This window comes from Ambystoma mexicanum, chromosome 2p (assembly GCF_040938575.1).
Source record: "Ambystoma mexicanum isolate Mex_15411 chromosome 2p, UKY_AmexF1_1, whole genome shotgun sequence".
Classification (NCBI taxonomy): Eukaryota; Metazoa; Chordata; class Amphibia; order Caudata; family Ambystomatidae; genus Ambystoma; species Ambystoma mexicanum.
In genome coordinates, this window is record NC_090923.1 from 560,182,258 (window position 1) to 560,254,346 (window position 72,089).

Consider the following 72,089-nt stretch of genomic DNA (forward strand, 5'->3'; position numbering starts at 1 on the left):
ACTACACTCGCACACAACTGTAAGAGTGAAGCTTAATCAAGAGGCAATCTTATCGGAGGAAATCCAGGTAAAAAGGGGAGTAAAACAGGGCTGCCCGCTTGCACCGGCGCTCTTTATCGCCTTTCTGGGGGACTTGCAATACGCTGAAGAAAACATCAGAACATTTCCGCCAAAAATAGGGAAAACCACCATCCCCTGCCTACTATACACTGACGACATAATTTTGATAGACCAGACTAAAGTGGGACTGCAAAGGAAACTAACTAACCTTACAGAATACATCGCGACGGATCATCTAGACATAAACAAAAATAAAACAAAAATCATGACACTTGAGAAACAATTGAAAAAACCAACAAGAGCGGAGTCATGGCACTTAGATGACATAACAATTGAAAAGGTCAAAGAGATCAGATATCTAGGGTTCGAACTAGACAACTCAAAAACCGACCAGGCAATGCAAGCAGCAATCTGGGACAAAGCGAAGAGACTGTCAGCGCAAATGACAACACTGGACAGGAAATTTGGCAAATTTTCGCTAAGCCCAGCAATCAATTTTTATAAAATGAAACTTGTGCCGACATTAATCTTTGGAACAGAGGCCTCACTCAGCATGCCTCAGACGATATGGAACAAAATAGAAGGTATGGTCTGGAAAGCCGTCCTAGGGCTTCCCAAATCAACGGCAATCGCGGCTATCCGAAGAGAACTGGGACTGCTATCATTGGCATCGATAGCCGATTTCAGTGCAATGAGACTATTCAGAAAAATCATCCTAGCAGACTCCCTGCCAATCTACGCTTTGATCAAAGAAGAACTGGAGAACGGTAACTGCGTCGCATTCAAGAAATGGGCTAAAATCAGAGAAGAAAGTTTATCTGACGTATCATGTACGGAAACAGACCTAAAAGAAAATCCGGATAAAATCAAACGTAAACTCGAAGAAAGGGACTGGATTAGGACATTACATGCAGCAGCTGAAAACAAACTATTATGACATCTTCCGCCCACGTTTAACAAACCAAAAGTGCCAATCAAGTATGTCAGCAAATTTCCAGAAAAGAAAAAAAGACTGCTGTTCCTGAAAGCGAGACTGAACATACTGCAGTCAAAAGAAATACTCGCCATTCGAGGCATGGTGGAAAATCAAATTTGCCGGCTATGTAAACACACAGAGAGCGTGGAAACGCTCAGGCACCTGGTGCTAACTTGTCCCTGCACCAAACAAAACAGAACCACTTACCTGTCACCGCTGATTACGAACCCCTTAATGGCCCATGAAGACGATATGTGGAACAGACTAATCTCCGGAGAATCCACACGGTGGACGGTGGCCATAGCGATCCTAGTTGAACTGGCTTTCACACAGATCAACGAGACCACCCCTTACTGAGGCCGCTTTCACGCAGCGAGCCTAGTCGACAAAACGCGTGACAATCTTTTGTGGCCGACGTACTCCGCATCACTCACCTAGTTTGATCTATGGAAAGCCTTTTTAGAAGAACCCGGAAAGAAAGACGTTTCAAAAGAAAACTCAAGACATCTTTTGATAAAATGACAGGCTTGCCTGAAATACAAATCAATAAAAAAAATAAAAAAAACAAAAAAAAATAGATTTTATTTTCTTTGGCTGCCAAAACTGAAATCATCTAGATGTGATTCTGTGAAGTGTGAACTACACAACAAGCCTCGCTCATACCTTGGTTAATAGAGTATGTCGTTTGCTCCATGTGTGGCATGTCATGTGCCAATCACCAATTTTATTATGATTATTATATTTATTAATGTTAATAATAATTCAGTCATTTAATATTCTGCCAACTTTGCCTCATACGCTCTCAGAGTTCTGCACAAACAATTGTAGAGGTCCAGTGTTTACTATTTATAAAATGCACATCACACACTGAATTGCCCCTTAGCTTGATCAATGGTCATGGCACCTTCACCTCTGAACCATGACACCCTCTTCAGAGAAAAGTAAAATAAATTAATTACTACAATGGTTAGTTGGTGAGGGGGCTTCCCTGGGCCTGTGTAAGGAGTTGCCCAGTTTGATTTAATTTTAGCACCCCCATCGGGCTAGAGGCAATAGGTCGCCATCTGATATACAATTTGTGAGTGGGGAGATAGAGGAGAAAACACTCGTGGTATGCACGGGGGCTGCTTGCGTAGTCCTGGCATTGCTTTACTTTTCTCCCACCTCTCTTCCAACATCCAGGACTTGTGGCGCCACCTGCTTCCCACACTTTTCTCTGTTGTAGGATGACGAAAGCACTGCCAGAACTTGCACCCACTAGCAGCACTATTGCTGCATGCCCGTGCATTTCCAGACAGAAAAGCGTGAACCAACTTAATGCCATGCCCATGCCATCCCAGACAGAAGAGCATGAACCAATGCAATGCCATGCCCATGCCTTCCCAGACAGAAAAGCATGAACCAACTTAATGCCATGCCCATGCCATCCCAGACAGAAGAGCATGAACCAACTTAATGCCATGCCCACGCCTTCCCAGACAGAAAAGCGTGAACCAACTTAATGCCATGCCCATGCTTTCCCAGACAGAAAAGCATGAACCAATGCAATGCCATGCCCATGCATTCCCAGACAGAAAAGCATGAACCAACTTAATGCCATGCCCATGCCATCCCAGACAGAAGAGCATGAACCAACTTAATGCCATGCCCATGCCTTCCCAGACAGAAAAGCGTGAACCAACTTAATGCCATGCCCATGCCTTCCCAGAGAGGAGGGCATGAACCAACTTAATGTCATGCCCATGCTATCCCAGACAGAGCACGTACCAACTTAATGTCATGGCCGTACCTTCCCAGACAGAGCATGAACCAACTTAATGCCATGCCCATGCCATCCCAGACAGAAGAGCATGAACCAATGTAATGTCATGCCTGTGCCTTCCCAGAGGGGAGGGCATTAACCAACTTAATGCCATGCCCATGCCATCCCAGACAGAAGAGCATGAACCAATGTAATGCCATGCCCATGCCTTCCCAGACAGAAAAGCATGAACCAACTTACTGTCATGCCCGTGCCTTCCCAGACAGAGCATGTACCCACTTAATGCCATGCCCATGCCTTCCCACAGTGTAGAGCATGAACCAACTTAATGTCATGCCAATGCCTTCCCAGTCGGAGCATGTACCAACTTAATGTCATACCCATGCCTTCCCAGACAGAAAAGCGTGAACCAACTTAATGCCATGCCCATGCCTTCCCAGAGAGGAGGGCATGAACCAACTTAATGTCATGCCCATGCCATCCCAGACAGAGCACATACCAACTTAATGTCATGGCCGTACCTTCCAAGACAGAGCATGAACCAACTTAATGCCATGCCCATGCCATCCTAGACAGAAGAGCATGAACCAATGCAATGCCATGCCCATGCCTTCCCAGACAGAAAAGCATGAACTAACTTAATGCCATGCCCAGGCCTTCCCAGAGAGGAGGGCATGAACCAACTTACTGTCATGCCCGTGCCTTCCCAGACAGAAGTGCATGAACCAATGTAATGTCATGCCCGTGCCTTCCCAGAGGGGAGAGCATGAACCAACTTAATGCCATGCCCATGCCATCCCAGACAGAAGAGCATGAACCAATGTAATGCCATGCCCATGCCTTCCCAGACAGAAAAGCATGAACCAACTTACTGTCATGCCCGTGCCTTCCCAGACAGAGCATGTACCCACTTAATGCCATGCCCATGCCTTCCCAGAGGGGAGAGCATGAACCAACTTAATGCCATGCCGATGCCATCTCAGACAGAAGAGCATGAACCAATGTAATGCCATGCCCATGCCTTCCCAGACAGAAAAGCATGAACCAACTTACTGTCATGCCCGTGCCTTCCTAGACAGAGCATGTACCAACTCAATGCCATGCCTTCCCAGACAGAAAAGCGTGAACCAACTTAATGCCATGCCCATGCCTTCCCAGAGAGGAGGGCATGAACCAATTTAATGTCATGCCCATGCGATCCCATACAGAGCATGTACCAACTTAATGTCATGGCCATACCTTCCCAGACATAGCATGAACCAACTTAATGCCATGCCCATGCCATCCCAGACAGAAGTGCATGAACCAATGCAATGCTATGCCCATGCCTTCCCAGACAGAAAAGCGTGAACCAACTTAATGCCATGCCCATGCCTTCCCAGAGGGGAGAGCATGAACCAACTTAATGTCATGCCAATGCCTTCCCAGACAGAGCATGTACCAGCTTAATGCCATGGCCATGCCTTCCCAGACAGAAAAGCGTGAACCAACTTAATGCCATGTCCATGCCTTCCCAGAGAGGAGGGCATGAACCAACTTAATGTCATGCCCATGCCATCCCAGACAGAGCATGAACCAACTTAATGCCATGCCCATGCCATCCCAGACAGAAGAGCATGAACCAATGCAATGCCATGACCATGCCTTCCCAGACAGAAAAGCATAAACCAACTTACTGTCATGCCCGTGCCTTCCCAGACAGAAGAGCATGAACCAATGTAATGTCATGCCCGTGCCTTCCCAGAGGGGAGAGCATGAACCAACTTAATGCCATGCCCATGCCATCCAAGACAGAAGAGCATGAACCAATGTAATGCCATGCCCATGCCTTCCCAGACAGAAAAGCATGAACCAACTTAATGTCATGTCCGTACCTTCCCAGAGCATGAACCAACTTAATGTCATGCCCATGCCATTCCCAGACAGAGCACGTACCAACTTAATGTCATGGCCATACCTTCCCAGACAGAGCATGAACCAACTTACTGTCATGCCCGTACCTTCCCAGACAGAAGAGCATGAACCAATGTAATGTCATGCCCGTGCCTTCCCAGAGGGGAGAGCATGAACCAACTTAATGCCATGCCCATGCCATCCCAGACAGAAGAGCATGAACCAATGTAATGCCATGCCCATGCCTTCCCAGACAGAAAAGCATGAACCAACTTACTGTCATGCCCGTACCTTCCCAGACAGAGCATGTACCCACTTAATGCCATGCCCATGCCTTCCCAGAGGGGAGAGCATGAACCAACTTAATGTCATGCCAATGCCTTCCCAGACAGAGCATGTACCAACTTAATGCCATGCCCGTGCCTTCCCAGACAGAAAAGCGTGAACCAATTGAATGCCATGCCTATGCCTTCCCAGAGAGGAGGGCATGAACCAACTTAATGTCATGCCCATGCCATCCCAGACAGAGCCTGTACCAACTTAATGTCATGGCCGTACCTTCCCAGACAGAGCTTGAACCAACTTAATGCCATGCCCATGCCATCCCAGACAGAAGAGCATGAACAAATGCAATGGCATGCCCATGCCTTCCCAGACAGAAAAGCGTGAACCAACTTAATGCCATGCCCATGCCTTCCCAGAGAGGAGGGCATGAACCAACTTAATGTCATGCCCATGCCATCCCAGACAGAGCACGTACCAACTTAATGTCATGGCCGTACCTTCCCAGACAGTGCATGAACCAACTTAATGCCATGCCCATGCCATCCCAGACAGAAGAGCATGAACCAATGTAATGTCATGCCTGTGCCTTCCCAGCGGGGAGAGCATGAACCAACTTAATACCATGCCCATGCCATACCAGACAGAAGAGCATGAACCAATGTAATGCCATGCCCATGCCTTTCCAGACAGAAAAGCATGAACCAACTTACTGTCATGCCCATGCCTTCCCAGACAGAGCATGTACCCACTTAATGTTTTGCCCATGCATTCCCAGACAGAGCATGTACCAACTTAATGCTATGCCGATGCCTTCCCAGACAGAGCATGTACCAACTTAATGCCATGCCCATGCCTTCCCAGAGAGGAGAGTATGAACCAACGTAATGCCATGCCCATGCCTTCCCAGACAGAGCTTGTACCAACTTAATGCCATGCCCATGCCTTCCCAGAGAGGAGAGCATGAAACAACTTAATGCCATGCCCATGCCTTCCCAGAGAGGATAGCATGAACCATCGTAATGCCATGCCAGAATGTTCCAACTTAATGCCATGCCTATGCCTTCCCAGAGAGGAAAGCATGAACCAACTTAATGCCATTCCCATGCCTTCCCAGAGAGGATAGCATGTACCACCTTAATGCCATGCCCATGCCTTCCCATGCCCATGCCATCCCAGGCAGAAGAGCATGAGCCAACTTAATGCCATGCCCATGCCTTCCCATACAGGAGAGCAGGAACCAACTTACTGTAATGCCCGTGCCTTCCCGGACACATTATATTCAATTTGTCTATTCGGCAGGTTAACCTTTTTTCAGGATAGGATAATAATAAGGTTTCATACATGAGAGAAGTAATTCAGAGGGGAAAGTGGAGTCAAATCCAAAGGTAATGCAATGTAATATAATGTAATGGTTTCTTCCATTACATTCCGAGACGTGTGTGATGATCGTGCCTTTAGCTTTTCTGAGACAGTATAGCTGCAAGAAGAGTTGACGGTCTAGTTGTGATTACGGTCACGACATTACCACAGGAAGCAGTAGGACGTCAGGGGGACGTAGTCACGCCCACCGAAGAAGATCCGATAAAGGAATGGAGAGCGGGATTCACGTCGCATCACTACTCGATTAGAGGTTGTCAGACGCTCCGTGAGTACGCTACAGGATCTTTTTGGAATCTCTCTTCGTGCTCTTTGTGCTTCTATTTACCCTTTGGATCCTTGCAAACTTGCATCACTGTTTACCTTTTCTCTTGTATTCCGCTAGGAACTCAGCTTTGGAACGGTGACCTCTTTCGATCCTCCTTCTGTTAAACTCTTTGCCATCCTTCATTATACCAGGTACACAGTGTTCGGGTAGGCATAACTTGTCATTAGTAGTTTATTCTTGTTTTGACTGTTGGCGGAGGGTTTGATATTTTTATGTTGTTGGTTCATTTTCAGTTAGGAAGCCGCATTTGTTTTGAGAGCCACTCTCTCTTTCTCGAGAACTACGACTCCCAGAATCCTCTTTGTCATCTGGTGCTCACTCCCCATTCTGCGGACGAGGTCGCGCAGCCTTCATCTCTTGCAGGTGGAGAAACCCTTTCTTCCCTTACTTATTTCTATCTGATATTTCTTGGGGCTAACTCCGTTACCATCTACGCTTCCTTTTTCATTTCCTCATAGTAGTTGAAGGCTTCAGGAACACGGACTCTTTGCTCTGCCTTCATCATTAAATTACCACTTGGTTTCAGCATTTTGGTAAGGGCAGGGGAGCTTTTCTGTAATCTTTATTTTCCTTTTTCTGTTCTAGTCCCTAGCTAATATTGTTCTTAAAATTCATCTACAGCTGGGCTAATTAGAACAAGCTTTCAACATTGGTACCGGAAAGCAGGAATTATTCCGAACATTCCGGAGGGAAGGAGAACGTTCATCCACGCTCCACAGCAGCTCAGCTCAGGGTTTTTTCCCCCTCAAGGGTTTCCCTGGAATTCCCTTCGGGGGGGTAGCCTTTGTAGTGCTGACCGCGGAGGGGGTTCCAGGAGGATCCTTTATTTCATCAGGATCAGCGCAGCCCCCATCGTGCACCTGTCTTCATTAAGACAAGGTAGGAACTATTCCCAGACTGCCTCATTTGTTTGTTTGTTGTTGATTGTTAAGAAAGACCTTTTCAGGCTCTCTATAAATTGGGCTGGTTTAGTAATTCACGGAGGTTGAAGTCACAGTTACATATAACTAGATTTAAATAGCACAAATCTTCCATGTGGATGGCCTTTTTGCACAGCAAAAATTGATGGAGTCAAGGATTTGAATGAATTCCGACCACTATCATTGCTTTGAGCAGCCTCCCATGACATTATTTTTTAGTCAGACCTTCTTCCCCATCACAGAAGGGGACCAGCCAGTTGCAGACCAGTCTTGGTTCTGGCACTAAAGTATGGTATGTAGGTTGCGTAGAGTAATGCTAGTGGTTATGGTTAATTTAAAATGCATAACTCTGTTTAGGATCCCCAAAGGATTCAAAATTCCAACACACAATAATAATGCCTTATTTACGAAAGGCACTGCATAAGAGGACATTTCACAGAATGCATTCTGTCAAGAATGCACTCTATCACAATTGGGAAAGAGCCCGTCATAGGACTACATGTCCCAGAACGCACGTGTCTCAAAGGACAACGCTGAAACACTTCCAATGTTTTCAGCCCTTTAGTCCTCTCAGTCCTCGACCTAAGCCCACCCACCAAAACTCACCACAATTCAGGGGTGAAGGCGAGTGGATGTGGTTAGGAGTGAGGTAAATGAGGTTACAAATTAGCTTAATCACTCCAGACAAACAGGAGGGGCGGAAAACAACGGACTGCCCCTTCAAGCTCTCCAGCCCTGAGGTACTAATGCCATCATGTAAGAAAGTATCCGAAGCAAGCACTCTTCTTCTTCTTCTTCTTAATTATCGGAGGCGTGGGCCGACCCACGCAGGCGCTTCCCCAACCTATAGGATGATGTGCACCGTACCCACTAATTATTATTTAGCTCCATTTAAACTCACAGCTCCTCCCACCTCCCCGTCTGCCTCACAAAATCCAACATCACACTGCTCCTCATCCTGCCTCTCTCCCCATCACCTCCCAGCAAAACCCTCCCGCTCAGCTCAGCCACACCCAACGCAGTCAACCGAACCCTCATCAATTCTCTCTCTGCAACATGTCTCTCACACCTAATCAAAAAATGCCCCACCGTTTCAGGCACCCCACACACCGCACAGTCCCTTGATTTACGCTTCCCTATTCGAAATAGACAGTCATTCAGCCCCACATGAGCTATCCTCAACCGATTCAGCATTACCTCCTCCCCCCTCCTCCATTCTGAACTCCCTGCAACCACCTTCACCGACACTTTCCCACGAACACCGAACATCCACCTGCCCTTCACCCCACTCACCCACCAAGCACTCAAACTGTGCACAGAACCATATGGCATCATGGGAAGGCCCTATGGCACACGAGCGGCCTTTCTGGTGTATCATTCCTCTTTCAGGTGGATTAGCTACGCTCAGAAATAAATCAGCGTTCAGCGAAACCACAGGAGGATCAGAGTTCTCAAGTTGTCCCAAGTCAGACATGAGTAGCCAGTTAGTCCCATTTTTCTCCTTGGAATTGAACAATCGTGCTGCTCCAGGAGCGTGCAGTAGTGATAGGGTTGTACCCTGTGTACTCAAGCCCTGTCCCTAACCTTCTCCTATGTGCCTACCTTAGCACATCAAAATCATTTAATCACCCGCACCTCTGTGGTTATGTCCACCAGACAATCAAGCACCTAGTGTAGAACCAAAACTAAACGGAAGACTAATCACCACTGTAGACGTGAACTTCTTTTTTTCTTGTTTGGTTGTTTGTCGATGAAGACCTCAGACACAAAGTTATTATTTTAATTACATACATGGCAGATCATTGAACTAGATCTATGCCAGACGGGTGTAACCCACCCAGACCTATATTTTTCTTCACATTCTGGGACTTGCAGTTCTGCAGTTATGAAGTAGAAAGTGGTTGCATGTAATTATAACTAATGAAATAGTACGTAACGAAAAAATAACAAATAACAAACAATTCCAAATAACTAATTTCTTTTTCAGGGTTTTTGGGGGGGTTCCCCCCAAAGCCCCTCATTTTTTAATAATACTTTACCCCCACACCCAGAACCGCTATACCCTCTCACAACCCCATTTTTAGTTTTTTCCAGAATTAGTTATTTTCGTATTCGTAATTTTTTCATTAGTTGTTTCGTATTCAATATAATCACTGCATACTGTCGAAGGTCAGTACCATTTAACCCACGATCTTGGATGAAACCACTCACAGATATGGGGCACTTAAGGTGCCAGTAAATAGTGGCTTATCCTCGAGACACCAAGCCCTCCAAGCATAGCCGACCCAAGAAGCACCCTCCACGTCACTCGAAGATCTCACAGCCCAAGTGAAGGCCAAAGCCCCTATTGCATTGTGTGAAGAGAACGCTCTGGGATCTGGATTATGAAGGTCTGGACGATATAAAAAGGTCTAGGAATCAAAGGCATTGGGCCTCATTACAAGTTTGGCGGTAGCCGTGCCCTTTCTAAGGGCACGGCTTCCGCCAAACTCGCTACAGGCTCCGGCACCCGCGAATGGGCCATTACCGGCCCATTACGAGATGAATGGGCTGGTTCTTGACCATTTGCGGGTTCGGTATGGCGGCATCCCGATCCTCATTCTGTCCCATAGGGCAGAATGGGGGTTGGGAGCATGCTTGCACCGGCACCGTTAATAACGGTGCCGGTGCAATCACGAGTTCTGCTTGCGGGTGCCGGTCTGAAGACCTGGTCAGACCACGCGTGGAGCACGGCACCGGCAAGCAGAACTCGTAATGTGGTGGAGTGGCAACAACGGCGCTGGTAGCACTACTGGCACCGTTGCTGCCTTTCTGCCACATTCGTAATGAGGCCCATTGTCACTGAAGGAACCCTACTTGCCTTAAACATTCCTTGGTTCCCCATCAATCAATGTGCCCTATCAGATCTCTAACCAATGGGCAGGTTGCTATATCTAAAACAACTCAGAGGGGTTAGGCGTGAGCTTAACTTCTAATAGTCAAGAGAAGTATATTTCCAGTGAAAAGGGTATGAGTTTTTTTTTATAGTGGCAAGAGTAGTCAGGTCATCATTAATAATCAGCCCATTTGATTTGTCAAAGTCAACCAAGAAAACAGAAACTCTGAAATCTGCCAAAGCATTCATTAGAAAACAACAGTTAGATACCCTTAAAAAGAATCAATAATGTGTACATACAAATGTATTTTATTTCTTAATTCATCACACAATTTTCATTAAGAACCAACTATTCATAGTAACAAGTACATGGGTCCAGAAACGAACATTTGCTACACAGAGGATACTCTACTCTGCATAATCCAAAGTGCCTGTGCATAACCCTGAAAACATTCCTACCATATCCACACTCACAACTCTCATTCCACATATCCTTCAGACAAAACACAATAAGTAAAAACCATGATTGTGAAATAGTTAACAATTCTGTGATTCGGGTCCCCTCGGGGACTTGGTGTGCCACACCCTTCGATTTGTATCCACAACTATCACTTAAAACTCAACCTGCACTAATACTTATTCTCTATAGTCAGGTTATATATAATAATAAAACCCATTGAAACAAAGGGGACTTTTGATGAACCAAAGTTCTTTTAGTATATCTACTTGAGTTTCGGCTCTAGTGCTCCCCTGATTTTTGGGAACCACCTTCATCAGGACAAAACAACTTTGAATTGGCGGGGTAGCATCAATGATTCCATGGTTATTTAGCCTTCAGAGAAAACACAAAAACAGTTACTCGTGTTCAAAACATTGCAACAGCAATAATTTCTCCAAAGGATGTAGATTGACGAGGCTAGAACATTTCTAATCTACCAGAGAATCTGTAGTTTTGTAGTCACATGTACAGTTGCACCAGCAAAATGCTGGCATGCTCTGCGGCAAGCACAATTGGCACTTCTGAGGGCTGGTTCAGCCTTGATTCCATTAGAGCAACGAGCAAAGTATCTTTGTCCTGCATCTGCATGCAATGCAATTTGTCAATGTGATCAATAGTCCTTCAGATGTTATTGTGAGAGCAAAGGCCACCCATAAAACATTTTTGCATGTGTATTTGAGGTTTTACGTAGGTAGGATTCAATGGATCACTATACATTTCATTGAGGGTTGCGTATTAGGTAAGGAGGGGGATTTGGAATATGCTTCACGGGGTATTTCTTCCATGGGGGTGGGATATGATTTGTAATGTAAGAAGCCTCAGTGGCAACCAGGTATTGACCGAAGGTTAAGATGTTGAGTTCCTTTGTGTAATGCAACAGCGTTGGCGAGGTCCGAATTGCCATTGGGATGGTGTTCCATTTGGCAGAGGTGTAGCAAAAAAAAGCTTGTTTTCTATTTTTTCTTGTGTGCACCTATTACGTCTCAAGCTTAGTAATGGCCTGGATCATGGAGGTGTGTGACCCACCTGAGCTACAGAGATGCCTTACAGGTAATGCATGCATTCCTAAAAGGTATTCTGCTTGAGGTGGAAAGCCAGTGCAGCTCGATGCAGCTCACTTAGAATGGGAGTAATGTTGTTGAATGTTTTGGTTCCCATTACGAATCATACTGTAGGGTGTTGGTCGGCCCTAAGTGGGGCCATGTGTGTTGCTGACCACCAGTGTGAAGGTATATGCCCCCATCATTGTGGGAGATTACCAGGGGCTTGGCTGTGGTTCTGAAGTCCTTGTGTGGAAGGAGGGGTTTCATCTTCCGGAGGATGGTTTGATAGTCAATTTCAACCAAAAAGGGGAAGAAGCTGCAATAGGCACAAGGTCAGGAGCCTGGCATAGATCCTTTCCTCCACGTTCAATAGAGCTGTGGTGAGATCTGTGACAGTCAGCTACATCCTTCCCAGGTTTTAATAATAATGGGAGAGTATAATCTGCAATGGTATGTGCGACAGGGTCAGGTTCTTGAAATAAATTAAAGGGTTGCTTCATGACATCCAGGAGTTAAGGCTTTAAAGTTGTATTGCAAAAAAAGATCTGAGGGACATAATAGCTGCATCAAACTCATCCCAAGAGATATAGGAGTCAAGAATGGCATGATATTGATCTGACTGTCAGTCACCAAATCTATAAAGTTTTTTTGCTTTTCCAGTCATCTGTTGTCTAAATAATTGGAGAGTATTTGTATTTCATCACTCTTGTGAGACTGCAGGTAGCACTCGCTATCTGTGAGTCTCAAAATAATGAGGCTCACGATAATGTTGCTAGAACAAGTCAGTTTGAGCCTGTAGGACAAGAATCTGTTGGCCTTGTTCAGTCACACGCCTTGCGCGCCCTCCATCCTGGCGCGTATGGCAGAGATGGAGGCTACTCCGCCATTAGGTGTTTCCATTCTTCCTTCCTCTTTTCTTTGTTAGCGGTCTAGCTCTTTCCCTTTTCTTGTTTTGGTTCCGGTTTTAAACCCCGTCTCTGCTTTCATTTAGCGCGTTGCAACCCATCGCTTTGTGCTTCAGGAGCCGGCGCTTTATCAGCTTTGTATCCGCTCCTGTTTCTCTTGTCCCCGGGTCTCGTCCCGTCCTCTTCTTCGTTCTGCTTATTTTTTGCTTGCTTTCCTGTCCACTCCTCTCTCTGATTTCTTCCGCCTTCGCTCGTGCTTTCTCTTGGTTTTCTGTTCCTCGCTGTCTGTTTTTTCTGCTGCGGCATCGGTGTTCCTGCTTTTCTAACGCTCCCTTCTTCCTCCTCCTCTCGTCCTCTCTCTCTCCCTTGAATTCTTTGCTGGGTGCTCTCCCATATTTTCCAACTCTTTGGGTTCCCTCAGTTTGTAATTTGATTTCTGTCTTTCCCCTTGTCTTTCTTTGCCTCTTCTCTGTTTTTTCTGATTTCTTCTTTCGAGTCGCCATCTCTTCTGAATTCTTCTGCTACGGAAGCCATCACTGTTCAGCTAAGAATAATGCAAAAAGACTTACCGTCTGGCTTATCCTTTGTTCTATGAACATTACAACAGACCTCCTCTTAACAGATTACCCCACTGGACCATCCCTATGCCCAACTTGATACTGCTGACAAGAGAGGTTTTTTTAAGCACTCGCTTTTTTCCTCTCACAGGCCCCCTCGGAGGGGGGTCCCCTGCATCCTGTCCCTCTAGAGAGGCAGGGTACCTTCCGTCCGAGGTCGGCCATATCTCTACTCAAGAAAAGGCCACAGAAGAAGAAGGGGCACAGGAAGAAGTCATCTTCCAAAGAATCAGGTGAGGAGGAGTGAGGTCTGGCAGAGAGTGGAACGGCTGATATTGACAGTTTGCAATGCCCAAAAACATCTATTATGGCCTCTGCAGAACAAGTTCAGGAATGTCTCACGGCTGTCCAAGGGCTTTCTCAGGAACTCCAGAATCTCAAGGCAGAAAATGCTGCTCTCAGACAAAGGGTAGGCAACCACGAGAGGATGCAGAATGAATTACCTCCTCTACCACTTATCTCTGCGAAATACGATGGCTCACCACGCAAGTTTAAAAAATTCATGGAAGCTTGCATTATTCACTTTACCTTTAGGCCACAGACCTTCTTTTCAGAGCAGGCTCGCATACGATTCCTGATATCAAACCTAACAGGCAATGCCTTAGCCTGGGCCACACCTTTGGTAACCAGTGCTAGTCCTCTGCTGCAAGATTACAGCGGTTTCACAGCCCAGTTCAAAGAAGCCTTTGAAAGAAAGGAGACCGTCCAAGTGGCCAGCGAACAGCTACTGGACATTTGTCAACGGAGCAGTGACCTATTAACTTACATCTCAACATTCAAAAGAATCACAGCAGAAACTGGCTGGCCAGAGACCGCACAGTACACCATTTTCTGGCGTGGATTAAGGGAGGAGTTGAAGGACGAACTTGATCGTTTGCCACGACCTGCTATGCTTACCGACCAATGGTCCACCGTTTTACAATTGGACTTTCGAATGCTGAAAGGCGTTCAGAACAGTGTAAGAGTCGCAATCCTCCCGCTCTCCAAGACTTCCCTGTTCCATTCTCTTCCTCACCTCTACGTTCTAAAGAAGAGCCTATGCAGATCGGCACCACAAGAGGTCCACTCAAAACCGAAGAAAGAAAGAGGAGGAAGGACAATAACCTGTGTATGTACAGTGGTATGGAACAGCACTTGTTAAGGGACTGTCCCTAGGTCCCACCATGGCGGTCGGGAAACGCTCGTCCTCGGAACTACTAGGGACTAGTTACCGAGGAGAAAGACCTGGTCCCTATGTTTCCATGTCCATAGCTTCAGTCACCCTGTCTGAAGACAATCGACTAATGGTGGTCGCAGTTCAACTAGTATTCCACCAAGAACTTTTTGATGTACTAGCCCTCATTGACAGTGGAGCTGCTGGCTGCTTCATGGACACAGTTTGGGCCAACAAGTCAGGAATTGAACGCCGAGAGAAGGAAATAGATCAAAAGGTGGAAGGAGTGGATGGTAAGCCTCTCAGTTCCGAAATCATTACTCACACCTCCCCCCCTCTAGAGATGAAGATACTTCAACACACCAAGACCATCCAATTTGATCTTATCAGAGCTGCCTACTTCCCTGTTATTCTCAGAATTTCATGGCTTCGGAGAGACAATCATGCCGTAGATTGGGAAAAGAATCAGATAGCATTCTCTTCCAACTACTGTCTACGAACTTGTATGTCTGAGTCCCAATTCTCTATGGTACAGGCTGTTAAGGATCTTTCCTCTCACTCTGTGGGGACCCACGCATTACCCACAGAGCTTTGTCGAGACAAGGAAGTATTTTTGGACAAGGTGCCTCAAGAGCTCCCACCACACCGACCAGAGGATTCTGTCATAGATATCATTTCTGATGCTATTGTTCCTTTTGGGTGAATGTTTTCCCTGTCCCTTAAGGAAAAGAAAATGTTAAGGAATATCTCAACGTCAACCTCCAGAATGGGCTAATCCAACTTTCTCGCTCGCAAGTTGGGGCTTCTTTGTTTTTTGTCCCGAAAAAAGGTATGAGTGAATTACGACTCTGTATCGACTATAGAGGCCTTAACCAGATCACCATCAGAGATCGCTACCCCATGCCTCTCATAAAGGACATCCTGGAGGCCATCCAAGGAGCCGTCATTTTTTCAAAACCAGATTTACGCCGAGCTTACCATCTCTTGCGCATACGGGCGGGGGACAAGTGGAAGACGGCATTTAGGACTCCATTCGGCCACTTCGAATACCGGGTAATGCCCTTTGGACTTGTTAATGCTCCCTCTATTTTCCAAAGATTTATGGATAGCATCTTTTCTGACCTTCAATTCCAATGCACCTTTGTCTATTTGGATGATATCTTGGTGTACTCAACCTCAAAACAGAGCCATATTGAACATCTTCACAGAGTTTTCGAACAGCTTAAAGAGAATCACCTATTAGTCAACCCAGAGAAGTGTATGTTTCAAGTCCCCAGTGTTCCATAGTTGGGGTTTATTTTGTCAGCAGAGGGCATTAGCATGGATCCACGCAAGGTTGATTTCATACTCCAATGGCCTGTTCCCACGTCGGTCAAAGATGTCCAAAGATGTCCAAAGATTTTTAGGACTGGCCAATATTTACCGAAGGTTCATCTCTGGATTCTCTGAGGTAGTACTGCCTATTACTAAACTTCTAAATAAGTCTTCATTACCTTTTCTATGATCTGCTGAGGACAACGAGGCATTTCAACAACTTAAGAAGGCTTTCTGTTCGGCTCCTGTATTACGGCAGCTGGATCATGGACGACCGTTTATCATCGAGACAGACGGCTCAGCCGGGGCCATTGGCGCAGCCTTACTTCAGGACCATGATGGTACTGAACACCCAGTAGCCTCTCTTTCTAAAACTTTGACCGCCAGCCAAATCCACTACTCTGTAATCGAGAAAGAATTACTAGCCATGAAGATGGCCTGTGAAGAATGGCATCACCTATTAAAAGGAGCATCCTACCCATTCGAACTGAGGACCGATCATAAGAACTTAAAGGTGATCCACGTATGGAATGCATACATTCTCGACAAGCCCGGTGGGCACATTATTTTTCACAATACAACTTCGTTCTGACCTACTTACCTGGGTCTAAGAACATACTGGCTGATACCCTCTCAAGAATACCTTCTCCTGGTAATTCCAACAAGAAATGGCCAAATCTCATTTTACCTCAAAAGTGGTTTGTAGGTGCTGTATCCTTCTTTTTGGAAGAAGTACGAAAGAGTTCCATAACTCATCCAGCTCCATCTTCCACCAAACCTCTGCATATTCAACACAAGACCAATGGATTTTACTTCATTGACCACCGTCTATTCTTACCTGATCAAAAGACCCGCTTGAGAGCACTTAGATGGTGTCACGACGATCCAGTGGCGGGACATAGGTGAACATCCAACACTATCGATCTTCTTAAGAGGCATTTTTGAAGGCCTAACATGAGACAAGAGACAGCGGCTTTTTGTCACGGCCTGTCCAGTCTGTAACAGGCCAAGTATAACACACAGAAACCTATAGGCTTTCTCCAACAAGAACCTCTGCCTGACAGACCTTGGAGCGTTATCTCTACTGACTTCATTGTTGATCTACCCCCCTCCGAGGTTGTTCCTGCATAATGGTGACCGGGGATTGTTTTACTATGATGGCCCATTTTTCTCCTCTCCCGGGTCCCCCTACAGCTGCGGAAATGGCATCTGTCTTTACTAAGGACATCTTTCGTCTGCACGGTTTACCTAAGAGGATCATATCCGATCGGGGTTCACAGTACTCTTCACGCTTTTGGAAGACTTTATGCGAGAACTTGGGTATTGAGAGGGCCATGTCTTCTGGTTTTCACCCGCAGGCAAATGGTCAGACCGAACGGACTAACGCTTCCTTGGAGCAATATTTACGTTGTTTTGTCAACACACAGCAGGACAACTGGGTTTCTTTGTTGCCTACTGCAGAATTTGCCTATAATAATGCCAGACATAGTGCCACAAATCTTAGTCCATTCTTTTGTTCTTATGGTTTTCATCCCAACTTCGTTCATGACTTACACATGCCAGCTTCTGTTATACCCTCGGTTGATGCTAGTCTCTTCAACATTACTGAAGCCCATAAGATCACCTCGGACTGTTTACGGGCGAGTCAGGCATGTTATTGCCATAAAAAAGATCTGCACCGGCTTCCTTCCCCCAGATGGACCGTAGGCACTAAGGTTTGGTTGTCTACTAGATATTTGCCTCGTTGGTTACATCCCTCAAAACTTACCCTGAGGTATCTTGGTCCGTATGTCATTCTTGACCGTCTCGACCCCGTATTTTACCGTCTCCAATTGCCGAAGCACATGAAGCAGATTCATCTGGTATTCCATTCCTCCCAATTAAAGGAATACCATGAGGATCTTTATCGACGGGCCCTTCCTAGATCACCCACGATCAAAGATACTACTCCTGAAGAGTTTGAGGTTGCCAACATAAGAGACTCTAGATATAAAAAGGGTAGATTGGAGTACCTGGTACACTGGAAGGGCTATCCGCAGACTGATGACTCCTGGGGGCCTGTGTCCCATTTACATGCTCCAATACTAATGCAGAGATTCCACCGGGCCCATCCCGGCAAGCTGGGGGGGATTCACCTTAGGTGGGGGAATACTGTCACGCGCCTTGCGCTCCCTCCATCCTGGCAAGTATGGCAGAGATGGCGGCTACTCCGCCATTATGTGTTTCCATTCTTCCTTCCTCTTTTCTTTGTTAGCGTTCTAGCTCTTTCCCTTTCCTTGTTTTGGTTCCGGTCTTAAGCCTTGCCTCTGCTTTCATTCCACGAGTTGCAAACCATTGCTTTGTGCTTCGGGTGCCGGCGCTTTACCAACTTTGCATCCGCTCCTGTTTCTCTAGTCCCCGGGTCTCGTCCCGTCTTCTTCTTTGTTCTGCTAGTTTTTTGCTTGCTTTCCTGTCCGCTCATCTCTCTGATTTCTTCCGCGTTCGCTCGTGCTCTCTCTTGGTTTTCTGTTCCTCGCCGTTTTTTCTGCTGCTTATCGGCGTTCCTGCTTTTCTACCACTCCCTTCCTCCTCCTCTCGTCCTCTCTCTCCCTTGAATTCTTTGCTGGGTGCTCTCCCATATTTTCCAACTCTTTGGGTTCCCTCAGTTTGCAATTTGATTTCTGTCTTTCCCCCTGTTTTTCTTTGCCTCTTCTCTGTGTTTTTTCTGATTTCTTCTTTGAAGTCGCCATCTCTTCTGAATTCTTCTGCTACGGAAGCCATCACTGCTCAGCTAAGAATAATACAAAGAGACTCACCGTCTGGCTTATCCTTTGTTTTATGAACATTACAACAGACCTCCGCTTAACAGATTACCCCTCTGGACCATCCCTACACCCAACTTGATACTGCTGACAAGAGAGGGTTTTTAAGCACTCGCTTTTTTCCTCTCACGGGGCCACCTCGGAGAGGGGTCCCCTCGATCCCTGTCTCTCTAGGGAGGCAGGGTGGCTTCCGTCCGAGGTTGGCCATATCTCTACTCAAGAAAAAGGCCACAGAAGAAGAAGGGTGCAGGAAGAAGTCATCTTCCGAAGAATCAGGTGAGGAGCAGTGGGGCCTGGAAGAGAGTGGAACAGCTGATATTGACATGTTCCCTCTAGCATAACAGGATTGTTGTGTTTGCAGTATGAGTGTGATGTTTTTTTGTCCAAATGTGCTTTCAACTTTGCTCTGGCTATGTCCAAGTTCCTCTGGCTCATGCTTTGCCTTTGTGCTTAAGTGTCTCTCCTCCGGTCTGTACATTGTTGAATTCTCAGTTTCTCCCCCACCTTGACAAATGCAACTGGTACATTTATCACATAGAACTGCTTTAAAGGCTTCCCATATCACATCCAGGCTCACACTAGCTTTATAATAGTAGAAAAGTAGTTAGTAATGACCTTTGAGAGTACACCTTGGACCACCACGTCTCTCGTTAAGTTGTCTGTAAAGCTGCAAGGAAGTTTTGGAGACACCAGAAGATGATCAACTAAGAGGGACCATATCAATGGGGAATAATACGATAAAGCATTACCCCCAATGTGAACCCTGGACATTAATGGAATGAGCATGGAATATAGAAGAAACATATTAATTTGTGAATGTTCATTATGTACAAAAGATTAATGGATGTGATCTGTTTCATTGGGTTCAAAACAATTACCATGTCTCTGTCTCTCATGAGACTCGACATGGTGATTGCATTTTAAAATATGCCTATGTGTGAGTCAGTGATTTGTCCTTCTGTGGATGAAGGAGCATATTAAAATCAACACCCCTCAGCAGGGAACCACAATGCTGGGTATGAGGCCAGAGAAAAAAGTGTCCTATTTTTCATTTGGTGGATAAATCATTTTGAACATCACAAAATAGCCACAGATTAGGCCCGTCACAAATCTCCTATTTGTATCACTGAATATTTTGGAGGCAAACATTTCAAAGGCGATGATCATCATGAGAGAGCAAGTGGATCTCCTGTAGCATTGTGACTCCCGACCCAAACATTTGTAGGTGGAACAGTATGCCCCTATGCTTAACTGGAGAATTGAGGCCGTGAACATTCAGGGTCACTAGTAGGATATCGGCCATGATATTGACGAACATATTTCCAATGCTGTGAAGATCGTAGTGTCATCGATCTTCTGAGAAACATTGAGTCATTTATTAACATTTTGCCTGCCAATACTCCATTCACCATTCAATGGAAACTCTGGGTTGTTCTTCCTGCAATACTAACCACTCCCTTCCCTTTAGCAAGTGTCCAAACAGCCAAGCCTAACACATGGCTTAAGGGGTCTCCCCAAACAGCCGTCAGTAGAGGAATCCAAAACCAACTAGTAAACAATAACAAGCTGACATTGCAGAGGCAGTGAAACATAGCTCAGATTTTCTGAGACTCCCCAGTCACAGACCTTTACTAATCTTAATTCTCTTCTGCATCAGGTCACCGAAAACTCATAGAATCAACTAGCATAATGATGAAAGGAAAAGAACAATAAGAGCTATGAGGGGTTTCATAGTAGGTTAAAGATTAAGGTGGAAACATAGTGCTAAGCATTTGCCACACCTCAAATTGTACAATAAAACAGTACATGTGATCAAGTGCCTTCATTTCCAGGTTTCCATGGCCAAGTCTCTCCAACCACTGAGGCCTTTCTGGAATTTTCTGGAGTTCACTGATTAATCAGAGGTTTCTTCTGACTTGTCCTGTTGATCCGGTTGAGAGGTGTCTCTGCTTGTTGTAAAATAGAGATGGACCATGGGCATTCCTTGCACAAGAAGAGGAGCAAGCAGGAACATCTCCAGCAGTATTTTTTCTCATGTTTATGGATACATCACAAAGGACTCTGCACTTGGACAATGTAGATGATGAAAATCTTGGAAATGTTTGATATTAGCATCTCTGAAGGAGATCTCTGAAGATTTTCTGGCGACTTTTTGAATACATTCTTTGATTTGATAGACATGTACTCACTTCAGGACTTCTGTGATCAACTTTTTCTTGTGCTGAAATGATGAGTAGACGCTATGGTTCCTGCCCAGGAACATCTCAGCATCGCCTGGGAGAGATACAATGTTACAAAAGAGGTCCTGCATGAAACCTTCAAAATCTGTCTCTGGTATGTTATGTTATGTTATGTTACTTTACATTTATATAGCACCTTATGTATCATTGGTATGATCTCAAAGCGCTGGTAGGTTGAACGCCCTCGGGAACCGTAGTTCAAGTCAGTTGAGAGATGGTCATAAGGTGCGTGGGTGCATCGGATATGTGTGCAGCCGGTGTGGCAGTTGCATGGTAGCTGCTTCTTAGCGGTAGGTGTGGTGGTTGGGAGGGCAGGTATATGTGTTCATTCTGGGGGGTTGACGCCCAGACTGTTTTCCGGTTGCGTTAGGCCTGAGGAGAACGCTTAAGCTGGCTGTGCGTGCTCAGCTTGGTGTGTTTAATAGGATGATGAGGAGTATGTGGCAGTTGATAGTATGAGAACAGCTATACCGAAAGTGTCATAGTATCGCTGTGTTCTATTTGAGTGGTGGTGTATAGGAGAGAGTAAGCCTGGTATTGTGATATGGTGGTTATCAGTAAGGCGCTTGAGATCGAGCATTCCATCAGTACCATCTATTCCATCCAGTTTATTCACTCTGTCATTTCATTCCACTTCTTATGTTCATACGTTTCGACTGGTTCGTCATTTAATTTACTAGTTTTTCCATCCATTCCATCACTCAATCCTTCATCTACATAAACTAGTCTATCCATTCTGTTGTTCCATTTCATCCTTCCCATCTGTTTTAGAGTGTTCCATCGGTTCCATCCATCCAAATCATTCGATCCGCTCTGTGTGTTCCACTCGCCCGATTAGTTACATCTGCTCAATCTGTTCCATCCATTCTATCCGTTTCCTTCACTCTATCTGTTCCATCCACTCTATCCGTTTCGTCCATTCCATCTGTTCTATCCATTCCATCTGTTCTATCTGCTCTATTTGTTCCGTTTGCTCTATCTCTTCCATCCGCTCCATCTGTTCTGTCCACTCCATCTGTTCTATCGACTTCATCTGTTCTATCCATTCCATCTGTTCCATCCACTCCTATCGACTCTATTTGTTTCATCTGCTCTATCCGTTTCATCCATTGCAACTTTCCATCCACTAGATGTTTCCATCCACTCCATCTGTTCCATCCACTCCAGCTGTTCCATTCATTCCATCTGTCCATCCACTCATTCCGCTCCATCCACTCCACCCGTCCATTCCATCCACTCCGTTGGTTCCATCCACTCCGTCAGTTCCATCCACTCTGTCTGTTCCATCCACTCCGACCGTTCCATCCACTCTAAATGTTCCATCCACTATCTGTTCCATCAACTTCATTTGTTCCATCCACTCCATCTTTTTCATCAACTCCATCTGTACCGTCTACTGTAGCCGTTTCATCCACTGCATCTGTTCCATTCAGTTGATTTGTTCCATTTGTTTCATTTGTTAAAGCTACTCATCTTTCCATCTGTTCAATCTGCTCGTTCGTCTCATCCGTTTGATCCACTCATCCATTCTTTCAATTCGATCCTTACCATCCACTCTGTTTGTTCCATCCGTTCCATCCACTGATCCTCGCTAACCATTTCATCCGCTCCATCCAATTCATCCGCTCCATCTGCTCCATCCGCTCCATCCACTCCATCCGCTCCATCCACTCCATCCACTCCATCCGCTTCTTCCGTTCATCGAACTCCATCTGTTCCATCCATTTCATCCGTTCCATCCACTCGATCCGTTCGTTCCACTACATCCGTTCCATCTACGTCAACCGTTTTATCTACTCAATTCGTTCCATCTTCTCCTTCCGTACTGTTTGTTCCTTCCATTCCTTCACTCCTTTCGTTCCATCCACTCCTACTGTTCCAATTTGTCCGTCTGTTCTATTCATTCCACCCGTTCCATCCAATCCGCCTGTTCTATCCCTTCCATTCATTCTTTCTGCTCCATCCGTTCCCTCCACTCCATCGGTTTCATGCTGGAGTTTTCACAGTTCAGGATTCGAGAGTTGTAATCGGCTTTTTTTGCTTTCCGGATTTCGGATTTGTAGTGGCGATGGCCAAGTTGCATCTGCTCAGGGTGGTTTTGTCTCTCCTCCATTTGCGTTCGAGGGATTTATATAGTTGTTTTGCAGTCTTCAGTTCTGGTGTAAACCATCTTGGAAAAGGGCCATGGCGAGTGGATGATTGGCAAGTCGGGGTGAGCGGGATTAATGAGGTATTGAGCCATGAGTCAAAGGTGTCGGAGGTTAGGAGTTCATTGCAAGGGGATGTCGGTGGAGGAGACTGAAGGAGCGCCTCGGCTAGGTCAGGAAGGATTTTTAGTTTCTTCCAGCATTTGCATAGATTTGGGGGATCTGGTTTGGGTGGGGGGAGGCAGGCGGGTGAGTAGGTGCTGAAAGGGACAATGAAGTGATCGGCCAGATGATAGGGGTGGGGGGGTTTAGGTGTATCTGGTCGTGGGAGCTGAAGATGGCATCAAGGGTGTGTCCTTTATAGTGTGTTGGGCTGTTTATGTGGGGACGGAGGTTTATCACGTCTAGGCAGTCGACCAGAGAGTGGGTCATAGGGTTGGTGGGGATGTCAAGCCAGATATTGAAATCTCCTAGAACAGTGAGGCTGGGATGGTTTAATTGGATGGTGGCTATCGAATCGCAGAGGTTGCTTGAGAATTGTCTGTCGTAGCCAGGGGGTCTGTATATGAGTAGGAAGCTGTGGGAGAACGTTGGGTGGAGGGATAGTTTGACAAGAAGTGATTCACAAGAAGTGATGGATGGCTGGCTGTCGACGCTTGGGGCAGTGAAGTGTGACTTGAAGGCGATTGCTACTCCTCCTCCTCTAGAGGGTCGGTTGAGTGGGATGAGGGAGTAGTCTGGGGGGGAAGGCCTTTCGTTGGCAATTGGGGCAAAGTCATCTAAGAACCAGGTTTCTGTGATAAAGACTAGGTCTGGTTTGTCCGAGGCGAGGAGGTCAAAGATGCCTTGTCTGTTCCTTCCAACAGATTGGGCATTAAAAAGGATGCATCTAACTTTGGAACAGGAGGATGATGTGGAGGTTGTGTAGGTGGAGGAGGGGAGGCGGGATGGGGTGGATTTGGGGGTTGAGGGGAGAGAGCGGAAGCTGGGGTGTGAGAGAGGGTGTGGTCAATGGTCAAAGAGAAGTAGGCGGGCAGTCGAGGTAGTGGGTGGTGGGGTGGCGGGGTTGGGGTAATCGAGTGAGGTTGGATGGGTTTGCATCAGGGGACTTGAAAGTGGGATGTAGGGGGTTAGGAGCTCCTGTTGTGGTTGGTGAGAATTCAAGGGAGAAGGGTTTCAGGCAGGGTGATGGAGGGGGAGGGTGATGATGTTCGAGATTGGGAGAATGAGGTGGTGGGTCGAGACAGGATTGGCAAGGAGTAATGAGAGATTGAGGGAGACCAGGAACATTTCCTTTTCAGGGTTTTTGTTGCGGTTGGTGTGTGAGAGTGGGTAGGGGGCGCAGAGGGTTAAAGGGATGAGGTTACTGTTCTTGCCAGGGCGAGACATGCAGTTTTTAGGGATGGGAAGGAGTGTGGTCGGAGGAGGATGTTTGTGGGGGGTTGATGGGGTTAAAGGGGAGGGGGTGGTTGCGGGGCATGGTGTGCCTGGGAAGCTGGGTGGCACGTTAGTTGGGGGTTCTGGGGGAGCAGACATGATGGTAGCGGGCGGGTTGGTGGGGGGGATCGGAGGTGCAGGGGTCATAGGGAGGTTGGCTCGCCATTGGGCTCCTCTGGCTTGGTGTTTGGATAGGGGACGGGGAGGGGGCGAGGTGGTGGGTGGACTGGATTGGGATGGGATGGTCCTTCTGTCTTGCGAGTTGGATACAGAGTGGGCTGAGGATGTGGTGGAGGGCGGGATGGGTTGGTGACGGGGGTGGGAAGTGGAGCGGGAGGTAGGGAGGCGGGCGGGATGAGTGGTGAGGGGGGTGGGAATTAAAAAGGATGCATCTAACTTTGGAACAGGAGGATGATGTGGAGGTTGTGTAGGTGGAGGAGGGGAGGCGGGATGGGGTGGATTTGGGGGTTGAGGGGAGAGAGCGGAAGCTGGGGTGTGAGAGAGGGTGTGGTGAATGGTCAAAGAGAAGTAGGCGGGCAGTCGAGGTGGTGGGTGGTGGGGTGGCGGGGTTGGGGTAATCGAGTGAGGTTGGATGGGTTTGCATCAGGGGACTTGAAAGTGGGATGTAGGGGGTTAGGAGCTCCTGTTGTGGTTGGTGAGAATTCAAGGGAGAAGGGTTTCAGGCAGGGTGATGGAGGGGGAGGGTGATGATGTTCGAGATTGGGAGAATGAGGTGGTGGGTCGAGACAGGATTGGCAAGGAGTAATGAGAGATTGAGGGAGACCAGGAACATTTCCTTTTCAGGGTTTTTGTTGCGGTTGGTGTGTGAGATTGGGTAGGGGGCGCGGAGGGTTAAAGGGATGAGGTTACTGTTCTTGCCAGGGCGAGACATGCAGTTTTTAGGGATGGGAAGGAGTGTGGTCGGAGGAGGATGTTTGTGGGGGGTTGATGGGGTTAAAGGGGAGGGGGTGGTTGCGGGGCATGGTGTGCCTGGGAAGCTGGGTGGCACGTTAGTTGGGGGTTCTGGGGGAGCAGACATGATGGTAGCGGGCGGGTTGGTGGGGGGGATCGGAGGTGCAGGGGTCATAGGGAGGTTGGCTCGCCATTGGGCTCCTCTGGCTTGGTGTTTGGATAGGGGACGGGGAGGGGGCAAGGTGGTGGGTGGACTGGATTGGGATGGGATGGTCCTTCTGTCTTGCGAGTTGGATACAGAGTGGGCTGAGGATGTGGTGGAGGGCGGGATGGGTTGGTGACGGGGGTGGGAAGTGGAGCGGGAGGTAGGGAGGCAGGCGGGATGAGTGGTGGGGGGGTGGGAAGTGGAGGCGGAGGCATGGAGGTGGGCGCGAGTGGGTCTTTTTGGGCGGACCTTGGTGGATCGGGTGGAGTCATGGCGTGGCTAAGTTTGAACTGTGTTACCGTTGGCCTAGGAAGATTTTGTTCACATTTTCCAGGTTTAACTATATCGCAGGGTGTTAGTTATTCACACTTTCTTAGTTTACCTATACCACATTTAAGGACAGGTTTCTAAGGTCAGCATAAACCACAGCAAGGTATCGTTTGTACTTTCTAATTTAACCTATACCACAGTTAGGGACATTTTCTAAGTTCAATTGAGCTACAGGAAGATATTATTCACACTTTAAGTTTACCTAAACCACAGTTAGGTAGTCTTTTAATTTGGCTGTAGCACAGGATGGTATTGTTCGTACTTTCTAAATTTACCTATACCACAGTTAGGGACATTTTTTAAGTACAATTGAGCTACAGGAAGATATTATTCACACTTTAAGTTTACCTATAGCACAGTTAGGTAGACTTAATTTGGCTGTAGCACAGGATGGTATCGTTCGTACTTTCTAAGTTTACCTATACCACAGTAGGTAGACTTTTAATTCGGCTGTAGCACAGGATGATATTATTCACATTTTCTAAGTTCAATTGTACCACAGGAAGATATTATTTACACTTTCGAAGATCAGTTATACCACAGGATGATATTATTCACACTTTCTAAGTTCAACTATGCCACAGGATGATATTATTCACACTTTCTAAGTTCAACTATACCACAGGATAAGATTATTCAGTTTCCCACGTTACGCTATTCGGCACACTTTCAATTCAACTAACTGAATCTAGCAGTGAGATACAACTCATTGAAACAAATCAAGTGAGCTCAAACTTGTTGAGAGTACAGTTTGGATGTAAGAGTTTACAGCAGTAGGGCTGAGTGGTAGGGTAGTATAGCTTGAAGTAAATTCTTCAGTCCCCACTTTCTGGTGGCTGCTGGCTTCCTGCTTCTCCTGCGGATACCTGAAGATACGTTCTGGAGCCGCCTCTGTAGGAGCCGCCCTTTGTCTTGGGCCCTTCGTCGCAGGGCTGCACGGGCAGAGGGCTGCCCTGGGAAGGTCTGTAATGGCTGGGGTAGGAGGTCCTCAACCAATCAGGGTAGAGGGGCGGGTCGGGAGGCAGGAGGATGTGGAACCAGGAAGCAGGGAGCGATCAAGGAGCGCAGCGAGGGGAACAAGGGCCTGGAGATGATGAGGACACAAAATGGGCACAAGGCAGCACTCACAGCAATGGGGCACACGCAGTACTTACTGGCGACCACGGATGGAAACTTCAGAATCCCCTGAATATGAATATTGTTTCTTTTAAAACTGATATCTTTATCTTTAAGCTTGGTTTGGAGACATTCACATAGTTATTCTAGGGCAATTCTGGACAGTTCAGATATGTCATAATAATGGTCACAAGTTGCGCTTTGCATGTCAACGATTAGCTTCTTGATCACCTGCATTTGCTTTTTTATATCAAGCAGTATATTATGAAGGTCCCGTTTAGTGCTGTGGCATCTGACACCAGATAAACCAAAAGAGCTTCATGGACCCAGATGACTTCCACCACTTCTGGTTTTAGATGTGTCTTGGGTGGGCATCGTGGGGAGCATTTCTCTAACTCCTGGGCTCCTAATTCTTTTTGGCCATTGCAGGAAGTGAGGAAAATGTATGAATTCTATCAAAAAAAGCCAAAACTTATAATGTGGCATTTAGGCAAGGCTTGGCAATGCAATTGTAGAAATTACACCTATGCCACCAGTTTTCCCTATTTTAAGTGATTGCAGGGCCCTTTTTCCGTCTAGCAGAATACATCAACCTCTGCTGTTCCGACTCATGCTGGGCTACTGAATGCCCACAAAAGAATAAACCCACTACAGTGAGGTTTAATGAAAGCGCGTCAGGTAACATTCAAAGCAGGTTTCACTTCGGAGCATGCTCTGTTGGGCATGATGCCCAAACGTGCATTGATTTCCGCTGAAGGGGTTCAGTCCTCATCTGATCCAAGTTCAATGAGTGGCAGAAGGGCTGCACTTGTGAGTAAGAGATAGGGTGGGAGGGCACATCTTGTTAATTAACGATGGAAATGTGTTCAATACATTTTAGATAAAGTATGTGGCCCTGTAGCCAACAGACCTCACATGCACTATGAGGTATGGAGATGCTAGTACAAGAATGGATCCTAGGTTTAGTAACCTAGGAAGTGGAAAGGGCCCCTTTGCGTCATTCAACATCTAAAGTTGCTTGTAATTATACAAATATTATGTATAGGTTCAAAGTAGTAGTTTTTATACTGTTCTTGTATAGACTTTTCCGGACAACAGTTGTACATTTCAAAAGAATTGTTTATTTTCAGAGACACGGGCAATTCGTGGTTTGGCCAATGCATTTCAGGGACCCAATTCTAGATAATTAAATGAGATCATCTCTGTAACATGATAGCTTGTATGTGTTACGATGTGCACTTGTTGGTAAATAAGAAAGGGCTGCACTTCACATATCATGGGGGCTGTCGATTAGCCAACCCAGTTGTTCTTTCTTCACCGTTCTGAAGCTTCCTGGTCGTCAGTTCCCCTCCAGAGCCAGCAGGAGACGCACTTGTGTGTGACAGCCCCTCACAGGGACAGTCCTAAAGTCCAGAGAGGGATAGTTGCCACTCGTGAGCTGCAGCATGGCTCAAGATCACCAGTCAGCCATGAGGAGGGGGGCTAAGGAAGCAAGCCCACAACAGTGCTTGAGGAAAGAGTGCAAGCCTGCGCAGTTCTCCCGACCAATCCCTGCATCCCCCCCTTGTTGCCACTCACTTTTGCCACCACAGGGAAAACCTTCACTCTTCAGGCCATGTTACACTTCACCCAGTCTCCAAGGTAAGCACAGGCCCTGATCCAAGGATGACACGCAAATTCGTGAAGCGTTCCATAAAAACAAATTTAAAAAAGGAGACACCATCATGGGACAGGGGAGCCAGGTCTATGTGACGCAATACCAGGGTGACAATGGCACCTGGAAAGCACCCCGGGCACCTGGACGGCAGCTATATGATATCTGGATTGGGTAGGGTCTTTGGTCTTCTTTGCTTCATAGGAATCGGAAAGCCTGCAGGTCACGTGATCAGCGTGACCCTCGACCTGATCACACCTGCTTGTGCTATTTTCAAATATCTTAGTCAAGCAGTTAAGATGAAACTACTTCGCAAAATCATCAGGTAACCTAACATGTAAGCAGTGTTGGGGGTCGCCTGCCATGGTCATCCGGCAGGCGCCCCTGGGTGCTATCGCTGTTAGCACCAGACAGTCCCACTATGTGTGGGGGTTGGGGCCTGCCCTGAACATCCGACAGGGCCCCTGGTGCTATGGGGCATCAGCACCATGAAGTGGGGTCACAGCCTGCCAGGCCTCTGACCGTGCGGACATCGGCTGCCATCCTGGCATGCGGGTCCCACGGCATCAGGGCAGCCCTACCACACTTTATCACACCCTTTATTAACCTGGGGTTCGGAGAAGCTACCACTGCCAACAATTCCAAGGTCGGCGACTAGCACTATGTGCACACCTCACAACTGCAGGACCACTGCTTCACCTTACCGTCCTTTACTGATACCACTCTAACCATGTGCCGACTGGGCAGGTTCCCAGCATCAAAACACACAGGATTACAGAGTCCTCTTTAAGCAATTGCAGGACCGCCGAGACCGTTTGTCTTCCATCAGCGTCCGTTCAGGAGCTACTTCCCAACCCCAGGCCCATTGATGGTACAGTTCATGGCCGGAAAAGCCGCACCTGGCAGGTACCAGGGGCCACATCGGCATAGTCCTTTGATGTTCAGAGCAGCGAGATGCAGGCCGAAGGGCATCCAGGTGACATAGGGCGTAGGTCCTCCCGGCGGTTCTATGTGCCTGTGATGGGGCCCGGTGCGGCAGGACGTCACTCATCCCTCTCGTCTGCAACTTTCTCCCGGAGCGCAGGAGGGCGCACAAGCACTTGTGATGAGCTGCAACCCCCCCTCTCGCCAGATGTACTGGTTCTTCAAATGGCATAGCGTGCAGGTGTCCCTATTGGCATGCAGCCAGGGTGTCCGCAGGGACCAGTGGTCGGGGCCACAAACATGGCAGGCAGGATGGCTCGTGTCCCTCTGGGGCGATGTTGGGAAATGATCACCTTTATGCTGGTTGGCCTTCTTTTCCGATTACTGTCACAGTGTACCAGATTTTGTCTGGATACCAACACTGGGCTGGACTGGCGTTACAGGTGTCTGGTGGGAGCCACCCTCTCGAATCACCAGATGGTACACCGTGCCTCTTCCCCGGTGTTGGAGGGCCTTTACCCCATACTCATTTGATCAGGCTGCTTCCTTGCTGAACAGTACTGGTATCGCAGGTGTGCAAATCGTAGGACACTCCAGCGTCCTACCTGTGGACTTCCCCTTTCAGAGGCGTTGCGTTCTGGCACTGGTGTGGCACGGGTGCAGTAGCTCTCTTTGGTGTCCTGTGCGCTCACTACCGCCTGCGCCTCAGTATCAGCGGCTCGGGCGCCTCCGGCCCCGGGTTGCCAACTCTCTGCACTACCTTCCCTCTCATCACTAGATGGCTCAGGGTCCTCTGCGTGCCTTCATATGGGCTCCCGCGGAGCAAGCATTCCTCTGTCCTTTCTGCTCTTTCATTGAGACTGTCTCTTCTTGCAGTCTTCTGGCTCGGGTGCCCGCTGGGGTCCTCCATTCGCCCCACGTCCAGGATCTTCACTGGGGCCCTTCTCTCTTCTGGGAGCTCCGACGGGGAGCGTTCGCTTTCTTCTTTCCAGGGCTCTTACCGGATCACAGTGACTTACACCCACAGCAGCCCAGGCACCTCCATGGGGTAAGAGGGTGTAGTCTAACACTCCACGGGTGCCACCTCTCGTGTGAGGGCGACTGCATCTGCCGGCGGGGATGCCTCCTTTGTTCTCCTTGCGATGGATTTCTTCCACTGATTGCCGTTCCGTGGCCCGGGTTTTCCTGGGGGCCGACATGCGCGGCTCCATACTGCCCGGTGCGACCATGGGAAGGGAATCAGGGGCCACAGCTGAGCGTCCGCACTCACGGAGGACGCGCGCCTCCGTAGCACATCTAGCCATCCAATTGTATGCCACACATGACGTGCTTTGTTTCTCGGTTCCTCCGGGAGCACAGCAGCAGTCACCCCTGGCACCCTGGATGTTAGGGGTGCGTCCTTCTCCAACAGGGGCCTTTGATCTGCCCGAGAGCACTGTGACCACACTGTCTACAGGGCCCGAGCATGCGGGCATGAGACAAATTTAGCGTGTGCCGCTTTTGTCTACTGGGCGTGCGGGGCATCCACACCTCACGCTCACCTCCATGTTGGCAGCAACTTCTTTCCCCGAAGCGGGAGGCTTCTTTGTTAGACAGGTGGCCCGCACTGCCGTACCCGTGGGCGGGGTCAGCGGGACTTCTTCCTACTCCCCCGATATTCCGATGGGCCTGGCTGTGGCCGTAGATAATTTCTTATTCTGCCGGTGGGAGGCACACGGCAGAGGCCATGGAAGCAGGCTGGCCTTTACTTTCCACACTGTGGGGCAGGATGTCCAGACCGAGACCTCTCTGCAGGCGAGCCGTTCGCAGATCTCCTTTTTTTTTGTTAGCACAGATATGGAGCGTTTTAACAAATTTCGTTTGTCCGACACATAGCCCAGTGATCATGCTGTCTGCCGGGCCCCGACATCCCACCCAGAGACTGCACACCTATGGTGCCTTTGCATCCCAGGCAGGCCAGGCAATCACCTCCTCCGGCTAGCCCACCGACACAACATCTTCTCTCCCCCGGTGGGAGAATTCTTTATTAATTTGCGGCAGCGCCGCCAGCACTGCCTTCCATCAGGGGGTCAGCGGGTCTTCTCTCCACCCCTCCGGTTGGCCTGGGCTGCAAACGAGCCCCAAGATATTTCCCATTCCGGCAGTGGGCGCCGCACGGGCTGGGCTGGCTCCCCCTTTGCGGCTGCTATGATGCCGTCAGGGTCTGCTGGCCGGCTGCCTCCCTTTTCTTGCGGCATTAGTCGCTCAATTTCTTCTCCGGGGCGGGGACACTTTCTCCTCTAATGCATTGGCAGACGGGCCGGGCATATGCCGCCGGGAGTCACTGTCCGCTTCTCCCCATCACTGCCGATGCAGCAGGGGCAGGGGCGTGACGGCTCCCACCCCGGCCGCACGAGCACCCTCTCTTCTGAGGGCCGCAGCCAGGGGAACAACGCCGGGACGGCCCGCACCCATCTTCTTCTCTCTCCGGGGCCCGGGCAGCACAACTCGCTGTCCTCCTTCACGACATCGGCCGCTCACCTCTTCATCCCTGCAGCAGACACCGCAGGGGGGGGCACCATGCTCCGATCCCGGCTGCACGAGCATCCCCATTACTGAGGGCCACGGCCGGGGCGAAGCACATCAGGGCTCCCCACACCTCTCCACAAGGGCACTGAGCCGCCGCTCCTCCCTCGCTGAACATATCTTCTCTTTGCGGCGGAACACCGCGGGGTGTGCACCTCACCGCGGGGCAGCACGGGCCCACATTGCCCACGCCGTGACGGTGTGGCGCAGGCCACACTGGACCCGCGGTGGGGTCAAACACTCCTCTTTCCCCCCCACCACTTTCTGGCAGCATGGGGGCCATGTGGACTTGTGGTCCTCGTCACCATTGTTGGGGGTCGCCTGCCATGGTCATCCGACAGGCGCCCCTGGGTGCTATCTCTGTTAGCACCAGACAGTCCCACTATGTGTGGGGGTTGGGGCCTCCCCTGGACATCCGTCAGGGCCCCTGGTGCTATGGGACATCAGCACCATGAAGTGGGGTCACAGCCTGCCAGGCCTCTGACCGTGCGGACATCGGCTGTCATCCTGGCATGCGGGTCCCACAGCATCAGGGCGTGCAGGCCTGTGCCTCCACGTGTAGGCCTGCGGCCTACATCGATAATGAGACACGGACTCAGTCGTTCCTCTTTGGGAGTCTGCAGCCGCTCTGCTTCACGTGCCAGCAGGGGCTCCTTTTACTAACTTGGGCCATGACACAGTCATGGCCCATCCTAAAGGGGCAATACACATACGGGAAACACATCCCCTTACAGGGGCACTGCACACAGGAGGGTCCCACCTAACAAGCAGTGGAAAATAACTATTGTTCTACTGTTATAACATGTTGTATTTCATCTTGTGTGGATCTAAACAGTGGAATGGGCGCCCAAGCACTATCCAAACAATAAATAATTAAACAACCCAGGAAAAGCAAATCAATGCAATAGGAAAGGGTTTCTAAGAAACGTGTGGCTGCGGAGAGGCAACTGCTAATTAATAAATGTTACCCATAGAGAGCGAGATGTTGAAAGGATCCTTCCTAATATCAGTAGCAAGTTGCACGCTTTCCAAGGTAGGCTTTACTTTTTAAAAACTGCTCGAAGAGTTTGTTTTCTGTTTTGTTGTGATTCTATGGAATCGTTTTTCCAAAATCTCCAACGTCAGGTATTTGTTGCCTATCGAGTTCTGGTTTTAATTGCATTCTGGTAATAGTAGTTTTGCTTTTGCCAAATGACGAACTACAGTGTCATAATGCATTGACAAACTCAGGACTGAATGCTATACCCACATTTGCCTTGAAATAGCTCAGGGCAGCTGCTGTCCCTGAGTACCGAATACAATCTGACACTGATCAGTCGAAGTGAGTGCTACTGAGTTGGTTTAGAATAGCAGCTGTCCTTTACAGCATTGCCTCATCTCTTTCCAGAAGTGAGTTCAGTCAGTTCAACTTTTGAATGTGTATTCTGGTGCTTGTAGTTTTTATCTACTTGAATCCAAGGACATACAGAGTAATCAGGCATTTTATTAAAAGGTACCTGCAGGAACTGTAGAGGAATAAGGACGTCATCAGGATACTCAGTTACTGGACAGCAAAAAAACAACTAGGGCCTCATTACGAGGTATGCCGGTAAGGTAAAAACGATGCCTGTATGTAAATACACTAAACAACGGTGCCGCTAATAGCGGCATAGGCACGTACACGCGCCCCTTCAGGGAGCAAATACCGGCATGCCGGTAATAGGGGGAGATTCCAACCCACGCATACATGCAAATACCGGCATCGCAAAATCACGGGCAGCACAATGCCGGCCATACAGGCATCGCGGACCACCCGCAAACAGCAAGTAGGATACAAGGCAGCTGCCACAGGTGCACACAATCACCACAGGTGGAGCCAATGGAGGCTGTGCTAGTATAAACTGAGCACACCCACACACCACAACCCCCCCCCCAGGTGTAGGCAATGTAGAGTGGCCCAGTACAAAAGGAACACACCTACACACCACACCCCTTCCTACACCAAAATGCTACCACTAGCAGTTGCAATCATGGCGCTGGAGGACATGCCTATACTGCTACAACTACAGCAACAACAGCAACAACCACAACAACCACAGCAGCAAAAACAGGCAGCACAATGGAGACGCATGAGGAGAAGGAGGGTGAGACAGGCCCAGCAATTACCACCAGGGCAGCCACCACTGCCTCGCAGGCAGCCACCAATCCCTCGCACCAGACCCAGCCCATTCAACCTAACCCCTGAGCAGATCTACACCCTGTACCGGCTGGACCGTAACACCATCACCACCATAGTGGACATGATACAGAACGACATTGCCAGCCACATAGAAATACGCACTGCCATCCCCCCACTAGTAAAGGTGGTGTCCGTGCTACACTTCCTAGCCACAGGCACCTACCAACACACAGTGGGCCAGCTGCATGGCATTTCACAACCACTATTTTCACGCATACTGAACCAAGTGCTGGATGCCCTCCTGAAGCACGCAAGCACCCATATATCCCTACCACGGACTGACCAGGAGATAGCCAAAACCAAAGTAGGCTTCCATGCACTGGAATGCATGCCCAATTGTGTTGGTGCCATCGACTGCACCCATGTAGAATTGGTAGCCCCCCATGCCATAGAGGCGGTGTACCGCAATTGCAAGCAGTACCACTCCATCAATGTGCAAATGGTATGTGACTCCAGCAAGATCATCACCCATTGCTGCGCCCGATTTCCTGGATCCACACATGATGCCATGGTACTGCGCAACTCCACGCTACCCCGTCACATGGCGCGACATGCTGGACCACGTGCCTGGCTGCTCGGTGAGTTGCACAACAGGACCATGGCCATGCTGTGGGGTACAGATGTGTGCGGATGCAGAAGGGTGGTGGCCTACTGCACTAGGGTGCGAAAAGGGGGGGTAAAAGGTCACCGGGGAGCCAATAGCCAGTGAGTGGAGAATGCATGCAGAGCTAAACACTCCTCACCTGAACCAGCCAAACGGAACAGGACACATCACTGGGCCACATATCACAAATAATGCATATGGATGATAATAAGTAAGAGGCACAACCAGGGCACCATGCTGTTGGCAAGCAATGCATTACTGAATAGGATGGCAACTGTGCAATGCGGCTAGTGTGACCATGCATAGCAAACAATATCCTGCATGAATTAGAGACTAAACATTGTCGCAATACCACAGCACATCTGCCTCAGCATGCAGGAATACACCCTGCATCATCTAGTTAATCCCATCCAGTGTACCACACCTCATTACAGTATACATTGCATCTAGGTGATTATTTTCTATATGTACAGGGACATGTGCATGCCCACACCAAGTAGCTGCTGCCATGACTGTGCTCCCTGAAGGTGGCAGTTCAGAGTGACACACACCGATTTGTTTCTTCTTGCAGGTGATGGAGGATATCCCTTGAGGCCTTGGCTACTTACTCCTGTGCGGAACCCGCAGAACAGACATGAAGAGGAGTACAATCGTGTGCACACTTGCACACGTGTTGTCATTGAGCAGGCCTTTGGCCTCCTGAAGGCGCGGTTCCGCTGCCTAGCAGGTCTGGTGGGGCACTCCTATATAGGCCTGAGAAGGTTGCAAAGATCACCATCGCCTGTGTCATGCTGCACAACATGTGCGTCCGAAGGAATGTACCACTACCACCTAACATTGACATACATGGGCCGGGTGAGGATGAAGGGGATGGAGACGGAGGCGAAGGAGCCTCCCTGCCAGTACGTGATGCACGGGATGGCCATGCTGTTCGCCAAGCACTAATTGACGAATATTTTTGAAATACATGGACAAAATGTGAGTAATGTGTCTACAACACACTGGCTGGATGTGGACATGCACACTTTTTTTAATAGAATTGCCCCGCTGTACATCAACACACAATAAATGAACATGTACAAAATGAACAATGTCCAACCAATGATTTGCTAGCACACAACAGTGTATTTTCAGCAGACGTGATATGGTGAACATAATCCCCTCACAACACCCAGTAAACTCCCTCACCCACCCCACAAACCCCAGAAAATACCCCTCTAAACTCCCTCACCCACCCCACAAACCCCAGAAAATACCCCTCTGAGCTCCCTCACCCACCCCACAGATCCCAAATCTCCCCATATGTGCAACAAACAGTGTTCCCTTCACCAATGTAGTTCTTCTAAATGTCATTGCATGTACTGTTATTTCTTGGCAATTTTTGGGTCTGGGGGTGCCATGGCTGAGCGCCGTGCGCTCCTCTGCGTGAACCGCACAGGGCTTGATTGCGCCGAGGTGGAAGGGGTTTTTGTAGTGGAGGTGTCAATTGTCAGTCCCATGGCTGGCCCAAGGTGTGGCCGCTGCATTTGCGGGAGATTTGCAAGAAGGGCCTGTGTAAGTGACCCCATGCACTCCCTGAAGGCACACGTAGATGCCTCCACAGCAGCAGTATTGGCTGCAATGGCTGTGGCAATGGCCCTCATGGCCTCATTCCCAGCATCAACCTGTTGCCGCATGAGTTGCAGCATGGACTCTTGGCAGCCCTCTACCCTTGCTAGGCGAGCCTCAAAAGAGTTGTCGGCCGCAGGTGTACTGGTGGCTGGCAGGGTGGTGGCTGGCAGGGTGGTGGCTGGAAGGGTGGTGGCTGGAAGGGTGGTGGAAGGCACCTGCGTGGGGCCCTCGTCCAGGGCACTGTCCTTCTCAAAGATGGCAATATCTGATTCTCCTAGGTCCGAGTCATGGAGGCACAGATCGTCCAGGCTCTCAGACTCCGCAGGGGGGGGGGCTGGCAATGGGGCTTGGGGTGGGTGTGCCAGGCATGATTCCAGCCTCATCATCCACCTCTGTGGACACAGCGTCCGTGGTGGCTGGCGGAACGGCTCCCACTGTTGTGGGTACCTGCTGCTGTTCTGTGGCTGCAGGTGGCCCCTACAGGGTTACTGCCTTGTGTGGCACACTGGCTGTTGCTGCAGGTATTTTCTTGGCCTGCGGGGTGGCGGTGGCCCTGGTCCCTTTGCGTGCACTGGATGTACTTGCACCCCTGTCCTGTGTTCCACCTTCCTCATCAGTGCCTGGGGGATAGAAGAAATGTAGGTCATCAGTGATGTTGTCAAATGGCAGCTATGATGTATTGCAGTGTGATATGTTCATACATTCAGGCATCATTTCATTTCTGGGGTGTGGCATTTGGTATCCTGAGGGGACATGTGGCCAATCAATGCATGGCTGGTGGCATAGCATTGGTTTGGTGTCTGTGTGGTATGTTCCATGGGCATGGTTGGGTCATGTTGCATCTCTGTTGGGATTGGGATTGTCACTCAGCATGCGTGTGGGCAGGGTGGGTATGTTGATGTAGCCTTGGGACATGCATTACCTTGCCTAGTCTCACTTCCACATCACTTGAGCCACATCATGGTTTAGTATAAGCGGATGTGATGGTTCACTCACCTTCCTCTGTGATAGATGCAGCGCCAACCTCCTGGTCTCCTATTCCCTCAATTGATTCCGGGTCAATGAATGCACTTGCGGTCTCCTCCCATGCCGTCAACTTCACAGGGGAGTGTGGGCCACCGCCTGTCGCCATTGTGGCCCTCCTGTTCTCCGCCAGGATCTTCCTCACCCGGAGGTGGAGGTCGTCCCAGCGCTTCCGGCAGTCATGCACACTCCTTGGGGTGCTCCCCACTGCCGACACCCTCTGTGAGACCTCCTGCCAGACCTCTTTTTTTTTTTGTTTGGGCCGCATGCTTGAGGTCTGTGCTCCTGATTGTATCTGCATGCTGTTCGAGGGTGTTGGCAAGCATGGTGAGTTCCGTGTCAGAAAAACGCTGCTTTCTCTTCCTTTGGGAGGATTTCCTGGTGGCCTTCGACATCCTGCTTCTGTTGTAGCACACAACAACACGAGAGTAGTAGTGGTTATGGAGGATGGCAATGGATTGTGTTTTCAAAGATGGCCGCCAGCCCATTTCCCGTTCCTGCGCGATGACGTAATTACCGGGTCCTTTTTTTTGCGTGCCGGTATTACCGTGCCGGTATTTAGTGGTTGTTATGACGCAGTTACGGAATGGGCGGCACCCGCAATGCCGGTATAGGGGGGTTGGTGGCACGTTACTGGCATGGCGGTTTTGCCAATACCAGCATGGGGGAACGTGCGTTCTCGCGCACTCGTAATCACCCGCTGTTAGCGGGTTCATACGGGCAAGGACTCGATGATCGTTTGGGCATTCTGGTATTGAACTCGCTATTACCGGGATACTCGTAATGAGGCCCCTAGTGTGTTGCGCAGGGGAGGGTTCTATGTGATCTGGTCGAATTTATTTGGTCAAAAACAATTTTATTGAATGTTTTATTTTTTACTTCGCAGCAAATACATGCGGGTTTGACCCCCAAAGTGTCCCCCCATAACCCTCCACATTAGTTATTCACCTAAACCCATCCCCACATATGAAATAACTGTTCAAAATAATTCGATGAAATTGGACTCCACCAATCGTGGCCAATCCTTCCGTTACCCAGTGGGGAGTACAATACATCAATGATAAACGAACACAAATCCAATCACCAACATTCTGACTTCACAAGGCCTGCCCTGAGGGTTCATAATGCAAATTCCAGCTCTGAGAGTCCAAGAGCACCTTTTAAAACGTTGGAAAGCAGCCGCCAGAAAACACCGTCGCCAGAAGAAGACACTGCCTCATCGGTTTCATAAAACAAACCTACAGCTACTTTGGTCGGGGATAAAAGGCACAGTAACCTGCTGTAATAGAGGGCTAACATCACTATGCTTGTGGTAGTGAGTTCTAGTGGAGCAGGCCCCTAACAAGTTTGGAGCACCTGTGCATGTGTTCCATCCTCCTGAATCTGATGATTTAACTGGGTACTGCTTCAGCCTAGTTCTGGAAACATTTGGAAGTGTTGCATCAATCTCCATAATTCTCGGTAGCTGGGTAAATGGCGCTCAGACGTATGGTTTTTGGCTCTTCTCCCCTTCTCGTTAACTTCTTGTGCCAGCTAATCTCTTGGAATCCACAGAAAATTCCAATGGACACACATACCGATGCACAGAACACACAGTACTGCTCTACTGTTAAAAGATGCCAGCCCACATGCTAGCTACGCACACTCTGTACAATGCTCCGATGCTCTCGAGCTAGGTTCACGCTTTAATGAATAAAATAAAATGTATATTTTAAAAAATGTGGCATTATCTTCACCTAACATGCATTTTTCCAGGACTGATGCCAGTACCTTTGTTGCATACCCTTGCAGGGGCGAGAGCTTTTCTCTGCTGTATGATGGCATGTTGAAGGCTCTTCACACACTTTAAGGTGCAGGTGCCGTTTCCAGCTGAAGTAGACACATATGCTAATTCATGTCCTATTACACCCTCCAACCAATGCCAGCTGTCCCTGCAGCTACTCATATTTCTTCAATAAAATACCAGGCAAAAAAGTGAGTGCCTGGGTCCAGAGAATAAGCAGGAGGGTTATGGTACTTTAATGCACCTGCTTTTGTAACTAAAAAAAAGACTGAACTCTTTAAAACCACAAACAAACAAAAGCAAAGGAACAAAATAGGAGAGTGACCAGTTATTAATCGGGCATCCCTACTAATATCTGGTCGACCTGTTTCAGTGGCTGGAATAGGTGTTGCCACTTTCTTCAGGACCTTAAAAAGCTCAAAAGATCATGGTTTGGGATAACATCATGTGCGCGTGATGTTGCAATTGGTTCAATCCCTCATCCATAGGTCATTGGATACCTGTAGGAAAACACAAAGTGGGTATGGAGAAGGTGAGAAGATAGAACACAGGGATGGATATTTTTATTTCATCCTTTTTCAAACTGTTGTGTTAAGGACGTGTTTTTTGGCAAAGGCTTAAAAGCTTACCTAAGGTGACTGCTGTTATTCTTGTCAGAAGATGAGAGGGATGACCTCTTTTGGATTAAAGGTGTTAAGTTCCACCTAGACCTGATAAGAGATTCCTTATCAGGGCTTTTTGAAGGGCATTTAAACCAGGAATCATTCAATGTGTGGTCAGTGCTGCAGTACATAATTGTTCATATATCCCCATAACGACAAAAAAGCAGAGGCAGTGGCAAATCATGCTCTGTAATTTCAGGTGCTAGCAGGCACCTCTTACCTCTAATGGAAGTCCGTTTTGACTACACTTCCGTGCTAAAGAGTCCTTCGATGACGCAGTATTTCTTCATAGCGGCATGAAGTGAGGGACGCTTATTAATGATCACAAAGTCTGCATCTCCCGGGTCGTATAGGCATGTGTGATTGGTAGCTGTGGAGGGTGAAAACCTGAGCGCCATATTGGAAAGGGGCTTCCGCAATGTGCCCCAATTCGTTCTTGGATCCTGAGCCCAGAAATGTCAATAAATTCCTGATTGTAGGATAAAGTCTGCATAACTCGGTGGAAGGATTTATTAAATCTAAAATATTTAGACACACAAAACAAAATCTTGGTGGGTGCAGGGTGTGCCCTGCAATGGCAAGGCTTGGCTCCTGACCAGTGCTACCATCATGTATTCCAATACAAGGTTATACTGGTTGTGATCTGGCCACAAAATAGTTGATCCTATAACAAAGGCATGCAGGAAGTTGTGTCCAGTGTCATTGAAACCGCTGTTGTTTATTTCATGAAATGAAGTCACAGGTGTAGTGTACCTGCATAGCTCTCAACTCACACGCTTTTGGCAGGTGTCACCCACCTTGTAAAGAGCGGACTCACCCGCCAAGCCTCTTGCATGCCCATTCATTTCAATGGACCTCTCACCCGCCAAAAACAATATCGGGTGTTTTCACCCGCTTTTGCGACACAAACGGTTGAGAGCTATGGTACCTGCCATCTAGAGTGGCGGGCCATATAGCAGTCTCTTGGTGGTTTCCAAAAAGTAAAATCTAGTTTTTTACATGTTTGGGCCACACCACACCCTGATCATTATAAATGGGGAGTCCAAAGTCCTCATAGCCTATAGGAGCGATTCATTGTTGCTGATGATGGTTCAACCAGGGACAACACTCATGGTGGATGGGTGTTCTCTGGTGTCTAGTTATTAACCATGTGTGGATTGCAATACATGGATGCTAAGCTATTCAAGGGTGCATGGAGTATAGACTCGCCCAAAGTGTTTGCAAAGTATTGCACTCCTCCAGATATGTGGGCTAAGTGGACTTCTTAACAGGACTTCACAAAGTGACTAGTGTTTACCAACCTGTGAGTTCATTGATGCTAAATGTGTCCATTTTTAATTGGAAGATCCACAGTTTCTCTCTTTTGAACGGAATGGAATTCAGATCCCCTCCAGATTGTGGGATCTTTATCTTCTCCAGTACTGTCCAAGTGAAGTCAGAATGGGTGTGTCCTTTGACTAGAAAATGTTCTACCATGGGAGCAGTGATTTTCTTGGTTCAGATGCATGACCAGCGTTCCCCGATGAGGGTGTTGACAGGTCGAGTAGTCATGCCCACATATCTAAGGGAACATGGTCATGTGATTAGGTATACAACATTACTCGTATTGTAGTTGATTAAGCATGTTTGCGTCCATGGGTAATACCAACCTATGTCAATGTATGTGCTTCTTTGAGTTTGGGGGAATGCCGTGTAGTGTCCATATGGTGCATGTCCGGCAGGACCAGGGAGATTACACAAAGTGATTTGGGTTTCTTCCTCTCTGTCTTTATATGTGTATACCAATGTGTCTCAGAGATTTTGTCTCCATTTGAGAGCAAATCTGGGGGGCCCCAGAGTATGTGATCCCACATTGAGCACAGGCCAAAGTCTTAAAATGTGCCACTTCAGACAATTAATTAGTAGAGAGAAACTTAGCACGGCTGTGATGTTATCAGGATTATTACCTTTCCTTGCATGTTATTCCATGTTATTCCAGTGCGGTATCTATCGGGATATGTCTGGCTTGTATTGTTTTTTAGGGTATCCATGTGTGCCAACTCTCCAGTCTGTTGGTCATAGTCCAGCAGTGAGGTGCAGTTCCTTCTGTGGCAGAGAAATTGCCTGAACGGCAAATTCTCTCTGAGACTTTGGGGGTTATAACGTTCAACATGCAGGAGGGAGTTCCTGTCAGTGGGTTTGTGATAAACTGTGCAGTTTAAGTCTACGAGATTGATCTGTAGATGGCTGCTCGTCATGGTGAAGTTGAAAAACTCATTCTGGACATTATGCCAGGTGAGTAAGGTTTTAAGTTCTTCCTCTGTGCCTCCAAATACCGTTAGGATTCCATCAATGTATCTTGTCCCTAGTGTTATGTTGTTCTTAAAGGGGTTTCCAGTGTTGTAGGTGGTGGTTTTCCCAAATTCTGCTACATACAGGTTGGCAAGACTGGGGGCAAAGGTTGCCCCTATTACGGTGCCAGATATTTGTTTGTCGAACTCTTTTTCATAAATGAAAAAGGTCTTGGTTGGGGCAAATCAGCTAATTGCATAATGAAATTCACTGGTGTCTCTAAAGGTGACTGTCTCTCTCAAGATACATTCAATCACTCTAAGGGTTTCTCCATGAAGAATTTTTGTGTACAACGCCTCAATGTCTACGGTTACCAGAATTTGCATAGTAGGGTTGAAGTGGTGGTCTTTCATGAGCCATAAGATGGCTGTGGTGTCTTTCAAATATGATCACCTTAGTGTGACTTCATGTTTTACAAATAAATCCATAAACTGTGACAAGTGTTCCGGTATGGAACCTTTGACAGAGACAAAAGGTCTTCCAGGTGGTGGGTGCAGATGTTTTTGCACTTTTGGCAGTGCATAAAACACAGGACATTTAGGATAGCATGATATAAAGAATTCACACTCTTTCCTACTGATGTATCCTTCAAGCAAGGCCTATTCTACACTAGGGTCAATCAGAATCTTAATTTGTGGAATCCCCAATCTTCGGTATCTGGCATGGTCATCTAGTAGGACGTTAACCATGCTGCGGTATTCTTCGATATGCCTAATCACTGATGCCCCACCTTTATACGCTGGTTTGATGATAATACCATCATCATTGATAAGTGATGTGATGGTATTCTTGTCTCTGTGCAAAATGTAAGTGAATCCATGGTGTAGGTTCCTTCCACTTCCTGAAGTTTTTTTTAAACGGCTTTTTCAAATGTTATGGATCCTGCGCTAATTGCTGCTAATGGTGGGTAGAAGGTTGATTTATTTTTCAGGACTGTGGCCCTCATGGGACCTTCAAATTATTTGTTTCCAAAGAATTGCTTTAGTCAAACTTTTCGCAAAAGTTGTGCGATTTCAATTCTGGCCTAAAAAGGATCATGGCCCGATGTGGGTTCAAAGGAGAGTCCTTTTTCCAATATGGCGGTTTGGTCATGGCTTAGGGCAACATGTGAGAGATTTAGGACTAGGGATTTCTGGAGTGTGGATTCTGACACTAGATCAGGATCCCTGCCATTGGGTTGCATTAGGGGTTCAAAAACAAAACAAAGAGTTGATGGCTGGAAGGTTTAGAATTAATCTGAAACATTTGGCGATTGCTCTGGGCAACTCTCCAGACCATCGCTCTTCACCTGCCAAGCCATTACAGAAATGGGAAAGACCATATGCTAATCAGGCTTGTTCCCACCCCCAAAGGGGCAGTCCAGCCTGAACTGCTGTGACCTAGCAGTTCAGGCTGGACTGCCCCTTCTGCACGAGACCACAAGCATCCCCAGACATATTCCGGCCTTATTGGGCATCTTTGTTTTGCATGTGTCTATTAAGCCTTTTGAAAAATGTTCTGTCCTCCTGCAGGGTTCTGTATTAGCAGTTCCATAGTGACTACTACTCCTGGGATGAATCTGCTAGTTGGGGGATCTAATTCTGAAGAACTAGGAACTGATTCACAGATTAAAGTGGACACAAAAACTTTGGACTGCATTTTGTCCTTCAATTTTATTAGTGTGTGGGAAATAGAGGTCTGTGGTTATTTATTCCATATCCCCCCACCCCACTTTGCATTTCCTTCACTCGCTATTTCTTGATTTGGGTTGTGATGCACCAGAATGAGATTTCTTCCTAGTAACAGGGTCTTCTTAAATGGTCAATGGTGAGCCCACACCTTCTTTTAGCAAACATTGGATAACTATGGCATTTGATGTTTTGGTGTTTGGCTTTTACAGCTATTTGTCTGGTTTTGATGTCCTTATATGCTGGTGGCTATGCCTATAGATCTGGTATTGTGGATCCAACTTCAAACATCACCTGTCATGGATCGCTGGTTGAAACATTTCAGTTCCAAATAGCTATTAGAAAATCTCCAATTGATTCTGATGGGATCTAACTGTCGCAAGGCTCTTATCAGCCCTTCTAAGTTTTGTACTTTGTGAGTTTTACCAGTCTTTTAGGCTCCTTTCTAGGAGGCATGTGATTCAGTGGTCTCTTAGCCTGATGTGAACGCCCTCCACATAAAGCCCTCCCCATAAATGTAGAAGTCTAACAACAAGCATGTGTATATAAATAATAATATTTGAGCATGCATGTGTTCTTTTATGGTGCATGCCAGGCTCCTCTGGTCTGCACTGCACCTACATGGATCATGCTTAGGGCACGTGAGGCTTAAATGCTTCAGCATGGATCCCCATCGGCAGAGGTTCAGCTGGACACTGTTACCTGGTGGGCTGTGCTTCTGGCATCTATCTCTGATGAGAGAGGACCCCCCAGCGCGGGCCCATGATCACTCTCATAAATACCTGGCAGATTCTGCATTGGGGTCCTGACTCTGTGCAGCACCTCCAGTGATCACAGGCCTGCAGGTTCTGCTGCCCACATCCTGCTCTAATCGTCACCCTTGTGCTGCTGGCAGATGCAGCCTGGGACTTAAACTCCATGTCCCCCCGCCCCCAACAGCACTGCCCTTCACTTCATCTGGGCTGCCCAGCACACATGACACAGGACTTAATCTTCACCAGGGGCGCCCCACAAAGACTACAGGCCTAGACTTCAGCTGTACGCCTGCTCCACCTCAACAGCAGTGGCTGCTCCTGGCATACGTGGACTGGGGAGCACAAGTACTATGGCCTCCTGTATCTCTCATCCACCCAGGCTGCTACTGGGATACGCATCAAAGGATACCTATCTATAAATTCACTGAAAAAAACCTTAGTTAAGGTGCAGTTAAGTTGTGCATATTTAATGCAACAAAACCCTTGAAATTCAGCGGGTGTGGGAAGTCATGACCAGCTTAACTGGATGTGTTCCTATTGCAAAGCCCATGAGCACATAAGACAAGGGATTCACAATGACATACAAAATGGCATGATGGGGGACATGGCATTATGGGGGATATCAACGGAGTGCCCCGAGTTAAGCTGGCAATGACTTCACACATCTATTGAATTTCAAGGGTTTTGTTGTGAGATCTGTTCAGCTTAACTGCACCATAACTAATATGGAAATTTGGGCAAATGTGCATACCCACAATGCCTTGCTGTGGTGGCTCAGAACTGGAAGTGAACTTCCAATGATGGCTAATAGGTAGTGTTTTGGAATGTGTGACTTGACTCAAATGGACTATCCTGCTAGATCTATTTACATATTTTGCCTCCGCGCTAGTGCAAGGCATAGTTAAGGTTAATATATAAATATATTACAGTGCCAGCAGTAGTGGCCCTGTAGTTATGGTAAATTGCTCAACTCATAGAAAGAGCACTTTTCGGGTGGGTTATAACTTTGCCCCCACTGGACGAATCGTCACCAAATGTTGCACAAAAAGTATATGGCCCCCTCAGAATGATTTTGCACAGTCTGGTGTGGTTTTGTCCTGGGAGGCAAAGTTATAGGTGGAGTTCCAAAATGTGTGGAAATCCTCATAGACACAATGGCAAAAGAATTTTGCTCGCACCTACAGCCCAAACCGCAGGATGGATTTTTACCAAATTTGTGGTATTAGCAGCAGCTTGATCTTGAAAGCATGCTTTTGTAAATTTGGTATAAATACGTCCAGTCATTTTTTTTTTAAATTGCCCAAAAGTTGGTATAAAAAATGTGTGATACCTGGATCCAGTCCACGGACTAATTTCCTGATTAGGGGTCTGCTGACACCTCTGGGGCAAACAGGGTCTGGCTTGATATTCGCGGACATTGTATGTCCCCATTGATTGGTTTTTGGAAAATGTGAGCTGCGTAAGTATTTTGTTACACGGTCAGCGCAGTGAGCAACAATTGTGGAAAAAATATTTGCCATTATTTGGTGGACGAAAGAAGGCCTGGAAAGGGTGGGTTAGTGGATAAAGTAGATATGGAGCTGTTTTTATAGATGAAAAAAAGGTGTGTAGGTGCCACTAAGTCCACGGACATCACTGCTGACCGTGAACAGCGCAGTGAGAAAAAACTGAGGAAAACACATTGGGGTTATTTTGTGGCTGAAAGAGGACCTGGGAAGGGTGGGGGAGTGGAAAAAAAGATAAAATGGAGCAATTTTTGTAGGTAACATTTTTCTTTATTCCATTGTGGTGGTTGTGGCCAGTATAGGTAGAAGGGCTGCCTGGTGCTACGTTATCCGCGGACATTGCAGTAGTCTGCAGACACCAGATGTGCCATCCAGGTCCTTTAAAGGCATGGTCTAGTAAAAAATGTTATTGTCCCTACGGGTCGGCCATGTTTTTTTAAGCCTAAGTGGCTCGATTTTAGAAAACTTTCCTATGGACCTTACCCGAGTTTTCGTCCATTAAACGCACGCGAAAACAAGCACCAGGGTGCGGCCATTTTGTGATAATCCTATCACTTGCTGCATCACCCTGGCTGACCTGCTTCTGCGGCACTAAATCAATTCCCCCGCCCCTGAGCCTGACATTATCCAAACATTCATATTCCCCCCTCTCTCCGTGACGTTACTGTGCTGCGTAGGCAAACGCGCCCAGTCGTCTTCTACGGGACTCCACACAGAACCCGGAAACCAACACAGACCATCCCAAAACACAGCGCGCCACAATTCGGAATATGAAACTGCACTTTAAAATCAAACAGCAACACGGTACATTTGGTAACGTACATTTATTTGACATTAAATGTTTAGAGAATATTCAGCAATTGCCATATGAACTCCGAAAGCCATTTATTTTCTTTTATCTGTATCCGCCATGGTACACAGGGTGTTGCTTTTCGTTAAAAGAAGCACTTTGGAAGCACGGTGAACCGCAAGGCTGTTCCATCAACTAGGCACTAGTCTATCGTAAAGGTTGATATATTGCTTCTAGCCACTAGTACAGCGTAAGGGCATGTGGGCCCTTGGCGATCGTTCCATAAAATTGTCAGTGTGCTCCAGTTGTTCACACGAAGCTGCAGGTGTCTACTGTAAAAGCCACCTGCTGGTGTCTCAAACCGATGGCAGTAGCAGAAGGGGAGCAAATACCTGTTATGAAAACAAAAAAAATATAATTAGTCTCGCCAGCCGATCTTCATTAATATTACTCATTTTATTTATTACAGCCGATCAGAAACTATTTGCTTGCAAGGATAGTTCAATGGAATATGTTTGGCTCTAAAATCAATGCGAAAAGTAACGAAATAAATCGAGGCCAACACACAATGATAAACGTCAGCACGTCTTCATGCGTGAGGAATGATATGATATATGATATGGCATTTGTAACGCGCCTATACTCAAGTGTTTCTAGGCGCGACGAGGCAGGTGGGGAACAAGGGCAGACAGACAACGATCCTACTAGGCCAGGTGTCTTTCTGATCGCGCATGGGGAAGGGGGGAGGGGGTAAAAGTGCTGTACATGGTTAGTTGAAAACAAATTAAATAATAGGGCCAGCTGGTGGCAAGCGCAAGGTAAATGCCGGGAGAAGGGGCTGAAGGATACAGAGACAGTCCCGTAGTGCAGGTAGGCAGTGCAGGGAAAAGTGGCTGGGCCAAGGACCCAGATCGGTGAGACCAGTGGACCTGCATGCCCATGTGCCCACTACGAACACATTTTCCTTGCTTTTCCTAGCTCTTCATTCATTCATTTTTTCATGCATCTATTCATTAAATCTTCATTCCGGTATAAAAGCGTGTAAAGATTTACTTACATTATATTTGAAATTTCCATTGTGTCTCTTCGTAATGCAGTCTGTAAAACGGACCGTGCTCTTGACAACGATTTTTTGTATACTGAACTAAAATCAGAATTTTCTGCCTTATGTTCTCTTACATTATTGCGCACCCCCTTCAAATGTAGTTCTTTAGGCATGGTCCCTGTCTCAATGTGAAAAAACAATAGTCCCTTATACTTCCAGTGCGACTTGTGGGCCTCATCTGGGCGCGAGCTGAAAATCAAAGCTGCTGTCCTTCGCATTCTTTATTTGCAACATCACGTAGTATAGGCATCTGTGAGAACTTGAAGTTTAGAATCCGTCTATGTAGTGCGCCTCAATGTGCAAATGCGAACTGGTTTCTCTCCCAAATGCCACGGCCCGCTTGGCGCGTTCTAAGTGCCCCAATTTTGTCCCCGTTGTCTGCGAGCTTTGCAGCCCAAATTGAGACATTTAATTTTTGGCAGAAGGTCAGGGAAAGTATAAAGTACCACAGGAGTTGAGTTAAAAGTGAGATTTATTGTTGGTTTGTTTGTTTTATTATTTGCAATACGCAAGCCTCCCCTCCGTTAACAGTGCGCAGCATTTACATTTACATGAGATGAGACATGAGAAAAATATATACATACACATATATGAGGTGAATAGAGAGAATTCAAAGATGACACCCAGCTTGTTCGCCACCCATGATGGTGAAGGTAGGGGTTAGGGTTACAGGAACACTGTACAATAACATTTATTTACAAAAAGACAATCGTATTGCAATTATTTAAACCAGGATTTGTACTTCACAACCAGCTGTGCTTCGAGTGGGCATGGCACAGTCGCAATGTTCGGTGGCAATGGATCACTGCTCTGCACAGAAACATCCAAAATTCCATATCTGTGCTTCTCTAACACAGCAACAATAAGGCCTTTCACAAAGTCGAACTGCATTTCATCATAGACTGGTTTTATCACCCATTGCTTACTTCGTTTTGAAAACACCTTAGCGTAGCGAGGCATCCTTACTTTACCCCTAGTCCTAGATTGTTCACGTCCGACATTGCTGTTATGGGCCAAGACCGCTAGTAGAGTGCGATGTTTCATGCCCCGAAAGCTAAAATGCAAGCGCTTTGGCCTGTACTTTAGGCACATATTGTGGAACACCTCCAAATCTCCTGTGTGACAGAATTCTGTTAGTCCTCTCAAATCTCTTGATAGAGTTTTGTCGAAAACAATCTTCTCATTGGCTTTGTGTGTCGGTGAAGATGGAATCAACCACTTCTTCTTCCGTGCCTCCTCTGGGGACAAAGGGCCATGTTCACATTGGTGGAAATGTTGATTTGCTGTCCAGCGGTGAACATTGGTACAGTGGTGCATCAGTGACCGCCATTTTTCAAGTAGTATTTCCACTGACCCTTCACAAGTTTTTGAGCTCCACCAAAGATGGTTGGTGATAGAATGGGACCACTGCAAAATACTTTCAAATCCTTTTTTTTCCCCTGCAGCCGAGATTTTCTTATTGATTGATTTAGCAAAATGCCATACGTCAAATTGATGTTTAATATGTGGGAACTGCTCTCTCATTGTCTTGGCAATTGAAACGTGTCTGTCCGTGGCTATGCGGTCGATGTGAATTCCCCTTAATTGTAGATATTCCACTGATTTTATAAATCCTAGTTTCTCCATGGCCACTGACGATGTACATTGTGTTACCTGCACGACCACCGAACTCACAATTTTCTTACTATCCATGTCCTGAAAGTGGTCCATCGCCGGCTAGCCTGAATCGTTTGCCTTTGAATGTACTTGCTAGAGACAATTGTTCAATTTTCCAAGCATCACTAATGGCCGGAAACAGATAATCAAGTTGTTTGTACAGCGCTATACTACTATGTAGTACAGCGCTTTAGAAATGAAATGGAGTCCCACAAACTGAAAGAAAGCCTCTAACTTTCTAAAACTGGAGCCACTAAAAAGTGATGCAGCTGCACACAGTAGATTGCCTGCTGGCAGTTTCCCCAGCATCGGTTGTGCAGACCATGAGAACCTATGATTTAATCGACAGGCGGCATTTATTTTGACGTTACTGCCTTTTATTTGACGAGTCACATTAATCAATGGCTTCCCACATACTTTCCCTCTAATGGAATGCACACATTTCAGCACACTTATAATTTTCCATCAAACAACTGTCGAATACAATGTATTTGCTCTCTTTCATTAGACTGTCATCCTGCATCAACGTTGTTTCGGCCTGTGACGTTGTGGAGATTTCAACACATTGGAAAGTAATATCACTGATATCAAGTTCTGATGTGTCTATGGATGCTGCGGCTGGGTCATTCTCTGTCATTTCGACATCTATTACTTCAACATTGATGGGAGAACACAACAATGTCGACAGGTTTTTTGGTGGCAAATTTTTGGCGGGTGTAGATTGTGTGAATTGATCTGCAACTACTTCAGAGCTATCTTCAATACATTCAATAACATCTTCTTGTGGTGGTGCGGTCGCACTGTAGCTATGGTCCAATGCAACTTTGCTGTAGTCTCCAAACACAGTTAATTCATGTTCTGGCCATTGGACATGAGCATCTCGAGCCTGAACAGTCTCACCTTAATTAATAGTTCCTCCATAGTGTACATGGTCTGGCAAGCAACATCTCTCATTCGCTTCACTGTCTGTGTATGTATAGTTCGTAGACCCACGGGTAACTAGAGGACAGATCGGAAAAGAGATGTTCAGTTTAAACACAAGATAAAGTATAGTACAATTGACTAGAAAAAAACATAAAATAGTCCCCAGCACAAAAAAAAATTCTAAAGTTATGAACTGTTTGTAACTAACCTTTTTTTGTTTTTTTTTCTTTGCAACTTTTTTGACTCGACCTTCAACATCTGCATGCTGTAGCTCCGATTCGTTTCTGCATGTCCTCCCTTCCTCTTGCGTGCAATGACTATATTTTCTGTATCCGCATAGACAGCACGGAATGAGGCTCCATTGTCTCCCTGAAACATAGTACATTCATTACTATGTATCAAAATATTGTTAGCATAAAACACACGTGAGGACGAACACACGGGTACATCTCAATAGCCAAACACGATTTAAACATTGTGTGCAACAATCAAACGACAAGTATTCGACCAGTGATGATCTATTTCGATGGAGCTGTCAGTATCCATACCTCTGGCTCTGCATGGACTGCCATGAATGGTTGTATTGGAGAGGAGGCATCCGCATCTCCCTGAAACACAGTACTTGCATTAGTATGCTTTTCAATATTAGAAACATAACACACACTTGGGGTCGACGGCACAGGTACATATAAAGAGATAACCACAAATGATGCATTGTCTAAAACAATCAAGGAAAATTTAAGTATGCAGATTTCATCGACTTATTTCTCCGATTCCTTTACATCTGCATCATCTAAATGAGATGTTGTGATTGTAGTGGAAGCTCTGTCGTCTCCCTGAAACACAGTACTTGGATTAGTATGGTTTTCAATATTGGAAACATAACACACACTTGGGGTCCAACACACAGGTACATATAAAGAGATAACCACAAATGATGCATTGTCCAAAAGAATCAAAGAAAATCTAAATATGATCACATTTCATCGACTTATTTCTCCGATTTATTTACATCTGCATCATCTAAATTGGCTGTTGTGATTGTAGTGGAAGCTTCGTCGTCTCCCTGAAACACAGCACTTGCGTTAATAGGGAAGAAAGTATAGCAAACGGAATCACGGTATATGATCACACATGATGGAGCTGTCAGTATCCATACCTCGTGCTGCTGAAGAATATCTATGGATGTTGCAAATGTAGTGCGCACTTCCGAAAGCTGTTGCGTCGATTTGTATACGCATGGTCCCGCTTCCACTTCCCCTGGAATTACTTGAATGTCAGGCTCTGCATCAAGTGCAGGGGTTGACGCTCCATCAACTGCCTGAAACATAGTACTTGCATTAGTGAGGATTACAATAGTGAAAACATAACACACACCTGGGGTCGACAGCACAGGTACATATCAACGGCTAACCACGAATGAAACATTGTGTAGAACAATGAAACGACAAGAATTCCAGTTCTGATGATGACACTCGATGGAGCTGTCAGTATCCATACCTCCTGCTGGTGAAGAACATCTAGAAATGTTGTAGATGTGGCGGACGCTTCAGCATCTCCCTGAAAGACAGTACTTGCATTAGTATGGATAACACTAATTATAACTGAAAACAAACACCAGTGGACGATAACTAAGGTGTATATCAATTGGAAAGCACTAACCAAACATTCGGTAAAATAATTACACCATAAAATAAAACTATTACTTGACATGCATAAAACAAGTCTGTAGCGGATTAGCCTAGTAAGATTACCTGATACGCGCCAGAAGTGGTTGATAACTGCGACCACGTCAAGGATGTAGAATGTTCTTGCTTCAGATTCAAGGGATAGTCAAGAAGTTGTAAAGGTAAATTAATGATTGATAATGAAATGCCAATATTAAAAATAGCCATGTAAGGCGACAGAATACTTGAAAAATGCTCAATACAGCACAGTTCCCTGTTCCCATATATATACATTGCGTTTGTGGGTTATGAAATCGAAAAAGAATATATTGATAAATGTCATTATTCAAAAAACTATACACTCATATCAATATCGAAATTATTACAAGGGATAGAACACCTACAATATCAATTAATCCGTTCGGCTACCTACACACTACCGCAAGGCCTAAAGCTAAATCCGGACACTTGACTCACCGGTGGCGGAATGTGGACGAATAGAGTGGGAATAGCGTTTTCAAGCAATTTCCGTGTCGTTCGCCGTTTATTCTTCTTTGTTACCCAAGATGTTGTGTACATGTCTAAGGAAAAGTGCCGGCTGCAGATGCAGTATCGATCACCCCTCTTGTCCTGTAAGACTTGTTGGACTCTACTTTCCAGCTCATCCAGTGGATATCCGCAATGTCTGACCCATTCTCTTATTCGATCAACAGTTTTCGGGAATACATGCATTGTAGTGCCTTCAGATTTCGCATGGGTCTTCGAAGGGCAACCGCTAATCGAACAGGCAGGCATTGTTGATAAATCTGAAAAGTAAATATCGACATTATTATACAATCTTCAAGAATAAAGATTTGATACAAAAGTAAATGAATCATACAATGATCAATGCAAGGTTTGTTTTGGTCGCAGGAACTATACCAGTTCATCATGCACGGCTTAGTATTTGCATAAGTTGCAGAAATGTATAAATGATGTGACTAAAATCTGAACATGTGACTCGTCCCTTGGATGTTCTGTCTTGCACGAGATGGAAACATGCTTACATTATAGACTGGACCCATGAAGGATGCAATTCGATGACAATAGACACAGATGAAAATAAATAGATCTATTGATAGCATAGCAATGGAAACTCAAGTCAATAGCAATGAGACCAATGAACATAGCACTATTGTGTACTCTACTCGCAAATAGATAGAAATTTAAAAATCTGCGAAATATGACTAGGATACATGGCCTTACCTTGACCAACAAACAGTTGGATTCAGCAAGCAGAGCAGTATGTTGCAGGAGAATAGGTGGGTGGCCACAGGTAGCACACTGATGGGTTTGCTCTAAGTGGTCACAGAAGTTCACGGATAGCACAACGACAAGCAGATTAGCGTAGATCTCAGTGGTTGCCAGGTAACACGTTCAGGAGTTGACTTGCAAAGCACAAAGATGTTCTCATGAGACATATCAAGTGGTTTATAAAGTATTAGAAACAGGGGTGTGTTTGTGAATGAATGACGTATGTATGTCGTGGTCTTAGGGGGGCGGCCTGCTTCAAGGGGAGGCCTGGCTGGAGACACGGGGTCTGAGGAGGCCATGTGACTGATGGCCCCTTGGCGTGGGATACCTTTTGAAGTGTACATGCAGTTTGGCACCTTGGCCTTTCGTGCCCCTGACAGCCCCCCATGCCAGCGCTCATCCCCGGGTGTGAACCGCCTTTGATAGAGGGGGGTGGGATGGATGGGCCTGGGGCGTGCAGATAAGGCACAGGAAGACTGCTGAATGGAGACACACTTATGTGGATTGCAGGGGGGCGGCCTGCTGCAAAGGGAGGCCTGGCTGGAGACACGGGGTCTGAGGAGGCCATGTGACCGATGGCCCCTTGGTGTGGGATACCTTTTGAAGTGTACATGCAGTTTGGCACCTTGGCCTTTCGCGCCCCTGACAGCCCCCCATGCCAGCGCTCATCCACTGGCGAGAACCGCCTTTGATAGTATATCGTTGCTTATCAATAACAAATGCCACATACCGGAGATTCTTGTGAGCACAGACCCACACTTCAACCGGTGTATTATAGTGGTCAAGACCCTAAGGCCTGTATAATCCAATGGTAATTGTTAGTATAGATATATGTGTGACTTTTATAGAGACATAACCTACTGAAAGACTTTGAACAAGTGTTATTTAGTGCATGCATTATCGAGAATATTTTATGTTAGCTTAGATAGATAGTGACCACCCTGCTTCACAGCGACCAGACCTTCACCCATTCGGAGCACAGATGTCTGACGTCCATCCTTGAATGGAGACACACTTGATTCATTTAAAAAATCGAAACAACCGTTGTTAAAATATATGTGGTGTTTTATTTTGTATCTTATTTTCATGACACAAAAATACAAGACTTTAAAGATTATACAGGTCAGGTTGCAGCACAGCGAGAGAAAATCCCCTGTACTGACCGCTGTCACTCGGGAACGTTTCTCTAATGGCACGAACGGCACAGGCGGGTATCACTCTTCGAACGCGGTGTCCAACCCTCCCGTGGAGCCACCATGTAAAGGAACGATAGGCCACCAGCCTGTACCACCTGTGAAAAGGAATGAAACAAACTGTTTTTAAATGATCAAGATAAGTTTAATAAACGTTTGTTGTCAATGACAATTCTTGTAACTAATGGCATTCTGCACGGACAAATGCTATCTAGACAATGCACACTATTGAACGACTTACATGCGTTACAATGATATGTAGATGTAATTTTGGATATAGTAGAAGAACATGAAATAGGAGTGGCATGACAAGCAGAGTATACTTACTCGTTACTCGGATTACGAGGACGAACATTTGCGCGAAGTTTGTGCATAAGCACCATCATTATTCTCAACACGGCCCGTGTGAGGCAGGCTGCCCTGAAGTCTGGCAGCTCGGTGATGCATTGCGGTCGTGGCTAGCCTTCCGAGATGTAGGCTACGCATCCTGAGTTTTCTCGGCAGCAGCAGTTCTCGTCCTCGGTTGGCATTAGCTCACACCGATTGCATGTGCACCAGGTGGAGACGCCGTCCATGCGACTAGGCCCAGGCTCTTCATCTGTTGATTCGTCTTGCCAACTGCCGTCTGAATCCCCATAGTTTTCGCGTGCTTCCCTTTCCAGTAGTTTCTCCTCGGTATACTCGGGCTCGTACATGTAGGCATTATTGTAGCCATTGTGTGGTAAACAAAGTAAAATAATTTACCAAGATGGTACAGGTGTTCACACGGGCTACAAGCGGCGAAGGTAGCTGACCAGAGCACAGAAACGAGTCACACAATACTCAAAGTAACACAGAGAGAGGAATGGAATCGAAAATCTGCTGCTGTGTGTTGTGAAACGGTCTGTTTATACTTATTGAGGAAAGCGGCGTCCTGCCATTTCCATGGCGACACGTCATTAGCTGAAGCGCAGCGAATGTTGACACAAGACATGCTTTGGCGTCGGGAAATGGGCGGTACGAGTCTGCTGATGACAGGCTCAGGGGCGGGGATATAATTTAGTGCCGCAAAAGCAGGTCAGCCAGGGCGATGGGGGAAATGATAGGATTATCACAAAATGGCAGCTCCTTGGTGCTTTTTTTCGCGTGCGTTTAATGGACGAAAACTCGGGTAAGGTCCATAGGAAAGTTTTCTAAAATCGAGCCACTTAGGCTTAAAAAACATGGCCGACCCGTAGGGACAATAACATTTTTTACTAGACCATGCCTTTAAGGGTGCCAGTCATGGAAAGTTGACTGCAGTGACTGCAGACAGTTGTGAAGGTCCGCGGACATCGGGGGATCAGCCAATCAGGTTCTGTGGTTGTGGTGTACAGGAAGAGAGGGTAGCAGGTGTTTTTTTTGTTGGGTGAAGTGACGATGTCTGTAGCTATGGCTATAAAGAAGCAGAGTGTGTGGATGGTGGGAGATTCTTGGATGGAAGGGTTACACTGAATCTTGTGGCATCTCTGCTACCTTGCTCATGCATGCTAATATCAGACCCACCACTTGCATTGGGGACACCCTCCCCTCGAAAATCATTCTCAAGCATAATAACATCTTTGCTCCATTTCTCACACATTTTATAAACACCTCTTTTGCGCATAACAGTGTGTCAACTGCCATTAAGGAAGTGGTGGTCACTCGATTGTTAAAAAGCCTGGGTTTAGTGAGAAGGATACCATAAACCTAGGCCCAATGACAAACACCCCTTTCCTTTTAAAGATACTATATAAAGCAGCCACTAAACAACTGCAGGCCCATTTTGAATCTACCTCAGTGTTTCAACATAAACAATTGCATTTCCACCGGAATAATGGTACTGAAACTGCATTACTAGATCTGCAAACTCAAATGTTAAATCGCTTGGATGAGGGGAAAACGGGCCTGCTCGTCTTACTGGATCTCACTAGGGACACCAAAACACTCAACCACATCTACTCGGTCATCCAGGAGTGGATGACACAAAAATGGATGTTTTTAAACAGCTCTAAGACTGTGCTTATGGTCTTCAGATCTACCCAGGCTAGAAAGAAACTTGACCCATCCTTCACAAGTTTTACGATCAACTCCTGCGACATAAAGGTGGATCAAAGGGTAAAAACCCTGGGCATCATTTTTGAAGCATCTTTAAATGCAAATGCTCATGTCAAATATGCAACATAAAATTCACATTGCCACCTAAAATTCTGTGACAGATCAATTCTTTAGTATCTTGCAAAAATGATGGGATTTATGCCCCTCTTAGATTACTGGAATGCCTTATTGAATGGAGCATGCAAAGGAAACATTCAAAAATTGCAGATAATCCAGAACGATGCGGTCAGAATAATTTTCAATGCCACTAAAAGAGAGGACATCTCACAGTATCGTAAGAAGCTTCACTGGCTACCAATAGAAAAAATAATTAAATTCAAGAAACTGACCCTTAAGCATGAGTATGTGCATGGAGAGGCCCTACTATATCTGAAGCAAACAGTAAGAAAATACTCACCAAGCAGGGCTCTGCGATCTAGTGCTTCACACCTCCTGATCATACCACAGATCAAAAGAGCTAGAGTATCCGGCAGATCTTTCCCGCTTCTGCTGCAAAAAACTGGAATAAACTCTCCATACCAATGTGAACAGAAGCAAACTATGAGGTCTTCAGAAAAAGTCTGAAAATAACCCTGTCTGAGTAAACCAGTCATCAAATCCTAAAAGTCTATATGTCATAAGTTTTGCGCCCTGATACCCATGGGCTATGGCGCGGTATGAATGAATAAATAAAATAAAATAAATAAATATTGTTTTGGAAGAAGTGGAAGTTTGGTGGTATGCAGTTTGTGAGTTAAACTGGGCAACCTTATTGCCATTCTTTAATCGTATGGCTCACTTTAAACATCCAGATATTATTGTTGTGCATTGTGGAGGCAACAGTTTGGGCTATATAAGTCCAGTATCTTTGCAGCTTGCCATCAATTATATGTCGAGAAGCCTAATGGAACTGTTTCCAGATGCGAAGATTATTTTTCCCCAAATCAATCCAAGGCAAATATGGAGATGTTCTCATTTGTTTTCTCCACAAATGGAAGAAGCAAGGCACCTTGTTAATAGAGGTGTTTGTGCTTTTTTATATGGTTAAGGGATGGCATCTTTTGAGAATGGAAATGTGAAGTTGGATGGTATAAATATTTTTCAGAGCGATGGAGTGCATTTAACTGATGATTCTTTGGAATGTTAAACATGCATTAAAAAAGTACATGTAAACAAGTTAAAAGGGAAGATGAAGAGTGTATACTGTAGCTTTTCTTAGTCTCACCCACTACTCTGCAGGGATCTGTCATCCAGGTGGCCAGGACACAGCCATCGATTTTGGATACAGTTCCTGGGCGTGGGCCAGTGTGGGAGGATCACCTGGGTGAGGGGTCTTCGGGGAGTAGGACTTGGACACCGGATGGTGAGACGCGGTACTCCCTTTGCTTTAACACCTGCACCCCATCCTACCTGGCAGGATATTTAGGAACTCTTATCCCCCCTTTTACAACACAAACATTTTCACACGGACAGCTCGCTATGAGAGAAAAAAGACTAATACCCGAGCCGTATACCTGACGTGTCCCAATACAATGGTCAAACGAGGACAGGCAATTACTGACCACCACACACACCTGACATCCATTAATGTTCCCCACATGGATAAAGGGCAGAACACAAGAACACACCTTAAGCTAGGCAAAGCACACAAGGAAACAGCAGTTTCGAAATGCCTGCTGAATGATAGAAGAAAGTCTGCAAAACAGAACCGGATCACAAGGAGGGAAGTTCCCTTGACCTTTTCGACAAGGAACTATTACTTTCCCGAACCCTCGACAATAAAAAGCGTAAGATCAGGAAACCAGGCTGAAGAATTCTGCATTGTCTGTCAGAGATACCCGGTGCCCTCCTGCGTCAATAATCAAAGCGAGAGAAGCATGAGCCACCATTGCACTGACCTTGGCTCCAAGAACAAAGCAATCACACTGAAATCAACAAAGCTGGTGAGTTGGGAGACCGATACAAGACCGGTCTGTGTTGACGCTAAGGTTGCAAGCAGCAACATTGTATGGCGAGTGCTGGAATGAACATTGTTAAAACGCGTGTGATAAAGGACGGAGTAAAGTTGAACTGCTGAGGAGTGATTGAACTTTCAAAGCAAGATATAATACCTTTGACAGAGTGGTCCAGCACCACGTGGGTGCTCAATCGACGGTCTCTGTGAGCTAACCAGCTGAGAAGTGCCAAAAGTGAAATGGAGAAAAAGGTTATATCAAGAAGAGAATGAGTAACTGTAAATCGAAGTGGTCCTGCGACGGGTTGAGAAAAATCCTGTGCACAGTCGAAAGTCTTAGATTTTTAAAGTAAAGAAAGCTTGGAAAAGTAGATAGAGTTGGTCTGAACCTGGAGGAAGGAGATCAGTTGAAAGCTTTGTGATAAAGTGGGTCTGAGCTTGCGGAGGGGAACCCGGGGTGAACAGTGTATCACCCAAGAAGGTTTTGTGTTAAAATGAGTCTGAGCCCGGCTGAGGGGGACCTGAGGTGAATCAAAAATCACCCGAGAAGTTGTATATATGAAATCCTATGAAGAAAGGAACTTTAACGTTTGTTGTGTTTCATCAGGCCCACTGAAATAAGAGACTTTGGCAGAGAAGGTCCTGATGTTGATGTTGAGAGTGTGCTAAACTCGAGTGAGCCGCCTTGTCCTGTGCTGAAAACATGGGGAAGGGAAGCCAACGGCTTGAATATCCTGACATATCATTTCCTGAACACTCTTTCTTTTGCATACATCATTTTCCCACACCATTTGTATGTAGAAGTATGGATTGGCAATAGATTCATTAGTATAGGCCCTTTTTATTTTGGCAAGACTCCACTACGACCGCGTTAGTTTTACTTTGATGGTTGTAGCTTACTCCCATTGTTAGATTTAGGGTTATATAGGCATTCATCCAATCCTTTGAAGTACAATAAACACCCTTGAACTGTGATCACTTGTGTCTGTCTTACTGTTTGATACCATGCCTTCCTTACAAGGTGTAGGGCATATAAATTAGAGAAAAAAAAATTGAAAACCAAATAAAAATAAGAAAAGAGGCTCTTTTAAGAGCACTATTGGTAAATAAATGCATACAATTGAGTTTAAACTTCCCCACCCCCTTCAATTGGTCATGCTGTCGGCGGACAACATGGTATTACGCGGACACACTATGTTAAATCTGGGTATTTTAAGGATGCTAGACATGAAAAGTGGACTGCATGTTTTGTGGGTGTGGTGTAAAGGAAGACTGGGCAGCAAGAGTTATCTTTGTTGTGTGCAGTGACGATGGCTATGGCTTTGAGGATGCAGAGTGTCTGGTTGGTGGGCAATTCTTGGGTCCATTAGCTTAATGTGTACTGTGAGCATTGTGGATTAGCTGGGAATCTTGGATTTCAAGAATTTGAAGTTTCCTGGTTTGGAGTTTAATGAATAAAGTGGGTGGAATTTCTCCTGTTTTGTGAGAGTATTGTTACTTTGAAGCATCCCAACATCATTGTAGTTCACTGTTGTGGCAATAGTTTGGGCTATGTAATTGGAATTGTATTACAGTTTGTAATGAAGGATACATTTTCATAGTTGATGGGACTATTTTCACATTTGACGATTTGTTTCTCTCGAACAACATGAAAGGCAAATGTTGAAGTGTTCAAATTTATTTTGTCCACAAATTGAGTAAGCAAGGCACAATGTAAACAAAGCTGTTTTTAGATTTTTGCAGGATGTTGGAATGATATCTTTTCAGAGTGAAAATATTAAGTTTCATATTGTCAACAATTTTGGAAGAGATGGAGTTCATTTGACTGATGTTGGCAATCAGATTCTTGTTGAAATTGTTCGAAATGTATTGAAACAGTTTCTGTTAATATATAAAATATGGATTGAAGTATTTTTTAGTACTTGTAGTAAACAAAAAGGAAAAACAGGAAAAAAAATGTGAAGCATTTTTTGTGAAAGTTAGAAAAAATTAGGAAGTTTAGTAGAACATTTGTTACTTAAAACCAAATAATCCCAAAAATATATAGAAGTCAGAAAGTTAAAAAAAAGGTTATTTTAAGAGCCACCATTTTTGAAAGAAAAACAAATGATTTTAATTCCCATGCTGCAAGCCTGGAATTTTTGAGGTGTCCCAGCACTATAATAGTGTCTGTGGTCTAGAGGTTGAAAAGGTACTCTGATTTTTTTTAGTTCTAATTTTTTTAAGTTAATGGTGCTCCAAACGGAACCTTTTTTTGTCTTTCTTTATGTTTTTTGGGATTTTGTTTTTTTTTGTCGGAGATGTGAGTAAGTAAAGTGGTGGAGGGAAGGGATGGTAGGTAGAAAAGCGGTAGCAAACACAGATACAGACGAGCAGATGGACAGGAGGAGATTTTGGGTGTGCCTTAAATGTAAGGTAGGGGGCAGTGTTTCTTGTGTTTTTTGTCTGCAGCTTTGAAAGCACTTTGAAAGTGCTGCCCCTCTGAAGAGTGGTGTGTCGCAGTATAAACAGAGAACTGTGAGTTTTGAAATCTAAGCATTGACAGTATGGCCTGCGAGAGAGTTGGTGTGATGCTCTGCTCCACAGGAGTACCTTGTGTGCTGGTAGAAGTGGTGGAGGAAGATGGGGTAGAGGAAGTGAACTGCCTCTCTGTGACAAAGGAACAGACTTTCTCAGAGCACCCGAGTGGTTGTTTTTGGTATGGTGGCGCATGTAGGTGGTGCCGAAGGAGTACTGTGTAGTAAATGTAAGTTGGTAATCAGGTAAGACACAACGTGTTACTTTACAGTGTCTTTATTTTCTCTTAGGTAAGCTGGTAACATTGGAGAGACACTGGCATCACCCCACCCGGCAGGCATATATCACCAACTGTCAACCTTCAGAGCACTCGCACGCCATCCTGCACAACATTCCAACCTTCCAAGAGCCAAACGAGCACTCCACCATGCATCAATATAATACACACAGATTATAACACTTCTCCCCCCGACAGTTTTCAATAGACCCAACGAGAACAAAACCAACTCGAGATGCACAGACATGTGGCCACCATGCCATGCAACAACCTGAAAAGACAAACTGAACCTGCCCATAAGAAACCGTAATAACCCACAAAACAGAACGCTGCCAAAGTAACACTACTTTAAGGGAACAGAGGGCCAAATAGCACACCCAGACCACTTGATACAACAGCCTACCCAGGCCACAACATCCTACTGCAACTAACTAACCGGCATATAAGAAGAATCTCTACCACTCCACCCTACTGTAACCCATCCTAACACAAACTAAAACACACTCCTACCTAAACCCTGACAGAACCAGGACATAACAATAAGAGAACTAAGCACTACCACCAACCCCGAGCTGCTCCTCGGAGGACAGGTCTGCCACACCCGACTAAGCCTGGAAATCCAAACTAACAATCCTAAACCATCGGTACACACCTAACACCTTCCACCCCGGGCTCCACCCCAGTGCCTCCAGCCTGCCACACCAGAGCACTAATCAACTGGCAAATGGCCCCTCACGGCCATCCATAGCCCACAACAAGCACCACAACAGGTCCCGTCATCCACCAAATGGATCGAAACTAGACTAAACAACACCCTTACTCACTGGAAACCAGTGTCACCACGCACTAGGTGCACACACCCACCTCAAACGTAAACCATCACACTAACCCTCACTAAACAACCTTTCACTAAACCAGGCACTGAAGCACAATGAACACGCACTGCCACCATAACACGTGCCCGTCCACCTAACACCTCACCATGGAAAAACGTGTGAGAACTGCAGGAACCATCCTAGCCAGAGAAAACTCACTAGGAATACCTAAGTGCTGCAATAGACCCGCCCGGCCATCCATAGCAGCAACACACATCAAAGCCGTATTACCATCAAATGGTACTAGCGCTTCTCTCACTAAGCTAAATCAGCAAAAGAACACAGGGAACACCAAAGTAACCCATAGAATACTAGTAACAGAACAACATCTTCATGCATCACTAACAGCACCAATGTAATCGGCACCAACGTAGTCTGAAACCACCCAGCATTCATAACTACTAGACGCAGAACATCCAAATAAAAACCCGGACATCCATAACCACAACCAAGTAGTCCGAACCCAAACGGCACTCAGAACCACACGCAACATCTGACACATACTGGCACCCAAGTCGCCGCGCACGTCACTACACTTGCACATGTAGGCACATCATCTCATGAAAACAGCACGATAATAACTCACTGTCAAGGTGAACTTATTACATGGAAGTTCTAGGAACAAATAGAACTGCCTGGACCCGCCACCCAAGAGTCCGTCGACACATTACCCTCAAGTCCAGCCCAAAGTCCAAAAAGGCATAGTAAGACCCAACATTTGCATAAAATTGTACATGTCTCAAAAATGGTACACATCGTCCATACCTGGAAGGAAAACACAAGTTAATGATCGCAATCAAACACAAAGTATACTGCGCACAATATCCTAAGAAGATCCATACACACGCACACCACTCAGACTGTCATGCATAAACAGAAGTAAACAGCACACACAAATATCCTGGCCAGGATGACACAACAAGATAAGACATTATGTTTCAGATAAGGTAAGATCTCTTATAAGCATATAGAAATCAAACATCTCGGGATCCAACTCCTTAAACTCCCGTAGCAGCACATCACAGGATATGCAGTACTCCTTGTCAATACATCTTCCCATTCCACACACAGCACACTGATGGGTACAAACTTTCTTTAGCCCCTCAACTTCCAGTTCCCCAGACCTCCTCTTGACTCCAGAAAGCTTCTTGAAAACATGCCCACCAATGTGTGCGGCACTCGCCAATGACAGCTGCAGGTGCTCCTCCCTTAAAACATCTACCTCGTAAAATCCATGGTGCGTGTACGATGGTACACAGGGTAACAGAGGCACAGACACAACTGCCATGATGCCGTGACCAATCCCTCTGCAACTTTCACCCGGAACCAGATGCAGCACCACGCTGCGTTCCACAGGCAGGAACATGTTGCGCTCCAAGATCGCGCAGGCGCCATGGCAGGGAACAACACCATGTTCGAAATCTCCGAAATGTTCCTTAGTTATTTCCGACACTATAGGGCCACAGGAAGCTTCAACACGTCCCTCTGATTCAGCCATGTACTTAGGAGTACGCCACGCTGTAGGTTCTTCCTTTACAACAACAGAAAGACACCACGCTCTACCTATACCAGGGAGCACAGGCCACAAAATAAAATGCATGACAACAGTTCATGCACCGTTAGTATCCCGCGCAGTAGGTTCTTCCTTTCCAACAACAGAAAGGCACCATGCCCTACCTAGACCAGGGAGCACAGGCCACGGAAATATGCATGACAACAGTTCATGCACCATTAGATACCTCACCAATGGCAGGCAGCAGTCGCCCACCACAGGCCAAGAGCTTGATCCCCACCGCAGACCACTGTACTCCACTGAACTTTCCAGTGCACTCTGGCTCTGGACCCAGGGCTACCGTCAGCCCGCTACAGACCACCGGACGGGGTCCACTCCTCGACCCCAAGACTCTCCGACTCCGGACCCAGGGACCAACACTACACACGCTGCAGCTACACGATACCGCCGGACCATCCAGCTATGGACCACTGGACGGATGTCCACTCCTCGGTCAACAACACTGGGCACTAGACTGGACGGGGTATATTTCTTCAGTCCTGAAAGCTGGTCCTTCAAGAGTAGGACCCAGGAACTCCCGCACTGGTCCCCCGCCGGAGACAGAAAGTCACCCTCGACGGCACCACGGACTAGGCTCACAGTCCGATTGACACAGTCCGACTGTCTGGCTGCTGCAGATACCGGTAAACACTGGACACTCTGGCTCTGGGCTCTCCAGCTCTAGAGCCAGGGGTTCTCACTACACCCCCGCAAAAGACCACCAAACTCTGCTGGACGCACTGGACCCCGCTGGAGACAGCTAATGTCACCCTCAACAGCACCGCGGACCACACTCATAGTCCGAATGACTGGCCCAGCGCCCCGCCGGATGGGATGACTACGCTGGATGGCAGTGTCATCATCCACTCTGCTGCCCCCTCCGCAGCAGCACAAATCCTTGTTGCCAGTGTAGTAAAATGTAAGTTGGTAATCAGGTAAGACACAACGTGTTACTTTACAGTGTCTTTATTGTCTCTTAGGTAAGCTGGTAACATTGGAGAGACACTGGCAGCACCACACCCGGCAGGCATATATCTCCAACTGTCAACCGTCAGAGCACTCGCACATCATCCTTCACAACATTCCAACCTTCCAAGAGCCGCGCGAGCACTCCACCACGCACCAATATAATACACACAGATTATAACATACTGCTCGGGTTGTTTGTGAGTAAGTACGACCCTGCACTGAAAGCATTTCACCTGGGCAGCCTGAGCCTTTGGTACTCCCCCCAATGGTGGAAAAAATCACCACAACCATGACTCTCTTCAGGCACTGGAGGTAGGCACTTCCTCTACCTACTACTACTGTTGCTTGTTATTCTCTTCCACATCACCGCGCCTGTTGCCCTCGCCAGGCCTTTCACTTGGTGGTTGTGGTGGTGGTGGTGGTGGGGGCCCCTCGGAAAGAAGGATGGCTATGAGAGATGCCATTGTTAAACTTCTGGATGTTTGTTGGAAATAGCTCACGTGGAAGACTCTGTCTTCTGGTGTGCCAGATTATAAATGACTAAAAGTAGTGGATGGGTCCCTTTAGAGGAACCGTCTGCGGACTACCAGGCCGAAAGTAGGCCTTGGAATGTTGTAAAGAGTTGACAGATCAAGTAAGAATGGGTCGACGAGATCTGGAGGGGTAAACTTTGAAAATTAAATATTGTAGATTCGCTGAAAATGCAATTTCAAACTGTCTGAGGCACGGGTACATGATGACGTATGAGGATGTGTGTGTGTGTTGAGTGGGAGACATTGGGTGCATGCACATGAATGCTCGGAAATGGGTGTGTTGTCGGTGAAATAATTAAAAGTGTGTTATGTGAAACCAGATATGTGTGGACATGGCATAATGTGTGCGGACACTCTATTTCGTAAACGGACCCCTGAATAGTTGTGTAATCTGTGGACTATTAATTTGGGTTGAAAAAAAAGGAACGTATACGAGAATATTATGGAAGATATTTATAGTATAACAAATACATGTATTTATAAAAGTGATATCAGAACGAGAAACATAAATGTGAGAATTTGGAATTTATATACAGTGATGATCAGATAAGGGAGGGATGTTTATATAATGAATGGTAATATTATTATTGGTTAAGTTGCTGAACCTAAAGAAAGAGAGCTTTTTAGGCGGCTTATAACTTAAGCAACATTTGACAAATCAAATTGTCACCAAACTTTGTAGAGAGGCGTCGCTCATTCGATGTTTGAAAATGTGAGGTGCATCATCATTTTTTAAACGGTGGCCATATTGGACGGGCGGATGATGGCCTTTGTGCGTGGACAGTGTGGAAAAGGAAGTCTGGAAAATATATTTGGGGTTATTTTTCGGATGTAAGAGGGCCTGGAAAGGGTGGAAGAGTAGAAAAAAGTTGATATAGAGCTCTTTTTATTGATGAAAAAAAGTTGTGTATATGCTGGGGTGTGTTCCGTGAATCTTTCTGTTTGTGGACACTATTGGGATTGGTGTGAGGTGGCTAAGTATTGTTATTTCAAGGTGTATTGGACATACTTGTTATATGGTTTAATTGCATTGTGGTGGTTGTGGCCACTGGCCACATGCACCATAGTAATATGTGTATAGTTAGACTAGGCACTTTAAGGGGAGTATATCATATTTGTAATATGGTGCAAAGATATAATTGAAGTAGATATTGTATTTATAATTGTAGTACAATTGAGCATAGCAACTGTCAATCTTTGATTTGCCTTTGATACGGTTAACCATTCTATCCTTATTAAACGGCTCCACGATACCTTTGGGATTATGGACCGGGCACTGGACTGGCTGACCTCTTCCGCAATTAACTACCCTTTGCAGCTGCAACTGGGCTGTTTTTCCCCCACCACCCAACTGTCTACTTGGAGTGTTTCCCAGGGTTGGAGGCTGTACTCCTGCAACAGCCTCTTCCTCAACCTCCCCCTTTTTTCCCTACACCACCTTCAGCTCATCCAGAATCGGACTGCAAGACTTATTCTTGGACTCAAGCCCATGATTTGTATCTTTGCAGCTCTAAAATCTCTACACTGACTCCTGGTGGCCGCAAGAATGACATTAAAGATTGTGTGCATTATCCAGAAGGGTGTTTGGGGCCTAGGACCATGCTATTTACCACTGTGTCTCCTTAAATACTTCGCTGCTAGAGCCCTCTGCTCCTGTAACTTGAATTATCTGCTTGTTAAACGCTTGTTGAAAAAGAGAGTGGGAGGCAGGTCTCTCTATTTGGCTGGTGCCTCTTTTTGGAACAGGCTCCCTGCCCCTCTTAGACTTGACACAACACAGGAAGACGTCATTAGAGATTTTATTCATTACTTCTTTCATTTTAGTGGCCTGCATCTCACCTCATTTCCCTATTGGAAAGTCTAACTGTCCCTAAATATCATTCACTAACCATAGTTGGCACTGATGCTCTGCCTATCTAGAACAGGCATAGAGAAGAGTCTGTCCCTTGCCTTACTCACTACTTTCTTATTTCTAAAAACACTCTTTCAGAAGTTTATGGATATTTATAGCTTCCTTCTAGAGTGAAACTTTAAAATCAAAGTATACGTGTATACCAACAATGCCTGCAGGCTTTCAGCGCTTTATAAGCACATAAAATAAAAAAATAAAAAATTACTTGTAAAGCAGTTTTAGTCCGCTGCTTAAAACAACAATTTTCACTTTACCCAAGCTCTCAATTAATCTTAGGGTCTTGGAGGTTCAGAAATCCACCCTGAATCTTTAAATGTGGTTGACCGGTTTCTGCGGGATTGGTCTGAGTCCAACCGCTTTCCTCAGGACAGTGTCCAAGTCCTAGGGCTGGGATCACTAGCACAAGTATGGCATCCTTTTTCTTATTGCCTGAGACTCGATCATTTTCTTTGGAGAGGGACTCTTCTTGTTTTTTTGTATTTGTGGGTACTGTATGGGCACACAACATTAACAAAGGGGCCATCACTGTCTATGGCATCCTTATTGGAATACTAAAATGGGTTATTTTTCTACATCTGCATCATCTTACCCTTGATGACAATGAGGTGTGGTCTCTGTAGTTGACCATCTTCTTGCGATCTACCTATACAGAAAAAACATAGGTGTTTAGTATAATGCTGTTTTTGACAACAACTATGTCATGGTATCATACCGTTTTAGCATTATAGCATCAATTGTGTACCATTTTTTATCTTCTTACCAGAGGCTTCTCATCTATATCAACATTCATTTGTTTTTCTTCTTTTATTTTTCTCTTTCTAGACCTATGGGTTACAAGGTTCAATGAGTATATATAACCTTATAATATGTAATGCCAAAGCTTTGACACAGTACTATTTGTTTAATTTGTCTCCCACTATCTTCATATTTGGTGGCAGCCATACGCTTACCTTAACCTTTCTCCTGTTGTTCTTTTCTGTTTTTCCCTTTTCTGTTGCGATGCTCCGTTAGTGAGACCATTGGTGAAGTATGTCATTTGCAGAACACCAAAGCCAATCACCTGATATATTTTCCGACTTCTGGGCGGCCGCATCACGTGATGTCAACTGCATTCACATTTTGCGTGCGGACCGGCCTGTCCTCTTTCTACCTTTACTTTCTATTCATACCACAATGTTATCAGCTCTTTTAAATGTTACTTCATTGCATTGCCCCTGATGTTTAGTTTCATTTTTCTTTATATGCATACCTCGTTATTTGGACAGTTTTTTCAAGAAAATATATTCCAATAATGGTATATATATTCTCACCATCATTTTGTTTTTTTTCTAAAACTACAGGTGTTTTGTCTTTTTCGCGTGTGATCAAGCGGCATGCCCGCAGTTGCTGTATTACACATTTTGGAATCAACTATTTTTGTAATACGGGCAGTCATGTTTACTAGGTTGCCACCTGCTTCTGAATGGTAATATTGAAAAAGTATTTACCTCCATGTGGCTAATAGAGGTACTGCATCAGCCTGGGATGTATCGGCCAACTGCATTTCCCATCTAGTTTATATGGTGTTGAGTTATTTGTATAATACTTATTTTCTTCCCATATACCGAGTCCCACAATGTGTTGGTACATAGTTATTCGACCTTCTGTTTGTGGTTCTCATTCCATGTGGCTCATGGGGATCTTACTTCATATAATTAATAATGTAGCCATGATTTGCCAACAGATCTCCTCATTAAACCCTCTTTGAAACTCTTGAGCTGAAATATCTATAGTTGTTCTCTCTTTAATAGCATGGATCCTACATCACCTCCTCTTTTCGGTATCTTTAATTTTTCTAATATTGTCCATTTTATGTCATTCTCAGTGTGTTTCATCTTCACAAAATGTTCTGCCAGAGGTGCAGTCATCCGTTTTGTCTGGATATTCGAGCAGTGTTCTCATATTCTAACTTTGATGGCTCTGGCATTCATTCCGATATATCTTTTTTGACAGGGACACATCATTTGATATATTACATGGGTAGTATTGCAAATCGTCAATGTTCTTTGTTCCCAAGGTGATGCCCATCCTATGTCTATCTGTGTTGTACGCTTTGTTTACAGACATACTAAGCAATGATCACAGGGAATATGCCCTACTGCTCTTGGTAGGCTCCAGAGTGTATTTTGGGCTCCCTCCTCCTCATGTTTTTCTCGGTATGTGCTCACTAATGAGTCTTGTAGGAAAATAGACCCACCACAACCCCTTTTTGTAGGAAAAAATACCTGACAAGGAAGGCACCCCTGCAGAGCCGGACATATCTAAAATTAGTAGTTTCTGTTATGATAACCTCTCAGACTACCCGTTTACCCTACCTTCTGAGGAAAACCAAGCAGAGGCTTTTGCGGTCGGGAATATGAATGACCCGACGAATTCAGCAATGGGACCTGACTTTGTAGTCATGATAAGCATCTTTAACAGACTACTGCTGTCCAAACTGAGAACGCACACAGCAGCTATAATGAGTCCAGCCTCAGAGGTTGGGAAATTACCCCTAAATCTAACAGAGTCTCTTGTTCCTGCTCTGAAGAGTGAAATTGTCACTATGCTGTTAAATCTCAAAGTTAGCAAAATGGATCAACCGAATATTCTATTTGACAACTCCCCACAAAGTGATGAGATAATTATAATACCATCCACTCAGGAAAATGAGGGGGGGGCACTAAAATCCCTGCTGTGAATAAAGATCAGCAGGATGAGGGTTTTAGGGAAGAAACAGAAGGGAATGCCTCTTCTGAGGTTCAGACTAATGATGTTTTCGAGGTAAAATTATCCAAAAGACAAAGCAAAAAATTGCCAAACTAAAGAAACAAAAAAAAAACAATGAGGCACCTAAAAAATCCTCAAGGAAATTTTTGAGGAATATTGACTTAAAACAAACAATGTCGGAGGAGAAGGAAGCTGGTGGTACTCTGGGTGATATGGTGAACCCAAAAACCAGTAATGATGTAATCTCACAAGGTGTGTTCACTGAGGGTGAGTACTCCTTGAGTGAAGCCATGAAAAAGAAGAGAGAAGCCATGTTTGAAATCTTCAAAACTGCCCCTTATTTGGGCACTAATAACGAGACTCCTAAACTAAATTTTATGTGAAGGCCAAACTTACATACCGATTGCAGGGGCAACGGAGCAATGATTACAACTAAACCGGTACCCCCAACCAAACTGGGTCCTTTGGGCGCTCAATGGGAAAAATCCACTACAATGGGTCCTACAGGGGCTCATAAGGTTACTGTGAATACAGGCTTGGGTGATTCAGAATGGAAAAATAACAAAGGAGTGATGCATTCAAACAAGCATACAGATTGTGAACCTACTAGAAATGTCACCCAGGTACAAATACTCTCCCCTCCCAAAACTGATCGCGAGGAATCAATGGGTCCTGTGGCCATGGATGACGATATGAAGGAAAATGAATTACACAGACTTACCCTTAAGGTGCTTGGGGAAAATCACTCTTCTGAACCCAAGCAAGTTCTTGCATTTCCAATTTATTCAAGGAAGATGCAAGAATCTGTCCCCGATACAAACATAGGGAATGCCACCGAAGGAACTAGAAACGGTGTTACGGGTGTGGGGTTTAATGAGTGGAATGCTGCTGATACATGTCAGGCCCCCTGGAACCAGGACACTGATTTAAGAAAACTGGCCATTCCGGAAATGCCTGGACTAATACTTAAAGTCTTATTTGGGGATATGGGTCAGGTTTCCCTGAATAGAGCTTACATTCTGTCTTTACTGGCGACCATACCGGAGCTCAGCCTGCTCTCTTCGGACATCAAGTTGGTGGACTTCATAAATAGATTTAGGTATGATTATGTCTGACTTGTCATTCCTTCTTCATTGGTGAGGTCCTTGCTCTTAAAGGAGGCTGAACAATTTCAGGTACAAGGCTTTGATATATATGAACATAAACCCTCTGCACCACCTGCCCAACTAATATCACAGAAGTCGGTCCCCCAGGACGTGGGGTATCAAGAACAAAACCTTGTTAAAGAGAGTTCTAAGGCTGATTCTGATCTGAATAAACAGGAATGGAGATGGTTGGCTTTGTCCATGAGGGGAGACCATTGATTTGCTCAAACAATTGGGTAAGCCCCTCTAGCCCTTGCAACACTCTTAAATGTGTGAGCTGGAACTCGAGAGGCTGCCTAAATCTTTTGCATAATGAAAAACTCATAAGGTGTCTTGCTCAATTTGATCTTATCCTTATACAGGAGACCTGGTCCAGGGTACAGCTATG